The sequence below is a fragment of the Wolffia australiana genome, chromosome 19, assembly GCF_029677425.1.
Source record: "Wolffia australiana isolate 7733 chromosome 19, ASM2967742v1".
Classification (NCBI taxonomy): Eukaryota; Viridiplantae; Streptophyta; class Magnoliopsida; order Alismatales; family Araceae; genus Wolffia; species Wolffia australiana.
The window spans coordinates 9,800,878-9,872,745 of NC_135853.1; the positions used below are offsets into that span (position 1 = coordinate 9,800,878).

A 71,868-nucleotide genomic window follows, 5' to 3' on the forward strand; every position below is an offset into this window, starting at 1 on the left:
ATTTTTAATTTTCAAAGTCTAATCTTCAGTGGTGTTTCCTAGAGAATTAACCAAAACTAGAATCCTTTAAAGGTGAAATAATATTTAAGATGGTAAAAATCGTGGGCGCAACCAAAAAGCAGCTTGCGGGCCTTCCAGCAAAGATGTAAGCCATTCAATAGGTCATTCAACAAGCTATCAGTATCTATAGCAGTATGGAGAGGTTGTTTGGGAATGTTATTAATAGACGCAAAATGTGGTATGTAAACATACATATTTTAAAGTCATTACATTTCATGTGTGTGATCTTCAACTTTACAAGAATTTTGCATTTCGTGCACTAAATGGAGCAAGTGATAAAAAATACATATCTAATGTCTTTTTTACCTGTTCTACAACGTTGAGTATTTCATAGTAAAATATATTTTAAAAGGTGAATATAATGGTATTTATGTTCTATTTAGTATGTCATCTATGCTATTTCAGGGGTAAAGTCAAGGTTGAAGAAAAGAAAATAAAAGTGAGAAGGAGAGAGTAAGAAATAAAGAATAAAAAAGGTTCCATTTAAAGGCCAACAAAGCACTTCAGCGCCCAAGCCGGTCACATGCGGGCAAACGCGGGGCGCTCAAGCCCACCTGCAGCAAGCAAGAGGAGGCACCCAGAGACTTAAAGCACATCACACCCTAATGGAGGAGGCTCACCAATATAAGGCCCATAAGGAAGTCCGAACATAGAGCGGTAAATTGTATTAATCAATATAATATATACGTCTCAGTTTTTTTATCGTCTTGTGTTTTAAAATCCTCCATTATGGGATTATATCCCCTGTTCTTTTTAACCTTCACACCTGGCTGGGCTGAGAAGCAACATGACTGGGTTTCAAGTCGACCCGACCTGAAGCACGTGTCATTTGGGACTTATTTTAAATAACGGGATATGGTCTCATTCCTTCAATTTCCTTAAAAAAGATCGGATGGTGTGATCTATCTCGTCCTATTTAACCTGTTTTTTTTTTTTTCAGGCCTTCATATTGGCTATTGGGGATGACGAGGATCACAGGACCCCTCGGTAGACAAATCAAAGGAGGAATTTGCTGACGGGGCTGACAAAGCGCTGATAGAGCAAAGATGGGGGTACACCGTAAGAAGGGTCCAGGGCTGTGATTTAATGGCAGCTGTTGGACCTATTAAAAGACAGATCAAACGACCAAGGGAAGTTTTGTCCATCCCCACCCTTGGTTGTCAACATCACAGCCAATTTTTCAGTAGGCGAGGCGGAACCGCCAAGCCATCCAACAGTATGGGAGGACGTCTAGGTTCATCGCCCTCTATCGGATGGCATGGGATTCCTTCCCAAGTTATTGAAGGGAGCTTGAAGGCCCCTAATTCAAGCATTCTTCAACTGAGTTGTTCAAATGGCAAAGGATCCTTTTGAGGCTGGCAAAGCAAGAGGAGGGCCATGACAACCCTCCGACGGCTCCTAGAGCTCCAGACGGCACAAGAGAAAGCTGAGGGAGATGATGATTTGTGCCAGCACGGAGAAGAAGTGCCAAGGGGGCAGCACACCAAGGTTAGGCGGCGACGACCTAGCGCCGCAACCCTTGCGCATCAACTCAGGGAGAATCAAGTGAAACCTCTGCTTAATCTGGTAGAAAATTATGTAAAGTATATTTTCATTTTGATTAGCTTTGAACTGAATAGAAGAGAAGACAAATTCCGTTGCATTTTTGTGGATTGATTTTGTTTAGGTATTTCTTCGAGTAACATGTGTGCATTTGAAGATATCAAGTAATCGAACTTAGACCCTATCCCTTCATCCTTATAAAAATCTAAAATATATACATATATATCCTTATTCCTAGCTCGATCTCTTATAGGCATTCCGACACATCTTGGGTTTCAACGGAATTACTTCTATTTCTTATTATTTATACTCATATAATGTATATATCTATCCTATTTGATTTCCTTTTCCGGAATTCTGTCGAACCCCTCAAGGGAGTTTGACAGAACTGTCCCTTTACTCCCTATTTTCGACTATAAAAAAAATAAAAAAGCATAACAATAGATATAGTTATAGACTAACTGTTAAATCTATATACAGAATTCTATAACTATAGGCAATTTTATATAACTATAAATACTTCGTAATTATTACAACTAACCCCTTTATCCTCTCCCAATATATATATACCCATCTAACTACTTAGTATATTGCTATAGATAATCACTTACTCTCCCCCTAGTTATCTAATTACTTCCCTAGATATCAACTTCTACTCTATTCTTCTTTTTATTCTTCCTGTTCTTTACTCTTATTGCATTAATTACTCTTATTAAGTATAATCTACTTCTTCACTAACTATATTACTACCATATTTAACTATAATATCTAATATCCTAGTTCTTTATTATTAGTAGTATCTATAATATATATATACATATTATATCTGAAATTATCTCTTCTCTATTTCTCTTATTCACCTATTATTCTATCTACTTACTACTACTTATTTCTTATTAGACTTACTATCTTAATTATTATTATTATAGCTTATTAACTAACAACTCAATAATTAAAAACATCTCTAAAGGCCAGTCCCTGCGGAGACGACCTTACTCTAAATTTTATCAAATTTATTTGATTGTAGGTAAATTAAATTTACAATGACAATTAAAATAACTTTGTAGTTTGCAAAGATCTAGCCCATACAATAGGTCATTCAAGAAGGTATCCATATCTTCAGTTGTATGGATAGTGTGTTGGAGAAGATTATCAGAGAGGATCCTTCCAAGTTGGATAACACCAAAAACCCAAGATGACGATTGGTGCCACCACAAGCAAATAACATTCATTCGCAAGAGAGCAATCACGCTGATCTGGGAAGTACTATGTGCATTCTTGCTAATGCATTCCTAGATGACATTGTTCGACACTGCACGTGGCTTGCCATCACTGTTGTGATCAGATTTAGAATCCAAGTGGACGATGAGAACATTAAACTCCTGGATTGCTCAGTGAATTTCTATAAAAGTAGTTGCACACTTTGATGGGGTATGCATCAAACCTAAGCTTTCATTTCCTAGGGTGGAAGTATAAAGCTATCAAAATATTAGATGGGCCATCTGGAATGGCTGAAGAATGTTTCATGGAAAGCGTAATTAATCGGTAAAATCTCAAACTAAAAAAATCTGTTTTACATAAAATAACTTAAACATGAAAATTAAAGTACTGAAAATTTTCTCACACAACAAATTTTGGCTGTAGGAGTGATAAAAAATAACAATGGAAAATGATGATGCATCTTTTGCTCGAGGCTCGTAGCATTGATCATGATGTATCCTTCCTCTTCACTCACATAAGGGCAATAATCCTCGAAGCCTGTAGTTAGGGTTGCTCATAGATGACAGCCACTAGGTTGGAAAAAAGAACTTTGTCAGCACTTAGTATGGATTCTGCTTGAAATTTATGTCCAATATTTTCTAATTTTTGGTTGATAGGAATACCTTCTGATGGAGGACCATCTCGAGGACGACGCCACGATGACGAAGAACCATCTCGAGGATGACGCGACGGGATGTCGTCAGCCACGCCGAGCAGCTCACGCCGACGCTCGCCACCCGGGGTTTAAGTACCCCGCGTAAGAACTTTTATCTTTTTACTTATGCTCATTTTCATGTGTGTTTGTATTTTTGGATTCGTGGACTGGGCCAATGTTGTTGGGCCCCGTCCTCGTCATTTTTACTTTTTATGTTTGTATTTTGAATTTGTAAGGGAGGCCGAACCACGTCTCGCGACGGTTCGTCCTCTCCCACGTTCACTTGGCACCCATCCTCACTATATAAGGGGATGGCATGCCCAAGGAACACCTTGGAGTCATTGTTGAAAAGTTTATTCACAATTCGTCTCCCCCCTATCGTAGAGAGTAGTGTAGGGGGTTTGGCTAGCCCCACCCCACGTCGAGATCACTCCGTGGGTAGAGCCCACGTATCTCCCGTCGAGATCACTTCGGGAGGATCGTGCTGAAGCGTGCCGTCGAGATCACTCTGGCACGGGTTAAAGATTTTCAAGAAGTCGCTGTCCTTCAGGGCTGAGAAGAGTCTCCGTCGAGATCACTCCAGGAATTCTTGGAGGTTCCTGAACGTCATCGACGCCGCGACCAAGCTGGGAATCCGCTCCATCGAGGGAGCATTGCCCTGACCATCAAGAACCCGACGCCAGCCAAGTTCTTGATCCCCCCCCTTGTCCACCTTCCACAACATCCACCCCCGCCCCCTTCTCCTTCATCCAGCCCATCTCAACCACATTTCCTTGGACGCCACCCCTTCACCCTCGCTTCTTGATCATCTAACCCCATTTCTTGATCTTTCCCGCCGATTCTTGACTGCCACCCATTCTCATCCTCCATTTTCTTGAAATTCTTGATCGCCCAACCGCTTCCCCTACCCTTTCTTGAACGCCCTTTCCCCTTCCCCTGCCCTTCTTGATCGCCCAACCACCTCTTCTTGCCTTTCTTGATCGCCCTCCCCCTACCCCTGCCTTTCTTGATCGCCCTCCCCCTACCCCTGCCTTTCTTGATCGCCCACCCTCCTTTCCCCTTCGTTTCTTGATTCCCAACCGCCTCCTATGGCCTTTCTTGATCGCCCACCCTCCTTTCCCCATCGTTTCTTGATTCCCAACCGCCTCCTCTTGCCTTTCTTGATTGCCCACCCCCCTTTCCCCATCGTTTCTTGATTCCCAACCGCCTCCTCTTGCCTTTCTTGATCGTCCACCTTTCTTTCCTCTTGATTTCTTGATTTCATGATTTCTTGATTTCTTAATCTCACCATATCACCTTGATTCCCCTTCGTCCTCCCCTTCGCCCTCCCATCGCCCTCATCTTTCTTGATTTCTTGACTCCCACCCTCTACGCCATAACCGATTTCTTGGTTTTCTGCCCCACCCACACGACTATTCCCACGATACTTGGTTCGCTGTCTTGCCCGCCCACACGGCTGCGCCGTGCGCCAGCCAAGCACTCGCCTTGTGCGCCCACTGCTCCGACTCTTGCTACACGCCAACCGTCGACTCAGCTCTCTACTGGTAGTTACGACCGCACCGTCGACACCCGGTTTCATCCTCGTCAACGACACTCGCCCGCACGATCCGACACTAAGCATCCGCTCGATGACTTGGACGCCTTGGACTAAGCGATACAAAGGTCAGTCTCGTCTCACCTCCATAAACTCCAGTATTATTATCTTTGACAGTCTCGTCTTCCCCTATCGCGTCTGCTACCGCGATATTCTCGAACATCATCGGATAGGGCTAGCCACCTTGTCGAGCATAGGGATTCTTTTGGTAGACGGACTGTCATCCGACTTGGACGCCGAACGCTCCAGGACTGTTAGATGCCCCTCACTTAGTAGACGTCTAGTAGGTCCAGCGGGTCATTGGGAGTTTGATCTTAGGATCACTCGTCTCTCATTGATCGGTACGGCCGACGTCGCTATCCGTCAAGTCCTTATCTGCTCATTCGTATTTTCTCATCATTCGGCTTACATCCCATACATTCGCATCATAATCCTATGACGTGAAACGCGCCGATCGATCCCGGCCGTCGTCGTTTCACACCACCTTCACTACTCAATATGTATCCTTTTTCTATCCCCCTTTCTAGTGTATAGTGATAGGACTTTTAAGTCTTGATCGACACTATATAAACTTGATTGTGCGGTGGAATATCAAATCAAAAACTAATTTCAAAACCAAAACCATATTATAACAATAAATGTCACATTTGCAGATATTACATATGTCATTTCTTGGTTCCTTTAAGGAGCATCCAAATGTCCGACCTCTAGATGTAGCCACATGATCTTCAAAGTGCCGCATCTCATTTTCCTTCTGCAAACTAGGCTGCCAAAAATCTGAATTATCACCATTCATCTCCAATTAGGAGCTGCAATTGGGGAAGAGGAAGAGAAGAACGTGGGTGGCACTCAAACTTACCTTCATGGATATCAAATGAGGGTGTCCCTCTATTTATATGGTTTGGGGTAAGTTTTTTAAAATTCCTTTGAAAAAATTCACGTCTCTGTCTCTAGGGACATTTAATTAAAACCTGAACCTTAAAGTATATCCCCCAGGTTTTAAAAATCATATGCATCTAACCCTCTAGGCCCATCGTATCAGTCTAGTTAAAATTTTCAATGACCCACTTTTGTTGGGCTGATCTTATTAATTAACCATATCACGTATAGATTAGTTAATAAATGATTGATTTTGCCTACTCGATTGGTAGAGCCACTGGCCTCATGTACTTAAAGATACAAAATGGTATGTCAACACTCTCATGGAAAATTTTCCTACATCTGATACCATCTTTATACAATTCTTCATACACAAGAGACTCCTAACTGACTTATATAAATATATGTTGGTGGCAACCCAATCACACATTCATATGTTGTTTCATGTTCATGAATGCAATGTATTCGTTATCGTGCATGTATAATATATGTAATTAAGTCCATGAATACATGATGAGACCAGGTAAATTCTGATGAGATCGTCATATAGAGACAACTAGTCTTTAAGCATGTGTTCTACATATTTCTATTCAAAGGATAAGTAACAAGGATACCAAAGTATTTAAATAAAATAACACTATCTTGCCTCACACATATGATGAGTATGGCCGGTCCTATAGACATTAGTGTGGGGATAATACGGATAGATAGTAGGTGCTCTTTAGTGAAAAGAGTTCATTCAATTGATCTGTGCGAATCCATGAGTGCTATTATACCAAAATGTCAATTCGGTTGATTGATGTCATAGTCGTGTAAGTGTTCCTTAGACTTGAGACACTAAAGATAGCTTGTGGATAGATAGTTGTACTTTGACTATGACCTATGAGTTCCTTACGTGGAATTCTTAATAATTTTAGTTTCGGTGCATCAAGAAATCCAAGAAGGCAATTGATTGGTTGAGACGGGATTGTCCATCTTCAGTACAAGAAGAGACATTTTCACGGAAGATGATGCAATGAAGTCCTTGGCCAAGGTAGTTAACTATCTTTGAAGATTTTTCTCATGATTGTCAAATGCATCAAAACTAACTTGCATGAGCGATTAGGGTTTGATAGTTGACCATGACCTAACTCATCATAGGAACATCAAATGGACCAAGGACTATACATAAATGCTGATTAATAATATACATGTTCTATGAGTGAGTTGATACACACCCCACAAACCAGAGACTTGGCCTGTCGATTGGGTTAAATCAATCTATATGATGCTATAGTTAATTAACTAGGCCAATAAAGGTTATTGGGCTTTTGGATTCATCAATTAGAATGATACATGGGACAAAAGGTTACCCGCAAATAGTCATTTAAACGGCAAAAGATATATACTTAAAATTTGGGGGTTTTATAAAAAACTCACTTAGTTTAAAATAGGGGAAGGTTTTGAACAAGATTCACCCATGCCAGAATTGTTGAGGGCCCTTATCCTTCTTATCCTTCTTATCAGAGTAAAGGAGGATATTTAATATCCTCAACATTACTCTCTTAAGGATTGAAGAAGCCATAAACGCAATCCGTGCACATTCAATCAATGCATATTTTGTTGATGTTATTTTGATTCTTTTAAAAGTTTTCCACCATGTATCATTCTGATTTTCATCCAGAAAAAAACGTCCTAGTATCTAATGGAAATTGTGTCCCACAAGACATTTATTCAAAATGTTATGGAGTATAGCTCAATAAAGTTTCAGGTTTATTAGCCTCTCTCATATTTGATACCCGTTCTCTCTATTTATTCTTCAATCCTTAACTTCCTCCCATATCTGTGTCTAATTTTTCTCTCTTATTCACTTCTTAATATCTCTACCACTATCCATGAAATTTTCCTTTTCGTTTCAAACCTTAAACATGTGAGGATGGAAATTTGCATTTCTTGAGGACTCAAAACCTTATATATTTTATTCTTCTCTTTTCCATTCAATGCTTTCCTTTAGTGCTTACTCTTGACAAACCTAAAATCAAACCAGATAAAAAAACCTAAATGCACGTGGAATAGAATGAATCATCATTTGTTCCTCTTACCTCGGTTGCCTTGTGAGAGACAATCACAATGGGAGCAAAAGCTTGAAGGCCTTTTTCTTTCCTTGAGGGATCTTGCTTGTAGCGAGTGTTTGAGGGATCTTCCTTCAAGATCACAATGGTCTCTTGAAGGAATTCTTATGGAGAAACCCTTTCACATTCAAAAATTTAGGCTAAAAAGAATGGGATGTTCTCCCACTTTAAGAGAGAAGAGGTGGTAGTATTAAATGCACACAAATGCACACAAGTTTAATTCTAATGAGAAGACTTACCTTTCTTGGCCTTTTCTCTCTTACCAGGCACACCTTCATGGAGGATAATTTTAGGGACTTTTAGAGAACCATAGACGTCCATAAAGTATAGACTTCACCACCCAAATGTGGAGTTATGATTTGTTACCTTACCCGCAAAGTGATGTGTGTATGTATGAGGTGGATTTGAATTTTCAACTCATTGTAGAATGCCCTGACATAGTCTTCATTGGGTAAAATTGTCCAAATCTGTACATTGAATTGAGGCCAATGGCCTCAAGTGTGTTAGCTTCTAAATGTATCCAACACAATTCCTGGCATGTTGAATCTCCTCCTTGGCCTGTATAAGCCACCTTCATGCTTCATCGTTATCATTACACTACTTTGATTGTATTGACAATGTAAAGGAGAAAATGGGAGAAGGAAAAAGAACGAAATGGCCCTGAATAATTCTTGTAATTTTTTTTCAGGGACTCTCCCTATTTATAGAAAGAGTTTTGCATAAAACCCCTAAACTTTAAGCATGTCTTTTGATGTCTAAAGGAATATTTACGTGTGATCGTTCAGGCCCATGTATTAGTCTAGTTGATGACTCTAACAGGCCAATAACCTTTATTGGTGTTCCAAATTAGTTAATTATATCACCATATGTAATAATTAATAATAGACTGATTTATCCCAATGAATATGTCAAGTTTTCAAGACGTGGGGTGCCAAACTACACCTCGTGATCAATGAAATACAAAGGAGTGTAGTAACTCACTCATGGAACATGTTTGTCATCACTTACTATGTATGTATTATCCATCATCCACTTGATGCTCCTAGGATGAATTAGCATATGGTTTCTTGTTTGACATTCCATTGCCGTGACCAAGGACTTTATGACATCATGATCAATGAATCACCTTCATGAACTTCTTACTACACCCGAACAAAGATCTTGGAATCCCATTATTTTAAACTCATAGATCATAGTCAAAGTATAACTACCCATCCATAAGAGATATTTGGTGTCTCAAGTCAAAGGACTACTTACACAATAATAACATGAATCAACCTTGTTGATGGTTTGGTAAAGGACCATAAAAGGATTAATAATGATTAATTCAATGAAAGATTTTTGTTAAAGAGCACCCACCATCTATCCTTAGTGTCTCTATAATAATGGCTACAGGATTTGCTATACTCATCATATTAGTGGGACTAGATAGTGACATTACAAGTAAATTAATGTCCTTTGAAATCATCCTTTGAATAATAATATATAGAACACATGCTAAAAGACTAGTGATCTTTATACTAAGATCGCGTCACAATGCACTAAGTTGTATCATGTATTCATGGACTTCATTATATGCATCATGCATGCATTGTAACGAATAGTTTGTATCACTAGATGTTGAACTAAGATATGGAATGTGTGATCAGCTCATCAACCACATATATTTTCATCACTTCCATGGAGACACGCTTGTGATACGTCAAACAAATATCAATACAATGTGTAATTATGCCAATAAGTCACAATCATTCACTAAAATCCACATGTTTCTTCCAGCTGATATGTGATCAACATTGGTTGGCCTCCTTTGAATCTCCTTCTTCATCTTGTCAAATAACTTCATCATCCATGACTTGATGACCTATGCATTAGAAGGGTCCACCTCAATGTGATGATGTGCAATCAAGACAATCACACATTATATCTTGTTTCATGAAATCACTACTCTCTATGCATATGTTCTAAATATTCCTATCGGAAGGGTACTATAGAAATTGGTTGAAGTATTATGATAGAATAATGCTATAAAGTCTCATTCATTTGATGAGTATGGCTAATCTCAGACCCATTAGTGATGATGCACTTAGGAAAAAGTAGTTCACTAGTGGGTGCTCTTTAGCAGAAAGAATTCATTTAATTGATTCATATGAATCCCTAAATATTATTGTAAAAAACTATAAATCAGGTTAATGATCAACCTAAATAAGGAATGGAATCTTACATAACGTAAGGTTATTTTGACATCAATTCTTAGATTTTATCTTCATTTTAATGTCAATTCTCATTTCATTTATTAATTGGACCATCTGATTAGACATATATTTTTTAATTAAAACAATATAATTATGTAATTTATAGGTCTATTAGTTATTGTTCAAAATATATTTTAATATTGTTATTTTTAATCGGTTTAATTCTCTTCTTGAGTTTGTTATTTTATTTTTTTCCTGAGATGAATTTAATAAATAAATAAAGAAAAAAATTATTACCAGCCATGGGTGAGGCAGATGTAGTAGTGGTCAAGCCAGCCATAGGCCGGCATGCGCAAAGTGCTCAAGACCGCCCACAACTTGTGAGTGCCGATGGGCAAGAAGCAGCGTGTGGCAGCAACACCACAAGAAGCACAAGTAGCATATAGAGAACAAACACAGCCCAGAATTCTCCTCAAAATCAGGCCTAGAATTAAAGGCAGTCATGTCTGTTCACATGCGCGGAGGGGAAAAAGGCCTTATTAATTCACTAGTAATATTTGTGTGATATTTATATTGGAATAATTTATGTAAATTCTCTACATTGGCGAGTCAGGTCGACAAGAATAATATTAGAATCAGGCTTCAAGTCAATCTGGCCCGAAGCCCACGTTATAATGAGTCGATCTATAAGTTGCTTTTAATCTCAACCATCCAATCTTGGTAAGGAAGATCAGATGGTCGGTGTTCAGTCTAAAATCTTTTTTGTTTGTTCCTTTTACAAGCTTGAGATTTATTATTGGTCATCAACAATAAAGTGGGCCCATGCAACGGACCAATCAACGGATCAACCACTAACAAGGTGGCTAAACGGAGGGGATGATCTGGCAAAACTAGGGGACACCATAGGAAATGGGTCCACGGCTACGACATAATCACAGTCGTTGGACCCATCCGAGAGAAACTAATTGGGGGGCGAGGGGGAGATAAACATGTCCTTCTCAAACCTTGGGCCATCCTCTCAATTGGCTGGCCAGTGGAGGTCAACAACATGTAGCTGTAATCTTATCCAATGATTTTGAGGAACCATTGGATTGGGCTTCTCTTGACCTCTTAAAGGCTAATGTTGAATCCTAATTGTGATATCTCTAGTTAATGATAGTTTTGGGATTCATTGGAATCAAAATCTAGAACCAAATTTTAGGATTGTCTTGTTGAAGCATGTCATAAAACACTTACCATGCATCAAGCATTTTACACCTATTCCTCATATTTCCTCCTGATTATATCTCCTATTTTTTAAAATACTATTAAATATAAATAGTTATGTAATTCGTATTCTATTACTATAATCTACCTATTGATCATGTAATGATATAAATATTCTCCACTTATTTACTCTCATTCATCATGTTTATCATCCGTTATTCTCTCCCTTAGTACTCATGTTATAATATTCCCCCTAAACAATTAAAAAGATAAATTAGTCTATTTATCTTTATATTTAACACTTATTATATATAATTGTTCACTACAGAATATATAATTAAACAATATTTTCAATGGATCTATCGGCCACCAAAAGAAACGGCGGCATCGGCCATCGAGCCGCCGCAATTTGGGTCCATCCGGACTGTCGCAGATGCCACGTGCCAGGATCGCGACGGTCCAATGGATGGACCCTCGGTGGACCATGCGCCGATTCAAACTCAAGAGCCGTTGGCATTAAGTGCCAACGGCTCCTTTACCGCAGCCGCCCATCTTGAAGCCCCCTCCATCTCCACGTCAGATCCGACGGTCATAACTGAACCTCAACATAGGATCGATCCAATACTGACCGTCGGATCTGCCACCTATTTTCTCGAAAAATCCAAATATGATGGCGCCGACAGCGCACTGATTGCACTGCCGGTAAGTGCACCCCCCCCAGCCGCCCACCTTTGTTGACCTTTCCAAGTCATCGGCGTCGTCGGATGCTCCCTTGGTACACCTGGTGGACGGCTACGATGGATCTACACTACCGCCCACTACTATTGACTTTTCTCTGAATTCCCCACCGTTAGATTACCCACGGATCCACCATTTTGACGATCCAGATCATGCCACGTCGACCCAAAATTCAAATTTTAAAACCATGGCCCAGGTCGACATCCACACCAGCCACTCCACTGATCCACATGGACCCCGTGAATCCCCAGTGGTCCACGTGGATCTTGTGGGCCATGAGGTGTTGAAAAGGAGCGATGAGGCTGCCAGGTCAGACCGAGTCGACTCGGTGGCCTCTAGCCGAGTCGACCTGGTCGGACCAGCCGCCCCATCGTGTGAGAGATTGGTCGACCCGGTCGACCCAGGCCGAGCCAACCTAGTCGACTCGGTCCAGCCTGACCGAGTCGACCTGGTCGACTTGGTCCAGGTTGACCGAGTTGACTCGGTCAAGACTGACCGACTCGAACTGGTCGACCACGTCGACTCTGAACGAGTCGACCTAAACGACTCGGTCGATTCTGATCAAAACAACCTGGTCCACCCGATCGACTCTGATCGAGGCGTCCTGGTCAAACCAGTCAAGCCTGACCGAGTTGACCTAGTCAACCCGGTCAACTTTGACCAGGTCGACCTACTTGACTCGGTCATTGTTTACCAGGTCAACTCGGTCAATAATGCCTCTCAGGTTGACCGTATCACCCCGGTCCTGACTTACCAAATGGTCAACATGGACCGCGTTGACCCAGTTGACTCGGTCAATCCTGCATTGATTGACCACTTGCTCAATATTGACCGAATCGAATCGGTCAATATTGAACAAGTTGATCATGCTGGATCGGGCAGCATGGGATACGAGGAGCTGGTCGACCCTAGGGTCAACCATTCCCATATTGACCCCATGGTCAACATTGACCGCATTGACCCCACGGTCAACGTTGCTCACGTTGACCAAATGGTCAACTCTCAGAATGACCCCAAAGTCAACCTTCCGCAGATTGACCCGCCGGAGTCAACTCGAGTCAACTTGCGTGACTTGGTCAACCATGAACAAGTCAACCAAAATGACTCGAGAGACATGCACCGACCGAACACGAGACCTAGTGACCACCTCACCCCGGTTACCAGCGTCCCCCTCATGCAGTCTGCTACGATTCCAAACGGCACAGACTCACTTCCGAAGATGACTTGGGCATTGAAAGTGGCGGGTTCCTCACATACACCATCTCCTACTTCACTCCCAAAACCCACACTCCCCCCTCTCTATGATGATACGATCCCCACGAGGGGTTACATTGATTCCGAGGGTATACGTTCAGTTACCTTCTCAAAGGAGGAGGTAACACGAATGGCAGCACCATTCGCCTACACCCTGATCGGGCGGTTTGCTACGAAGCGGCCGCTTATAGACGACATCTTGAGAGTCTATACTACACCAGGTTTCTTCATTGGACAGGTGGTCATTGGAGCAAGGAATCACAGAAGCATCTTTATTCGATTCCAGCTTGAAGCTGACTTCCGGAAGGCCTGGAGCCGCATCACATGGACGATTAACGACTCCACGATGCATACTTACCGTTGGACAGCTGAGCAGACGGGGAGCTCACGCGAACACTTTCCCCACTCCGTCCCGGTGTGGATAGGATTTCCTGGCCTACGACCGCATTTATTTACACCTACGGCCTTGGAATCTCTTGGTAGCGCGGTAGGCACTTTCATACGAGTGGACAAAGATGTCCAACTTTTTAGCCGTCCAGGATACGCACGAGTCTGTGTCGAGGTTGACCTACTCGCCCCCCTCCATCGCATGATACTCATTCGAAACGACGATGAGATGATCCATCAGACAGTGGTGTATGAAAACCTCCCGAGGTTTTGTACACACTGCATCGTATTAGGTCATACCCTTCGCACATGTCGCCAAAAGGCGACGCCGACTCCTACCACTGCGGAGGAATTCCTCCAACCCTTGGCTTACGATGACTACATCGCCGCTACCACCTCTGTCACCCAAGGACTAAGACCTCCCGAGCGACAGTCACTCGGTTCGCGTGCTGTGCTTACATCGGTGCAACCCACCGTTGTATCATCTTCTCCCCCTCGAGCCAGCAGGGCAGCTAAGCCTCCAACGGCTAAGCCTTTCCCCTCTACTTCCCAGTGGGTGAGGAAGGGTGCTGAGAAGCGCCCCAAATCCCCACCACGGACTAGAGATGCCTCCCCCCATAAGGGCAAGGAGGTCAGTGTAGCCCCAATGACCTCAAATACTTTTGCCCTACTAGCGGTACCTGAGGTTCCCGAGGCTAGCATCCCCATTACGGACACACTTCCCATTAGGTCCATATCTCCCCCCACCCGATCTACCGCCTCTCCTAGACCACCCACCCAATCTACCGCCTCATCCCGACCATCTACTCCGCTTCCCACATCCTCTCTTAGTATACCGTCCCATCCTTCTCCTATCGCCCCATCCCACCATTCACCTTCCCCGCCCCTTTCCCCCTACTCGCGTCACTCACCCGCAGCCCGCCCCCCACCACCTCCTTTCACCCGATCCTCTCCACCCGCCCCATTGCCCCATGCTCCACATCCTACCTTCTCCACCACCATGCGATCTACCTCCCCTCCTTCCCTCGCATCCACCCCCAGCTTCCATACCCGTCCCGACCCCCGCCTCCACACCCGCCCTCCACCCATCACATATACCTTCTGACCAAATGGAAAGCTTGACAAACTGTCAAGCCATTTTCATTAGTTCGGAGGACATGGGTAGCGGTACTAGTGGTCCAGATTCCATAGAAGAGGAGGACGATGTCTCCCTCTCGGAGGACTCTGATATGGATACCTCTTCTTATTCGAGACACCGTTCGGATGCATCACCTCCACCTTCACGCCATACATACAACACCCGATCTCGGCTGCGTCACGCGAGCCGATAGATCTATGATTCCAACTCTCGTTTGGAACTGTAGAGGGATCGGCAACCCTCTCACCCAAACACATCTATTATCCCTTATCACTAGGCACAGATTAGGCATAGTGGGGCTCCTCGAACCAATGATTACATCAGGTCGGTCCCACTTTATCGCGAGGAAACTTGGGATGGACCATGTTTACTGCCATCCCTCGAATAAGCTTTGGCTTCTTTGGAAGCGAGACTATTCGATCGCACTATTGGCTAAAGGGACACGGTACGTCACCTTTGACGTACCATACTCCCCAAAGCCCTACCTACGTACTATCGTGTATGTCTTGCATAGCCCCACTGAGCAGGAGGCCCTCTGGGCGGAACTCGCCCAACACATCCACTCCCACTCGCAGCTAGTTGATATACCTTGGCTTATAGCTGGAGACTTCAACTGCATACGGGACATCAGCGAGCGCCAAGGGGGCCGCCCACCTCGGCTACGCTCTATGCAAGCCTTCAATGACTTTATCCATGCGACTTCATTAGTAGAACCGCCTACCACCGGGGAGAAGTGGACTTGGTGCAATGAACATCAAGCGGACGCACGTATATACGAACGACTTGATCGCTGTTTTACTAATAGTACTGCATTACCTCCACCTTCACGCCGTACATACAACACCCGATCTCGGGTGCGTCACGCGAGCCGATAGACTTATGATCCCCAGTCTCGTTTGGAATTGTAGAGGGATTGGTAACCCTCTCACCCAAACTCATCTCCTCTCCCTTATTAATAGGCATAGATTAGGCATAGTGGGGCTTCTCGAGCCGATGATTACATTGGACCAGTCCCATTCCATCGCGAGGAAACTTGGGATGGACTATGTTTACTACCATTCATAGAATAAGCTCTGGCTTCTCTGGACGCGAGACTATTCGATCGCACTCTTGGCCGAAGGGACACAGTACGTCACCTTTGACGTATCCTACTCCCCAAAGCCCTACCTACTTACTATCGTGTATGCATCGCATAGACACACCGAGCAGGAGGCCCTCTGGGAGGAACTCGCTCAACATATCCACTCCCGCTCGCAGCTAGTTGATCTTCCTTGGCTTATCGTCGAGGATTTCAACAGCATACGGGACACCAGTGAGCGAAATGGGGGCCGGCCACCTCGGCTACGCTCTATGCATGCCTTCAAGGACTTTATCCATGCAACTTCATTAGTAGAACCGCCTACCACCGGGGAGAAGTGGACTTGGTGCAATGAACGTCAAGCGGACGCACGTATATACGAACGGCTTGATCACTGTTTTACTAATAGTACTGCATTGATGCATTGCACCCTCACGGTAGAGATCCTTCCGAGATTTTACTCGGACAATACACCGATCCTCCTTCTCCCGGATTCGAGTCATCGGGTCCGTCGTCCCCCCTTTCGATTCCAAACCATGTGGTTAGAACATAGTGATTTCCATAGGTATGTATGTAGTCATTGGCATGGCTCAACCTCTACATCCCCTATGGAGAACTTCAGTTAACGGCTCAGGAACCTCAAGCTCCACCTCAAACGGTGGAACCGTCACGTCTTTGGAGATGTTCATTCACCGGTCGAGGAACTTAAAAAGAAATTGGTTGATGTCGACCGCCACCTACAGGAGTGCTGGACAGATGATATGGGAGAACGTCAGCTCCGCCTTAGAGAGTAGCTGGAGGATGCCATGCAATGACAGGAGATCTTTTATCTCCAGAAATTGTGTATCCAATATCTGCGAGAGGGTGATAGGAACACGCGTTTCTTTCACGCCTCGATCCGACACAGAGCTCGCCCGAACTATACTACCCTACTAGAGACGCATGGTCAGGACCCTACTCAGCTAGCAGCCACAGGAGTGGAGTATTATCACTCCCTCTCCTCACAGCCCACTGTTATGAGCGAGGACATTCTTTCCTCCATCCCTTCCTTGGTGACCGACCAAGAAAACGCACTTTTACTAGCCCCCCCGACGGGAGTGGAGATCAAAGAGATAGTCTTTTCCTTGGGCCGTAACAAATCCCTAGGACTGGATGGCTTCACCGCCAAATTTTATACGGCATGTTGGGATTTTGTAGGCACTAACTTGGTGCTAGCTATCAAGGAGGTGTTCCAGCATAAAGTCTTCGCAAGGAGTTGGAAATCCACTTTTTTGGCGCTCATTCCAAAAGTGGAGACCCCAACTTCCTTTCGTGACTTTTGCCCGATCAGTCTTTGTAATGTATGCTATAAGGTCGCATCTAAGATCATTACAAACCGACTAGGACGCTTCCTTGATAGAATTATCTTGCCAGAGCAGTGTGGCTTTGTCAAGGGTCGACAGATCCATGACAATATCACACTAGTACATGAGCTAGCCCAGTCCATAGACACTCGTATCCGGGGCTCCAATGTCATCATCAAGCTAGATATGGAGAAGGCCTTTGATCGAGTTGAGTGGAATTTCCTCCTCGAAGTGTTACGACGCTTCGGTTTCGCGGATGCGTTCATTGCACTTGTTGATGGTTGCATCAGGGAGAACCACTTCTCCCTCTTGATGGATGGAAATTCCACTGGCTTTTTCACGGCTACGCGGGGACTCAGGCAAGGTGACCCTATCTCACCTACCCTCTTTATATTGATGGAGGAGGTCTTCAGCCGATCACTCACACGGGCGATCAACCAAGGCCTCATCCAACCGTACTTTATGAAGAGGGGTTGCCCGATTCTCTCGCACTCCTTATTTGCTGATGATGCCATCTTGTTCCTTAATGGATCTAAAAAATCCATTAAGGAATTTATGAGTGTCCTTCCAGCGTACAAGCAAGCCTCAGGCCAGATCGTCAACGCCTCGAAGAGCAGCTTTATTGTGGGACCCTCTACCACTATGAGGCACTCTGAGATCATCCAGCATTATACATGATACTCACGATGACACCTTCCGTTCGACTACCTTGGATGCCCTATCTTTCTTGGCCCTACTCATCATCACTACTTTGATGCCGTGCTAGGCAAGCTCAGAAAGAAATTAGAGGGATGGAAACTTCGTTTCCTATCCCCAGGAGGCCGCATCCAACTTATCCGGCATGTCCTCGTGAGTATCTCGCTACACACTCTGGCGGTCCACTCACTATCTCTTATGGTTCTCCGCTCTGTGGAACGCCTATGCGCGCGCTTCTTATGGTCTGGTCACCTCGAGGGAGAGAGGCGTCATCATTGGGTTTCTTGGGAGAAAGCGTGTCGACCGACGGACGAAGGGGGTCTAGGGATCAGACGCCTCTCAGACGTCCAGGACATGCTTCAAAAGAAACTTGTATGGCATATGCGTACCACACACTCCCCATTGGGGAGTTTCATCTTAGCCAAATACGGAGAATGGGCCCGTCGCGAGCTAGATATTCGGGGCCCAAAGTGATGGCGGAGGTGGCAGCGCCACTGGCTTGAGATGACTCAAGTTACACGTTGGCATATCAGGCGAGGAGACATTAGCGCATGGTACGATACTTGGCACGCTGATGAGCCACTCGCTTGCCACCCCCAGTTCGTACCACACCGAGTGCGACTCACTGTGACCCAGTTGCTTAGAGGCAACACGCCACACCTATGGGAGCAGCACAATTTCCCCTTGGATACCCTATCCGAGGTCCATTCTACGCCCCTCGACTCTAGTTCTGATCATGCCATCTGGACACTCACATCCCATGGAGCCTACACGTGCCATTCCTCTTGGGAGCATTTCCGTGTGAAATCTCCCCCACAGCACTGGGGTCGGCGCATCTGGCATCCGGCGATCCCTACGCGCGTCTCCTTTTTCCTTTGGAGACTTCTACACCGAGGCCTACCGACTGACGACCGAGTGACTCGGATAGGCTATTCTCTTACTTCACACTGCCATTGCTGTCCCACCCTCCCGGACACAGAGACGATAGACCACCTTTTCTTCCACAACGAGACGGTAGTGGAATGCTAGCGTCTCATCACCGACTGCCTTCATCCTCTGACCCCGTCTGAGTGTTTTGGCAAGTTTATCCTCTCGCCAACTCGCTCTGCACGGAGCCCCATCCTCCCCATCACCATAGCTTATCTACTATGGGAGATTTGGAAGGGGCGAAATTCTTCTCGTTTTGCAGGTACACCCATGCGCGTTGTGGACATCATGCGTCGAGTTCAGCTGTGGCTCCGGCGCATCCATCCTCTACTTCCCTCTCGAGTCGGCCGATCAGCCCTCGCGTGCGATCTCCTCCGCTACATCGGCATCCCGGTGACCCTGCCGCTACTCGCATCTAGTATCGAGTTGTTTATTGGCTCCCGCTGCCAATAGGCTTTCTCAAACTGAACGTGGATGGTGCGGCGAAAGGGAACCCGGGGCGAGCAGGGGGCGGAGGTATCCTCAGAGACCACACAGGGAGTTTACATTTTGCCTTCTCTTCTTTTTATGGCATACAAACTAATACAGTAGCCGAGGCTATGGCGATATGTGACGGTCTACTCCTCTGTGAGGAACGAAACCTTCACAATATCGTCGTGGAATCGGACTCACAGATATTGGTTGATATGCTTCGTTCAGGTACATGCTTCCAGTGGCGACTACACCGTGCATGGAAAGACATCATGCGGTGCCGCTCCCGCATAGCTTGCTTTCGTCACCAGCTGAGAGAGGGCAACTAGACAGCCGATGCCCTCGCCAACCACGCGGTACATGCTCGAACCCCCTCCTCTCTTTTCCATTCTTGGCAGGAGCTCCCCCCCACGGCTAGAGGATGCTATCGCCTCGATCGTCTTGGCATGCCCTCCCTCCGCACATGGCGCCTCCTCACGACGCCAGGCTCGCGGGATTGGCGGATTGCGTGGAGTGTTGGCATTAGAGGCGTTACAGGCGTGGACAGCGCCCGCCCGGACTAGAGCGTCACCAGGCACTTCCTTGATCACACTTGACGACGGAGAGGGCACACCCTGCACTACATCGACATCATGGAGCGGCTCTGGAGGGACGATGGTGCACACACTTCCTCGAGCGTCTACGAGGTATCACTCATGTATCTTTTCTTTTCCCTAAATATGGGTGTGGACGAGGGGGATGCGCGTGTAATTGGGATATACATACTCGTTCCACACTTATAAACATTGAAAAACACTACACTTTATAAATAAAATCCTCCTGAGTGGCATCCAGGGCACGGTTGGATCGGTCTACAAGCACAACCCTGGGGTTGGCCGTACCCGGCACCGTGTTTTTGCCATTAAAAAAAAAGGCACCAATCCAACATATCATTCAGAGGATTACAGGAACCTTGACTTCCCACTACTATTGAAATCATACTTGTTAGAAGTCAAGGCATTTTAAAGTCAACCTTAAAATACAAATTTATATATATGGGCAAAGAATTTCTTTTATGAAATTCCGTAAGTCTGACTGAAGTCTATAAAATCAGTGCTTGGTGGGAGACAATCCAGTCCATTATCTTGATTAGTTTCTATCTTTTAGTTAGATTTTACTTTCTAGTTAGAATTTTATTTACTTCCAATAAAACATCGTGGAGGATAAGGTCACCTCGTTATCCGTCAGCCAAGCTGACCATGAGGATGCCTAGTCGTTGGATGCCAAGGAGATAAATTCATGTGGCTCTTTCTACCCCTTCTACTTGTATTTTTATTGCACATCATTAACAAGCATACTTGATCAATAGGGGTAGAAAATTCTATCCATACCACGTACTACGTTACATGCTCCTTCGAGTGCATATACACATAACCCACTTAGACATCCAAGTCAATGACTTCTTAGATCAAGAATCCCCTAAGGATCTTGCATCTCTCAAATATTGTGGTCCTTGAGGAAGAGAGGTGAAACTAGGAATCTATCACCACGATCATGATCTATAGTCCTTGATGTTTCACTCGAGAATAGACAGGGAGTCAATGTGTGATTGCCTGTACTACCTATTGAATGAATATGACCAATCTGAACTTCTGATCATATTCTTCGGTCATTGATTCTCACCTTAAATCTCATCCCAAGCCTAAGCTCCTTAACACATATCCTCATCCTGCAATTGATAAAAGCTCAAACACCTACAAAAAATGGGTGAAAGCTATGAGAAATAAGAACATAAAGCAGGATATGGAGCAAGGGCCAGATAAATATGTGATCAATATGCCTCAAATTTTGTTGACCCCGCAAGGCAAAAGAAGCCAAAATCAAAACTACAAACAGGAAATATGAAAAGTATACACATAAAAAATTGAGAGGCACCAAGCTTAATTATCCACATATTCTCAAATAGAGTAGACAACAGTATGCATGCTCAGCTAGATGGTGAGTGCAATGAGTGTTGGATAGTACTAAAAGAAAGAGCGGGATTGGAATTTTACGAAGTGTACAGACAAGCTTGTAGAGGACTAGACTCTTGAGGAGCCCAACTAAAAAGAGAGAATGATATGCGGTGAGAACTTCCTTAGCCTAACTCTCACCTTCAAAGGGATCTAACCCAATTGAAAGAGAAGCAGACTCTAAAGTCAACCATCATCATAATTTTTTTTTGGCTTGGTTATTCATCATTGCTACGGGACTAGCAATGTTTAAGTAGGGGGTATGTGATAGACCCAGAATGTGTCACGTAATTATACATATTTTAAGGTTATTTTTGGAACATTTCATGTGTATTATCTTCAATTTCATAAGTATCGAGAGCAACAGGCACAGGCACAGGGGGTGCGAGCGACAACAGCCACAGGCACTGCAGCGCAGTGGCGCGACTTGGTTCAGCGGTCATGGTGTCGATCTCGAGCAGTGATCACGGATCACCGCACACAGCAACACCCAACACGCTGCATGGACGGCCCACGCGTTGGGCTATCGTGTGCTATAACTATCGAGAGCAACAGTGGTGGCCTTGAGCTTTAATGATGGCACTCAGAATGGGGGTGAGCGTTCTCGCTTGGGGAAGGCAGTATATGAGACGTGGGCGGCTGCGCCAACGGCTGAAGATGATCGGTGACCGGAGACAAAGTCGACCCACGGATGTTGGGGTCTGCAATAATAGAGATGGTGATCTAGGTGGCACTGACGAAGAGCGCCTGGGAGCAGCTACCGTGGGCAGGGTACATCCTGGCGAGAGGGAATATAGGACAGAACAAAGTTGAAGGGTTTGCAGCCATGGGCTGCGACCTGAACAGTAGTGGTGGAGTGTGTTCGGGCACGGCAACAATGGTACTTGGTTCCGAGCGTCAAGGCATGGCGACAATGGACGGGATGAGGTTCCCCTACAAATATTGTGGCTGGGACAATGACGACAAGTGGCGATGGGTGTTCTTCTGGCAGTGGCAAAGGCTTTGTCGGCGGTGAATGTGCCGGCGGTGAGTCAACCAGCGAATGAGTCTCCATGGATGCAAAATGGTGGGGACCCCAGAGAGAGAAGAGACAAACTCAACTCCAATTTTCTCGAAAATGGCATTTCAAGAGTCTCTTTGGGCATAACTTCCCTTATATAGAGTAGGTAGGGTTGCCCTAATGGGCCAAATTATGAAAAACGTCCAAAGTGACAAGGATATTCCCGTAGTGTCACAAATAAAACAAAAAACACGGAAAAAAGGACGTGGGGAGCCTAAAACACGGGACCCTCCATAAGATCCATAAAAAACAAACTCTGGAGGCCTATTGTCAAGCATGATACTTGAAGGTTAGGTTATTCACGTCGTCTCGGGCTCCACGCCACAGATGTTGACAGTCTTGGGCTTGGTCTTTTGGATGGTCCTCCATCACCCTGCCTATAGAGGCGAAAGGGGGAAATCACTTCTAACGAGCTCCCCAACTTAGTCCTTCAATTATGGCATTGCTAGGTAATTCTGATCCATGGGAATAAGATGTTCTAAAAGAAAGTTAAATTATAATGAGTTGGAGTCAATCATTTCCAAGATTTTATTCCATTTTTTTATTTTGTAGTGTAAATGCCTTACAATCTTCAATTTTATGCTTATGCTTAAGGGAAGAAATGTTCTTTGTGGATGCATGACCATGTACTCCAAGAATTTTCATGCAAGATGAGCTTACAAGAGTGCCAATCAACCAAACCGCCAACTTTGGGAATTAGGTGGGATCCCCCAATGTAAGGGCTGGTGAATCACTAATCAAAGCGCAAATTTTTTAGAGATTCTTCATCGATCTAAGTGGATGACGAATCATTGATTAAAGAGCAAGCAACCACCATGTCTAATGATTTTGTAGGATCCCTAGATGCAATGGCTTGCAAACTGCTACTTCTTTGTCCATGAAGACTTAGGAAAAATAGCTTGGATGGAACTGAAGAGGTAAACGAATAAAAATGTGGTTGTGAGGTTTTTTATTGATAAAGTCATCTGAGGCTATTCAAAAGAAATAACAGGTTTCATAACTTTTCTTAGTTGTAGATCTTTTTTTTACTTCATGATTATCCAAAGGCATGAGGAGCAGGAGTGAGAGTACAAAGAAAGAAACCTTTCCACCCGGTCCCTAGAGGTGTGGTCCCTAGGTCCACCAAAACAAAATAAATTGTTAAATTATATGCTTTATCAAATAAACCACGCATTCAATCAGGTCGGATAGTACATTCTCAACTCTAGCATTTGGTAAAAATTTTAAGTCTAAAAGAATGCTTAAAAACTGCTTGAAAATAGCTTCATGTATTAAAATATCTTTGTAGATTTTGGACTTTGATTCTCAAAGAGCAAGGAGAAGGGATTTTGAAATAAGAATTCAAAACTGTATATATGGACTTAGAAATCTGAAAGGATATAGTGCTAATTTTCAACATTCCAATAGTCATCTTTATTGATGATGATTAGACAATATAATACAGTAGTTATTTTAATTTCAAATTTCTATATTTACTATTTTATCTTAAGTTCAAAATACATGTCAAGTGTTAAGAGTAAAAACTAGCTGTTATGTCAAGGATTTCTGCTTCAAATAATGATGGCACACGCCATCCGGAATCACTAAAGACGTCATTCGAGCTGCCGTCTCCATTGTTGATTGCCAGTCGTCGTGTCTAGCAGACTGGCACGTCGTCGTGTCCTGGCGCCGACAACCCAGGTGAAATATGCTCATCTATCGTATCTTTGATTTTTCCACCTTATTCATCAGTTTCATTTCGTGTTTTCTTTTTTGGAATCATCAAGTCGCCTATGTCGCGGGGTGACATGTCCATCATTTTGTCTGTGCTCGTGTGTCTTGTCGTGTGTAGGGAGGGGTCCTTAGCCATTTGGACCCTCTCCCTCTTCCCCTTCCTTTTTTATGTTGTTCTTTTCCTTTATCTTATAATGGGGGGGCCATTATATAAGGGACCCCCTAATGGACCTCTTTTCCCACTCCTCTTGTTGTCCCATTAGGGGCCCATTAATTCGCCTACTTAAGGGAAGAATGGGCGCCCAAAAAGACTTAAACTTGTTTTCTTGAATTGTGTTATATTTCGTTAAGGGAACAGGTCTTTCCCCTCATCTAGAAAGAACGGAGAAGAGAAGGCGAGGAGGAGAGGGAGCGCAAGGAGATCCAGAGAGGAAGAAGGATGCCCAAGCATGAAGTTGAGCACTCCTGGGTGGGTTGATAATTCGATTCTCCCCATTCTCCTCATTTGTGACACCGCACACATCAAGGGTCTGCTCAGCGCACGGACTCTTCTACCGTCGGTTGCCGCCAGGAAGGAACCATCTGATTCGGTCAACGGAAGCTCCAAGGGTAGGACAACAAATCAGATTCAGCGACAACCGATGCCCTGGTGCGTATATGACTCAGACGATACGTCCTTCGCCACTAGGCCTTTAGGCCTCCTCGGTGCACCATCGTGGTACTCCCAGGAAGGTCCCCCCCCCTCAGCACCTACATGTTCATGGCTCGACGGTTGGATCGATCATCCCGGGTCACCAAGTATCCAAAAAGTACCCTGGACACGGTGATGCCTGAGGCTCGCTCAATTGCATGGATTTTTCCCAATTGTGGTCTCCGGGGAAGGATCGATTGCTTTTGTCAATGAAGAACATCACCTGGTCTATTAAGACCCACCGAGTGATTCATCTGGCTGAACAACTGCCAACCCTATCAACCACCCGCCCTCTCCCAATGAACGCAAAGGGCCACCCTCGGCAGGGTTTTTCTGTCAGCGCCTAGAGGTGCTGGATCGACTGTCGAAGGCCCCTTCTTGGCCCTACAAGTGCTCAATCTTTGGCCCTTGACCCCTCAATGTTGATCGGGTCGTTGTCAAACACCAATTGGGAGCTGGGATTCCCGAGATAACCACCGAGATAACCACCGAGATCAACCCGATTGATGGCAAGAAGGTAATTGTGAAAACACGAGTCTCCAGTCGTGTGATCCCCCCTCTACCTTTAGTGCCAGAATGAGGGGTAGGTGGCCACGCCCCACGTCGCTATCATTGTCGCCGTTGTAGTTGGGTGCCTAACTCACCGCCCCCATTCGCAAGAGGCAAGCTCGTCTAACTCGGCAGCTAAGGTGGACCACGATTCTCCACCACTCCCCCCCTCCTCGTGCTTCTCTCTTCGCATACCGCTCCAGCATCGCACCGTGACTTGCTGTCAAACTGTCTCTCCGCACTTTGTCACCTCAGCCATTGCCCCAGTCCTCGGCATGGACGAAGCTGCACAGTGACCCGCTGTCGACGAGGTAGGTTGTCTCTCCACCACTCATTAAATTACTCCTTGCAATATACTTTCGTCATGACTCCACTGCTCTCGGGCTAGGTAGGTGAGAGAGGTTGTTGAGAGAAAACTACGACACAAGTGAGCATCTTACCAGGTAGAGACTTTTATATTGAGGTCATATGATCCTGTCTTGACTACTCAATCATCTATGTGGACTTGTTCAGATATTTAAGATATAACTTATATGAGTCCCACGGGTAGAAACTTGTAAGTTGTAGTCAAACCATAGTTGTTTATCCACAATATGTCCATGATGTCACAGGTCAGTGACTCACTTATACCACCATGAAATGGATCAACTTGATTGATCTTTTGTTATAATACCATTCTGGATCCATTCGAATCAGTTTCGTGAACTCTTTCTCTAGATAGCACCCACTATCTATTAGTGTCGCCACACTAACAACCACAAGATCAACCATACTTATCATAGAAGTAGGATTAGATAGTGTCATTCTATCCCAAAAATTCAATGTCTAGGTCAACTATCCATCAAATAGGAATATTTATAATGTATGTTTAAATACTAGATATCATAATTCACTAGGTCATTATGAGTATTCATGAACTTTATTATAAACATCACACTAGAATAATAATGAACAAATATTACATTCAAAAAACTTAAAAACACGGTGGTGTGAATTAGCATGACGGCCACATTATATCCATCAAGAGAAATGAAGCAAATCATTAAATAGAATATAAAAGAAGAAGAGAAATTGACCATGTTGCTAACAAGGAGAGAGAATATTTAATCAAATGGTGGCCATGATTTCTCGAACTTCTAAGCCTCATACCTAATAAAATGCTATTTGAACTAATACTCAAGGGCAATTTTTTCTTTTTGCCATCTTACATTTTGCCCTGATATCTATAAATTGAGGCATCGATCTTTGTATAATCATTGAACTTGTTTCGTATATATTTTGGACGTATTGAGAGTAAGTTTTTAATATCCATGAAGCTTGTTAATATTGTCCTAAGTGTTTGAGGAGAGGTAATTGATTTCTTTTTTCGCCTTTCATTATTTCTTTTAATCATCATTAGCTTATATCCATATTATCGCCACATCTCACCATTACATTATGTCCTTCCACACTTCTATTATGACCTATGCCTTTCACATCACTATATGTCAATTAACTTGTTGTCATCCTAATTATGTCAATGGTTGTCTCATCACATATTCTTTTAGGTATGTCTACCTTCTTATTTCCTTATCCTCAATTCATCCTTTTTCTCACTTTTTTATTATCTTTCTCTTCCTTGCCTCACATTTTCGTACTCTCATTATCCCATATTTCATATGTATCTCCCATAATATTTTCAATCACCATTTTAAAAATATGTATTTATCATTAATTAGATTTACTAAGATGAGTGTATGTTTATATTATCTATAAAATTTAAAAGCACCATGATGTCAGACATTGTTGATGGCGTCGTCCGACGGGTAATGTACTAAGTAAATTTGCCGAGTTTCGTGCTCTGGAGCGGTCGAATGATGACGATGACGGTGACCTTCTAACCCTCATCGGAGCGATGATGGTGACTATGACCTCGAACGGAATAACTCCGTAGGGGCCAACACATAACGGACAAGCTCGGCCCATACCTATAAAGATGCTCAACTCATAGTTTCTCAATATTCCCTCGCCTAATCTAGTCTGAGCGCGATGGAGTGTAGTTGAAAATATATTGAAACGCGTAATTAAAGTGATGAGCAAGGGGAACGACGTACCTCGTCGGGGCGACGTTTGTCATCGATGCACGGACCGGTGCGAGCAGGAACAAAGGAGAAATGTTGGGGAGGGCCCGGGGTAGCTCAACAGATGACCACAACGTAGTGCTGTAGCGTGACACCAGAGATGGAGGCATGGACGAGAATGGAGCAGAGGTGATACGGCTCCCACACCCGACAGAGTTCTATAGTGGTGACCTAAGTGATTTCACTACCTGATGTTGTGGTTGCATGGCTCGAAGGAGCGATAAAAAAAAAGCGACTGGCTGGTGACAAGATTGGGCAATGCAGTTGCATGGGTCAACTGCAACAAAGGGGGCGATTGAACCCACAACCGAGTGGCAAGGAAAACCTAAGAAAGGAGTCCATCCAGCAACACACTGCAGCTGATGTGCAAGAGAACTTAAGGGGTGTTGCAGATATGCATCGGCCGATGGGGCTGGTTGTCTTAGAACATGTCGGACAGATCGTCAGGTCTAGGGCAGTCACTGTCCGGAGAACCCTGTGATGCTGGTTGAAGGAATGCCATCTGTGTCATGGTCAAAGGGACCCACCCCTTTTTCCCCTGATGCTAACGAGCGTAGAGTCACGAGCGTTGAATGTTGAATGTAACACTAGCCACGCGGGAAAATTGATATGTTCGTGGATCAGAGCAATCGTGCGGCCGCAATGTAGATCTGTAACGACGTATACTAGGGGGACTCAAGCACATGTTCGTCGTTATTAAAACAAAGAAATCTAGGGGCGACGGCCGTAACGTTGTCGTGACGTGCTCTGATGGTCAACAGACCTCAAGGGCTATCAATTGGGGTCGCGGAATGCCACGGCACCTCATGCAATAGCATGCATGGTGTTCCGCGGGTGATAGCTTGGGCAGATGCGATTGGGGGATCGGTGTCCGAAGATCTTCCTCTAGGTGTTGTTTGTAGAACAATCAAGATAGGGGTGACAACGGGTGACGACACCAATCTGGTAGCAATGATGGAATACACAGGATATCCCCTTCCCACTGTCCTCTCCTCCGTCTCCCTTTTTCCCTTCTCCATCCTCTTCTTCTTCCTCTCCTTCTCGAGATGAGATCTGAAACAGGAAAATAACTGTCACAAAAGAACAATTCCAGATCTAAAATGAACGTGGGGCTCATCATGACCTTATATAGGGCCATGATGGGCCCCTTACAGGGAGTCCATTAGGGAGGCCCATTAGGTGACCTCTAGTGTCCCTTCATGCAAGTGTTGTTGCCAATATAGTGTTAGGTGAGTGTTGACACTGTTAAGTTCTAGAAGTAGTGATCTAGACGAACAATTCAAAATGATACATAGTTGAAGACTTATAACGAAATCACAACCACACAAAATATGAAACAAGTCAGATGTGCACAAATTGCATCCCTAATTTCTTAGATCCTAAAGTGGGACAAGTCGAGGTGCTCATGTGTGTAGTTTTGAAATGTAGTCGCACAATTTATGGCACATCAAATCTCCTCCTTTGTGTTGACAAGATCCATTCTCCCTCCATCCTCATTACGTCATCTTCATCGCATCAAGAACGTATAGGACGTGTGGGGAGAAGGGAGAAAGTAAAAGCCCATAAAAATTTTGGTTGGGTGAATTTCATTTGGGGTCTTCCCTAATTTATACTGAATGTGTATTTTTCATAAAGGCCCCAAAAATTTAAATATGTCTTCCAACGTTCAAATATAATTTGTATGTAACCATCTGGGTCTATGTATTAATCACGTCAATAGCTCTAACATCCCAATAACTTTTATTCGCCTTCTAAATTTTTAATTATATCATTATACAGATTGTTTAATATCAGATTGATTTAAACCACTCAATAGGTTGAGTTTTCAATACGTGGGGTGTCAACCTACACATCATGCTCTAGATGATGTAATGGCGTTTGCATTAACTTACTCATATAACATGTTCATCTTCCTCTCAAGTTCTATCTTTTCTAATCTCTTGGTCCTCTCTCAAGGTGTCTCATTTCTACTGTCTTTCACTCTCAAGATTGTTTTTTTTTTTCTTGGTTTCTCTGCATATAAATATGTTTATTTTTTGAGACCCTCGGTCACTGTCATATGGCGCCCACAAATGACACAAAACTTTCAAATTTTAAACAACGGCAATTATGAGCAACGTCTTTCAAGGGATTTCGTAACTGAACCCATTCTTCAAATCTTCGTGATGATGACTGCGTCATTCACGAGATCCTGATCATCATGATACTTGCCCTGTGATGATCTTCTAAAATAGGGTGTCTGCACCCACCTCTTTACGTGAAAACTTTCCCGCCTTAACGTCGCGTTCCATGCACAACTAACGTAAAAAGGAAACCCAAACGTCGGCCTTCTCACTATTTCTTCTTCTTCTTCGTCTGTCTGTCCGTCTTCTTCTCATTCTTCTTTCCTCTTCTATTATTCTTCTCTGTTCTTGTTCTTGATCTTCTTCTTCTTCTTCTTCCTTTTCTTCTTTCTTCTTCTTATTCTTCTCTATTCTTGATCCTGCTGTTCTTCTTCTTTCTTCTTCTTCTTCCTTCTTCTTCTTCTTCTTCTTCTTCTTCTTCTTCGTCTCTCGATGGGAAGAAGTGTGAGCATGTACGATTGCGGGTTCAATGGAGACGATCAGATATTCAGGCTGGAGCTCTTCGGGCGGCACGTCTACGCCACGGTCACGCAGGAGCCGCGCAGCGTCCGCCGTTGGATCTACGGTACGATCCATCGCTACCGATTCCGATACTACAACGGCGAACTCGTCGTCGGACTCGGCGTGCAGTGGCGTAGCGATCCTCGCAACGGCGGGAGAGAGCCGCTCGCCACTGTTCAGCTCTGCGTTGGCCCCCGATGCCTCATCTACCATGTGGGTATCGCTTTCTTGATCTGTTCTCCCTTGTTTATCGCTTTCTGAATCTTCTCGGATCATGATTCTATCGATGCTTCAATGTCGAAAGTTCTTTTGAGGGTGAGGTAGTGAATCTCCATTTTTTATCGATTTTTTACCATGTCGGTATCGCTTTCTTGATCTTCTCTTCCTTGTATATCGCTTTCTTTATCTTCTCGGATCTTGATTCTGTCGATGTTTCATTGTCGAAAGTTCTATTGAGGTTGAGGTAGTGAGTTTAATGCTCTTCTTTTCTCTCCGATTTTTTATTGATGTACCATGTCTCTGTTTCGTGCTGATCCTTTTTGATTTGTTCATGTCCTCAATGAATCGCTTTCGCTTTCGGAAGATGATCGAATCCCCTTTCTTTTGCTTCAAACCCTTGTCAGAAACACATCGGATTTTCCCTTCGAGGTTGAGATAGCGAAATATGCTTCAAACCCTCTCCAATATTTGATGCATCGTATCTCCGTTTTGTGTCGATCCTCTCTGATTTGCTGATCTGATTGTCTCTTCGGGGTTGAGGTATTGCTCTCTTCTTTCCCCTTCGATTTTTTTGATGTGTCGTGGCTTGTGTATGGATCGATTTCGCAAGATGATCGTATCCGATTTCCTTTGACTCTTCAAAGTATATAATTCTTGATCGGATTGATTTTCTATTCGATGTTGAGGTAGTGTTTTCTACATTTTTTCCGAGTATTTTGTTATGTATATTTCTGATTGGTTAATTTCTGTATGGATCGATTTCACTTTCGCGAGAAGATCGTATCCCATTTCTTTTGACGCTTCAAAGTTGATAATTCTTGATCTGATTTTCGTTCGATATTCGGGTAGCATTCTATACTTTCCTCTCCGAATTTTTTTTTAAATTCTGTATCATGTCTCGGTTCTGTGTTGATCCTTTCTGATTTTTTTTTTTTTACAAGTTGAGAGGGGTGCGCGACCAGCGGGTTTTGAACCCAGGTTTCCCCGCTCAGGGGTTGAGGCCCTATAGATCCTTTCTGATTTATTATCGTTCACATCGATCGATTTCACTCTTGCAAGATGATCGTATCCCTTTTCTTTTGATGCTTCAAAGCAGAACATTCTTGATCTGATTTCCTCTTCAATCTTGAGGTAGTGTTCTATACTTTATGGCAGGAAGATTCAAATTTCATCCATTCTTTTTGCCACTGCTTAAAATAGAGAAACTTCTTGACCCTTTGATGAGAATTTTCGCTGATCCTCTCTCCAAAATTCTCTCCCTTCCTGCTCCTCTCTACAAACTCTCATGAAACTACTCTAATTTCTCTCAGAATCTGAGAAGTAGATTAAGTGTTAGAATCTCAAATTTAGAAAACTTGACTTATTAAGGGCCACTGATCTGATTTTGCACTGCACGTCACTCCTCTCTACAAACTCTCTATAAACTACTCTCATTTCTCTCAGAACCTGAGAAGTAGATCAAGTGTTAGAATCTCTAATTTAGAAAAACTCTTGACTTATTAAGGACCGCTGATCTGATTTTGCTTTTGGAATGGGAATTCAGATCATCCATGCAGGGAGGGCGCCAAGGATATTGGAGCGATTTCTGTCCAACCCCGACGTCACATTCGTCAATGTCGCAATCGCCTATGACTGCAAGAAACTGTGGGAAGAATATCAATTGCAAGTGGCAACAGCAGTGGATTTGTGGAAGCACGCTCCGATAGGGAGGATGTCCATGCAGGAAATGGCATCCAAGTTCCTCGGATGGGAGATGGAGGAAGACGAGCTGAAGCCGGTCGCCGTGGCGAGGAGCGATTGGGAAGCAGAATGGCTGAATCATGCACAGGTCAGGTATGCCTGCTTGGATGTCTTCTGCTCTTTCCTACTTGAGCTCAGGTTCAGAGAAATCTATGATTACTGAATCTCTCATCTTCTGTGAGAAGTGAGAGAGTTTTTGGATAGAGAAACAGGAAGGGGGATAGCTTTGGAGAGGAAAATGAAGGGAGACAGTTTTTGTAGAGGATAAGAGATATTACTTTTGATGACTCTTTGGTCCATTCCCATTTACATTTTCTATCTCAGTTCACTTTTTCTCTCATCTCCTATCAAGTATTGCATGAGATTGCTTTGTTGTTGGTAGCAATTACATGATCAGGGCGGAGATTTGGATGCTGTGCAGGAGTTGTTGATAATGTTGGATGCCAAAAAGAATTTCTTGGCACGTATTGCATGTGGATATTTTGTTTACACCTGACATAATTTTAGATCTAAAATGATGCGAGTTGCTTGGCCAACATTCAAGTGAGTTTTCTCTAAATTGCCTGCGTGATGTTCTTATCTGTTCTATATCTATTCCAGTAATTTTCTTCATTTATAAATGCGACCATTACATGGACAAGATGATTCTTGCTGTCTTGTAATTATAGATTCAAACTTCATTTTTGGGTCCAGCATTGTTGCGACATGGAGAACCTCATGCCAATATTATAGAATATTATGTCCTTTATTTGTGACCTTTGAATCAATGCCAATAATATTTTTTATTAAAATCCATTAATCCCCAGAATATTAATGATGGTTGCAATTATAGTCGTGAACTTTGAAATGACCTTAGTGAAGATATGAAAAGTTCGAAGTTAGTTCACGAATATCTTTAGAAGTTTACACTCGTCACTCTATTTGAATAGTAATGACCACTTTCCATCATTTTTTCTTCCTAAGCTGTATTAGTCCAATCATTTATGGAAGTTCCAATTTTACTGACTAGTCGTCATAGCTTGTAATTTTTTAGAAAGATCTCATATTTGTCCATTTGAAAACTTTCACATTACTCTACCCTCTTCATTTTTTGGGAGTAGGATACCTAACCCTCCATACAAAGGGAAAGGTATTGATTGGGGGATATTTATCTTTCATTAATTAATCAATATGATGATATAACTAATTAATTAAGGCCAATAAAAACTAGTCTGCCATTGTAGTCATTGCCTAGACAAATACACAGGCCTATAATATCATACAAAAATGATTCTTTGACATTAAAAGATATTTAAGTTTAGGATTAACACAAAGTCATCTAGTATAAATTGAGCCTCCTACATCACTACATTAAGATTTGTGGGCGGAGAACGAATGTCCCCCTCTATTTTTGGTTATATTACTGTAATAGTGTTCTCTTTTCTGCTCTTTCTTTAAGGGTGTATGACTGAGAGAGAAACAATCCAAATCCATTGATTTGGAGAAGTACAAATAACGCCATCTCAGGACATAATTAGTGCGACAAATAGGTTTGAGTGTTCATTTTACTTATTTAACTCTTAGGGAGAGAATATGAGATAGAAAGAGAATAATAGATAGAGAGTGAATGAGAGAGACCAAGAGCAAGAGAAATATTTAATTATATGCATATAGGTGAAAGGAGAATGAGAAAGAGAGAGCAAGTGAGAGAGAACAAGAAGGAAAATCAACCGTAGAGAGATAATAAGACAGAGAGAGAGAGAGGGAGAGAGGGGTGTGAAGTGAGTCAGCAAACCAAGTGTCCAAGTCTTCTACCACATGGACAGATAGGACATATACTAAAGACTAGATAGTAATGAACACATCCCCAATAATTGTTATGAGAATCAATGACCAAGATTCAATAAGTTTAAATCTAAATAGGATAAAAAATGGATGTCTGGAAGAAATGTAAGATAGGGAACATCTTAATAGCTAGGATATAACTGCTTAACACATTAATATAGAAGCTGTAAATAGTTATAACAACTATGATTAAGTTTAGTATTTCCCACAAGAGGAAGAAGCTCAAATTTTCAACCAAGTTATCAATTGTGATCACAATTCAGACATAGGCCAAAGAATGGCCTAAGGTGCATAATATTTTTCATCGATGGAAGCAACCAAACAAATTTCACATTCATCCCAAGCCTACATAGTACCCTCAACAGAATATCAAGCATGATATCTTGACAATGGGATAACACATCTCATAACATCACATCAAAATGCAATTGCTCATTATCAGGATTATCATGGAAATTATAAATAAATTGGTAACAGTATAGGTTTGAAAATTCACTATATAAGCTCTTCAAAACATTCAGCATCGACTAAAACTCTTTACTTAAAGGTATTTTACATGTCCATGAGATTCCCAAATAGAACTCTTTATTCATAAACTCACCACGTGTGATAATTTTTATGTAGAATTTCATGATGTTTATTTCCCTATGGAGGACAAAGAAATGCATAAAAAATTTGCATCCCTTGGAGTAAAAATATCAACTGAAGTCTGGCACATCCTCCATTTCTTACATTTAGATATTTGTTAGAAGATTTGGTTTAGTTAATGCTCAACTCAATCGACCTACTCTATGTGATTTTTGAAAAATTCTAAATACCATAAATACATTGGATGAAATATAGATGGCTAACAAGCCAATCACACATTCCATATATCATTCCATGTTCATTATTGTAACATTTTTATTATATTTCATGTGTTATGCTTATAATGAAGTCCATGAATACATGATCTTACTAAAATAATGATTGTCATATTCTTTGTATAGAGTACATTCCACTCATTGAGAATGATGTACGAAAGTTATCCTTGATAAAATAATGGGTATCAAATATCTTATCCATGAAGGGGTTTAAGAGAATCAACTTATGTATTTATAACAGATCTATAGAGACGAGTCAAGGAGGTCATCTCTATTTTCAAAATCCATGAACATAGAAATCATCACCAAGAAGAGTTTTGGAGTGGAGCAATTTGAGAGAGAGAATCACTCTACCACGATAAGATATTAATCATGCAAACCATTCTAGTTGTAAGGCCTAAAGTGGCATAAGCTCTAATTATTATGAGCATTAAAACAATATGAGATATGATGGGGGACCATCGTGACAACACCGACATGGGACGAACTCAATCGCACTGAGCCGCTCGTGCCGTCGCTCGCGATCCCGAATTCAAGTATCCGGCATAAAGTCATTCGTAAGTTTTCCCTTATTGTTTGATTGTAATTTTAATTTCGTTGGACAATCGGATTGGGCCGTCATATTGGGCCTCATTCGTTACTTTTCGTCAAATGTAACGCTTGTTTAGAGGAGGACTTCGTCTCGTGACGGTTTCCTCCTCTAGGAACGGCCACTTGGCACACATCCTCCCGATATAAGGGGATGGCATACCCAAGTGAGGGACAGCCTTGTTTGAGATTTGAAAATTGAATGTTCTTTCTTTCTTTCTTGCCTTAGAGAGAGATTAGATAGTTGTAGTCTTCGAAGTACGTGGAGATCGTGTCCCTCGTCGCTGCCGTTGCCCACGTCGAGAGCACTCCGTGTCACGCATCGCCGCCAGTCGACCTCTCTCGTTGCTCTCAAAGAACCAATCTTCAAGATCCGTTTCTTGGCGGTTATTCATCAAGAATTTCAAGATCTTGCAACCTCACGTCGTCTCCTCAGCGCGTGCGAGCCGTTCCTATCGTACCGCTGCTCCGCGCGGGTCTCTTCCGTGCCGTCAGTGCGTCCAGCTCCATCGTGTGACCCAAGCCGCCGTGCGCTGCCCCACGTCGCCAGTACGTGCGAGCAGTTCGCACCCTTGCACCCCAAACCGCCCGTGCGCCCCTAAACGCCCATGCGTCGCCCTGCATCGTGAGACCGTGCGGACGATCCGCGCCCCGCGCGCCCCGCCACCCCGCTACGGATGCATAGCGCGCCCTGCCATGCCACGAGCATGCCACGCCCGTACATCCTCACCACGCGCGCGCCGCGCCAACCACGTGCACCGCGCCCACATAGCCCGCTGCACGTGCGCCCCGCACCGATCGCGTGCGCCGCGCCGCCCCACCATCGTGCGGTTGTGTGCCCTTGGCAGTTCTTGTTGGTGCCCTCTCGCCTCCTGCGCCACCGTCTTCTTCCGGTTGAGCAGCGCTGGACACCGTCAACTGTCAAGTCTCGCCCTCGACAGTCCTACGAATCAACGGTGATTCCTGCCAGGTTCTCTATCAACTCACCCCTTCGTTCACAGTATTATTACTTCTTGTAGTGTCGTCTTCCGCTATCATTTCCTCCGTCGTTAAACTGAATTGTTGAATAGGATAGCCACCATCTGTCGAGAGGTAGGGAAAATTGTTGCAATAGACGACTAGAATTCTCTGACACAAACTGTGAACTCCTTCAGGCCATAACACGCCTCTCTCATCAAAAGTGTTCTAGTGGTTCAGAGGGTCAATGGGAGTCTATCTTGACCTTTACCCTCTTCGAGGATTTACTGTATCGTTCTCCTAAGCCGGTCGCCCTTCTATTGCTTAGTTAGAGTCGCTTAAACTTGCATAACTCACTTAAACATTATCAAATTCTTCACATCGATGTGACGTAATATGTGCCACTGATCCCGGCATTCCACGTATTACATCAAGATATGTCTTGATGTCTTGAGAGGACAAATATAAAATTATAATTCATAGACAGGATGGATTGAAACTCAAAGGTTACACATAATAGAGTTTTCAATAATATCCAAATGATATAAAGTCTACATTTGGAGATATGCTAATACAACATCGAAGGATAACATATTAGAAAGTTTCCAAGTAGGTCAACTTGAAAATTGACAATGAAAGCAAAATACATTATTGCAGCTAAAATCTCCAAAGGAGAAAGAGTGATTAAGATATTCATCACTAATGTCGGAGTCATGTATTTGATCATAAAATGTATTCCATTGTTGTGTGACACCAAATGGTACTATTACACAAGTGAAAGAGTCTTGGTCTAATTAGAAGTTAAAGAACTTTCTAAGATGAGTAACTTGATTAGAAATATCATCTTTAAAAGGAGATTACATAACGAAAGTAATCCATTATTCGATAATATTATAGAGTAAAAACAGAACCATTAGCTCAATGGAAGATTTTACCAAGTGGAAGATTTATGGAAATATATGGCCAACAAGCCAATCACACATTCCATATCTTGTTTTGTGTTTGTTAATAGAAATAAATTCAATACAGTGCACATGTGATGCTTATCACGAAGTCTATGAATACATGATCAGATTTAATGAATTATGATGAGACAATAATATGGGGATCACTTTTATCTAAATATATGTTTTACATATTCATATTTGAAGGATACTAGAGAAAGATATCAAAGTATTCATATAGAATAACATACTCATATGATGAGTATGGTTAGTTCTATATGCATTAGTGCGAAGACACTAATGATAGATAGTGGGTGCTTATTGGATGAAAGAGTTCACTGAATTGATCCATACAAATCCCTGAATGATATTATACAAAATTTCAATCATGTCAATTCATATGACAGTTACGTAAGTGGTCCCTAGACCTAAGACACCAAAGATGTATTGTGGTCGGATGATTGTACTTTGAGTATAACCCACGCCCATTGTATAAGAGAAAACAAGCCAATGAAGAAGATATGATGATGTACTTTGGCCAAGATAGTGAAATGTCAAAAAAGAGTTCTCAGATGATTTTCCCCTATCTTTCTCTCTCTTTCCCTCAACTTTTAATTTTCTCCTCTCTGTCTTTTGACTCAACCACTTTGATTTTTCTCCTCCACCTCTCTCTATTTGCTCTTATATCCTCTTAACCACCCACTCTCATTAACTATTCTACTGCTCTCTTCCCTCAATAATTCTCTTGATTTCTATGTTCTCTATAATTTGCAAATTTGACTTCCCTCACAATCTCTCTCCCTTACCTTTCTTCCACAATTTTCTTCCACGTAAACCACCAATCCCACCTCTTCTTCCAACCATTTTCTCTTTAACCATCCATGATTTTATTTGCTTAAAAAATACATATTTTCTTTTCCTTTAAAAGGGTTCTTAGCATGTCTGGAAGAATAATTTTGTTTATTGGAGAAGATTGATTCTCTAGTAATAATGACAACAAAAACAACTACTACAGCATCTCATCTTCCAACTCGATCAACTTATCTTGGGTTCCTCTCTCTTCCTATCTTCCATACCATATCACCTTCTATCATCTTCTCAACATATAACCCTTGACATCATTTACCTCACTTCTTAGACTCTCCCCCATAATCTTGACCTCACATATCATTTTATAATGCCATATATTTATCTCTTTCCCCGCCTTACCCCATCTATCTTATGAGTTCAGTTCCAGCACTTCACTTCCAACCTTCTTGCACTACACAGGAATATCTCTCGCCAACTGATATTTTGCTCCCATTATATTTGATTCATATACCGTCTCCCCTTCTCATTCATACTCAACGTCAATCAAGACAATTCAACATAATAACTACCAAGCTATTTGCCTTTCTCCAGGGTACCTTGGGATACCTTAACTTTGAGATAATTGTTGGTAAATGATAATTGTTGATTTGCTCTTAGTGGTTGTTAACCATATGAATCATTTTCTGTGAAACATTAGGGAAATTGTAGTCATTGCCCTAGTTTTTCATTGTTAAGTCCCTACTTCATATAATTGACCCCTTCTACTAGATCAAACCCATTCGGATCACCCTCAAGGACTATTCTATCACTATCATGTGGTATTAATTCCGCAATCATGTCCCACATCATTTTCTCCACAAAAACTCTCTTTTTTTCAATCTCGTCCCCAAAAAATCAGTTCTTCCTCTCATGAAGATCATGGGTCATAGATTTCTCTAAACCTGAGCTCAAGTAGGAAAGAGCAGAAGACGTCCAAGCAGGCGTACCTGACCTGTGCTTGATCCAGCCATTCTGCTTCCCAATTGCTCCTCGCCACGGCGATCGGCTTCAACTCGTCCTCTTCCATCTCCCATCCAAGGAATTTGGACACCATTTCCTGCATGGACATTCTCCCTGTCGGAGTGCGCTTCCACAGATCCACTGCTGTTGCCACCTGCAGTTGATATTCTTCCCATAGTTTCCTGCAGTCGTAGGCGATCGCGACGTTGACGAATGTAACGTCAGGATTGGATAGAAAGCGCTCCAATATCCTCGGCACCCGCCCGGCGTGGATGATCTGGAAAGCAGAAACCAATTTGTGATTGTTCAAGCAGAACCCAATTCGTAATTGTTATAGCAGAACCCAAATCCTAATTGTTCAAGAAGAATATAATTATTAACCGTTCAAGCTGAACCCAATTCGAAATTGTTCAGGTAGAACCCAATTCCTAACTGTTCAAGCAGAATCTAATTCCAAATTGTTCAGGCAGAATCCAATTCTTTATAGTTCAGGCAGAATCCTATTCCTAATTGTTCAAGAAGAGTCCAATTCCCAATTGTTCATGCAGAATCCAATTCCTAATTGTTCAAGCAGAATCTAATTCCTAATTGTTCAAGCAGAATCTAATTCCTAATTGTTCAAGCAGAATCTAATTCCTAACTGTTCAAGCAGAATCTAATTCCTAATTGTTCAAGCAGAATCTAATTCCTAATTGTTCAAGCAGAATCTAATTCCTAACTGTTCAAGCAGAATCTAATTCCTAATTGTTCAAGCAGAATCTAATTCCTAACTGTTCAGGCAGAATCCAATTCATTACTATTCAAGAAGAATCCAATTCCCAATTGTTCATGCAGAATCTAATTCCTAATTGCTCAAAAATTTATGTACCGGATCGGCTTCCGAAAGGTATATACTTATCTTGTGATAAAGATTTTATGGATCGGATCGGCTACAGAGAAGTTTATTTATCGAGAGATCAACATTTTATGGATTAGATCGGGTACAGAGGGGTTTATTTTTTTGAGTTCAAGAATTTATGAATAAAAACCGGCTATATTGAGGTGTATATATCTTGAGATCAAGACTTTACGAATAAAAATCGGCTACATAGAGGTGTATATACTCTTCTTTCAAAAAAAAATTAGGTGTATATATCTTGAGATCAAGACTTTATGGATCGGAAAGGCTACAGAGAGGTGTATTTATCTAGAGATCAAGATTATATGGAACAGATCGGGTACAGGGGTGTATTTTTCTTGAGATCAAGAATTAATGAATAAAAATCGGCTACAGATGTGTATTTATCTAGAGTTCAAGTTTATATGGATCGGATCGGATACAGAGAGGTATTTTTCTTGAGATCAAGATTTTACAGATCGGATTCGCTACAGAGAGGTGAATTAATCTTGAGATCAAGAATTTATGAATCGGATCGGCTACAGAGAGGTGTACTATCTTGATTTCATCTTCTCTCCTAAGGCAGACACGTAAGAAGAAATCAAGAAAAGTAAGAAAAAGTATTTATGAATCGGATCGGCTACAGGTAGGCGTATTAATCTTGAGATCAAGAATTTATGGATCGGATTGGAAACAGAGAGGTGTATTTCTCTTAGAAAAATTATGAATCGAATCGGCTACAGAGAGGTGTGTTTATCTAGATTTCATCTTCGCTCCTACGGCGGATACATCAGAAGACATCAAGAAAAACGGTAAGGGAAAGAAATTATGGATCGGATCGGCTTAAAGAGCTGTATTTATCTTGAGATCAAGAATTGATGAATCAAATCGGCTACAGAGAGGTGTAGTTAACTTGATTGTCCCCAAGAAGACATCAAGAAAAACGGTGAAAAAAAGCAGGAACGAGCCGATCAAAGAACTTCGAATTGGGAGATATGAGTTAATATATGTTCTAAAGTTAAAAATATCATAAAAAAGAGCGTCCAATTACATTACATAATTAAAATCAAGAATTCAATCTAGCAGCGACAGAAAGAGCCGCCTCGATCTGGACTTTGATCTCCAATTCCGATCAAGAAATTTCGATTTCCGAATCATAAGGAAACGTGATTCGTCGAGAAATAAGAATTTAATCTCGCAGCGACAGAAAGAGCCGCCTCGATCCGGATTTGATCTCCAACTCCGATCAAGAAATTTTGATTTCCGAATCATAAGGAAACGTGATACGTCGAGAAACAAGAATTCAATCTAGCAGCGACAGAAAGAGCCGCCTCGATCGGGATTTGATCTCCAATTCCGATCAAGAAATTTCGATTTTCGAAGCATCAGGAAACGTGATTCGTCGAGAAACAGCGGAAAATCAAAGAATCAGAGAGGATCGAGAAGACCAAGAGTGACCTGGAAGATGAGACATCGGGAGCCGACGCAGAGCTGGATGGTGGCCACGCGCTCCCTGCCGCCGATCCGAGGATCGCTACGCCATTGCAGGCCAAGTCCGACCACGAGTCTGCCGGTGTAGTAGAGGAATTGATGGTGGTAGATGATCCGGTAGATCCATCGACGAACGGCGCCAGGATCCATCGTGACCGTCGCGCAGACCTGCCGGCCGAAAACCTTGAGGAAGAAGACGTGATCCTGGCCGTAGAATCCGTGGTCCTTTATCCTCACCCCTCTCGCCATCGCCGCCTCTTGCGATCTGAAGATGATGATGAAGAAGACGACGACTCTGAAGAAGAAGAAGAAGAAAACGAAGAAGACGAAGAAGAATAAGAATAAAAAGAAGAAGAAGAAAAAGAAGAAGACGACTCAGAAGAAGAAGAATAAAAAGAAGCAGAATAAGAAGAAGACGACGAAGAAGAAGGAGAAACAGAAGAAGAAGAAGAAGAAGAAGAAGAAGAAGAAGAAGAAAAAGAGAAGAAGAAGAAAAAGAAGCAGAATAAGAAGAAGACGACGAAGAAGGAGAAACAGAAGAAGAAGAAGAAGAAGAAGAAAAAGAGAAGAAGAAGAAAAAGAGAAGAAGAAGAAAAAGAAGAAGAAGACGAAGAAGAAGAAAAAGACGATTCTGAAGAAGAATAAGAAGAAGAAGAAGAAAACGACTCTGAAGAAGAAGAATAAGAAGAAGAAAAAGAAGAAAAAGAAGAAGAAGAAGAAGAAGAAAACGACTCTGAAGAAGAAGAATAAAAAGAAGAAGAAGAAGAAGAAGAAGAAGATACGGAAGAAAAAGAAGAAGAAGAAGAAGAAACAGAAGAAAAAGAAGAAGAAGAAAAAGAAGAAGAAAAAGAGGAAGAAGAAGACGAAGAAGAAGAAAAAGACGATTCTGAAGAGGAAGAAGAAGAAAACGACTCTGAAGAAGAAAAAGAAGAAGAAAAAAAAGAAGAAGAAGAATGAGAAGAAGAGGGCTCTGAAGAAGAAGAAGAAGTCTCTGAAGACGAAGAAAACGAAGGCTCTGAAGAAGAAGAAGAAGTCTCTGAAGACGAAGAAAACGAAGGCTCTGAAGAAGTCTCTGAAGAAGAAGAAGTCTCCGAAGAAGAAGAAGTCTCTGAAGAAGAAGAAGAAGACGAAGGCTTTGAAGAAGAAGAAGTCTCTGAAGGAGAATAAGGAAACTCTGAAGAAGATGAAGAAGAAGTCTCTGAAGAGGAAGAAGAAGAGTCGGCTTTCTTTGTACGTTTGAAATGGCGCACAACGCGAGAGAGTGGCGGGAAGCGCGCCGACGTGACGTAGACCGTACGGCAACCTCTCCGTAAACCCACAATCTCCTCGGCCCAGTAGTAACTGGCCCCCACCATATATTTATTCATCCTCGTTTCTCAAAGTTTTTGCCAAGAGTTATTCATGGCAACCATATATTTATTCATCCTCGTTTCTCAAAGTTTTTGCCAAGAGTTATTCATGGCAACCACATATTTATTCATCTTCATTTCTCAAAGTTTTTGCCAAGAGTTATTCATGGCAATCATACGTATTTTCAGTAAAAAAAATACAACAGTGGCAGATGGATAGTATTAAAAAAATACATATAGTTGTTTGATTTAATCAACCGATAAAAAAAACAGTGTAAATTGAGGTTATGCAATTTTCTTTGTAGTGGACTATACTTAGAGATTCCTATAAAATACTGATTATATTATGAAGATTGTATAACTAAATCTATAATTTTAAACTGATTATAGATTGTATAACTAAATCTATAATTTTAAAACTCAAGAAGGAAGATAAATCATTTTTAAAGGCCAATGGAGCTACTTTCATTAAGTTTGGAGAGGGAAATTCATATTGAGATATCAACTCTTTTGACACCAAATATTTGTATTGGCATTTTTCTTTCCCAATTCATTATAAGTCAGCAGATAGGTCAAAGTCAATGCTTTCTGACTTGTCCATTGGTGGTATTCTTATTTAAATCATAAACTTATATGTCAATAAACAGTGAGTTGGCTAGGTCGATGCAGTAGCACAAGTTTACTTTTTTATTAAATTTTCTTTTGAATTTTACTGCGATGTTATCTGACTTATTGGATAACAATACTTATTGTATTTTAATTCTGTAATTATTAATTTAATTCATACCAGGGAGGGAAAATATGGGGTAAAGTTGACTTGTGTTGATGAAAAAAGTCTGAAATCGGCAGGGGTTATGAGTTAGTTCAACATAAGAAGACAAGGCATGCATGCATAGGTCGACGCTTCGTCGATAAGTTGAAGACACAACAATCATCACTCCATGATCAAATTGTAAGCGAGTAATGCAGATATCTCTCCACGGGGCAGATATGAGTTCATTTTTAAAAAATCTTGATAAGTTCAGAGTATAGGTTCCCCCTACGATGGAGGTGGAATGTAACAATGATTCTGTAAATTTGAATAGTTTATTTATGTTTAGCGGGGTTTTTTTTGCACCCCACGAGAAAATTCCCCCATTGTTGTCCATAATTCCAATTAATAGCACACATGAGAGAGCTTCCCAAAACTTCAAGATCAATCTTATTCTTCATGGAAGAAGAGTTAAATCCACCACGGCGATGCAAATCTTTTTCACAAAAATTTGGACATTTATGCTCACTCTACCCCTACAAACATATGAACACTAAATTTTTAGTGTCTTAAAGGGCCTGGTTGGATCGGTCTGGTCTATGAGCACAGCCCTCCAATTGGGTTGTATCTGGTGATGAACCAAAAATTAAGGTTAAATATGATGTTTAAGGCTTCTGATTTATACAATAATATTTATAATTTCCTTAAAAACATAGAGCGAGTAAGGGCTGAATCCATTGAGAGCATGTATTGAATAGGTGAATTTTTATCTTTGATTTATCTTATTTTTAGAATGTAATATCGAATTAAGGAAACCAATCTAATTTAACGAAAGCAAACTAGTGAAAATAAAATTAAAATAATGTTAGGAAGGTCATAAAATATTAATCCAATTTAACCTAATTTATTCTGATTGTATGGAATAATTTTGAGGATTTTAATATGACCTACTTTATAGTAGAAAAAATTACTAATTAATGGTAATTATAAAATACCTTAGCCGACACTTTGGGATTGTTGGGCGATGGTAGACGGAGATGGATGTGAGTTCAGAGGACGAAAGAGGTACTATGCTGATTGCATCAGATATAATAGTGGATGCGCACCTACAAGCGGTTGAGCAGGGGCGAGTGATGACAATTTTACCATTGCTGGTGCGACGGAGATGGATGCAGGTACTCACCGACCAGCGATAGAGTTGAAGGTGGTGTGGGCGAGAGGGGAAACCTACGCTATCAATGATGATAACCTAGGAAAAAGGACGAAGACATAGGTCAAAAAAATACGAAGATCACACTAACATTGTCGTCGCGTGCCTTGCAGGCCGAGTGGTGCTTTTTCTTCACCTGTCTTTATATGAATGCCCCTCCTTCAATCCTTCTCTTGGAGTACAAGACCAAGGAGATTTTGAATGAGCAAATCACCATGCTAATCGTAATTAGGAAAAAAAAGAAGGGTTTTTTTACAATGACAGGGGGTTCTATTTATAGATCCATGACGGTGGATGGATAGATGAGAGAAATGTGGAACTACATTCAAAATTTCAGCCTGAAATTCCTTCGAGATCATTATATACTGTCGTTCCAATTTGGAGCGACCTGATCCATCCGAGTTTCTCTCTCCTTTGAATTGTATGACAGTTAATTAATTCATTAAAGGGTTGATAGCACGAAATGTCCCAAACTTTTTAAAAAATCTGAGATATATCCCAAACTATTTTTTTTGGCACAGTATATCCCAAACTCTACAAGTAGACTCCGACATATCCTGGTTATGACGTGGAATCCATCGTGCCTGCCAGGTGGATTTCCGGCCAGATTTTGACCTGGGCGGAATCCACCTGGCTGGCACGATGGATTCCATGTCATAACCGGGATTAACCCTTTTCTCTCTCTATCCTAGATCAAACCTAGTTGAGAGAGAGAGAGCGAGAGAGAGAGGCGTTCTAGAGAGAGAGAGCAAGAGAGAGAAGCGTCCTAGAGAGAGAGACATTCTAGAGAGAGAGGCGTTCTAGAATGCCTCTCTCTCTCTAGAAGGCCTCTCTCTCTCGCTCTCTTGCTCTCTCTCTCTCTCAACTAGGTTTGATCGAGGATAGAGAGAGAAAAGGGTTAATCCCGGTTATGACGTGGAATCCATCGTGCATGCCAGGTGGATTGCGCCCAGGTTAAATCTGGCCGGAAATCCACCTAGCACCCACGATGGATTCCACGGGATATGTCGAAGTCTACTTAGAGAGTTTGGGATATGCCGTGCCAAAAAAATAGTTTGGGATATATCTCAGATTTTTGAAAAAGTTTGGGACATTTCATGCTATTAACCCTATACTCTCGCGGGTCCCACCAGTCGTTGGGATTATCCACGTGGGAGGTGAGGCGGTTGGGGGATAGTGAAAGGGGCGGGAAAAAAGCCCTATATAACACGGGGAGAAGAGATCGACTTCATCGGAGTTTCATCTTCTTCACCGTTTCTCCTCCGCTGCTATCGGATTTCTCTGATGGAATGCAGCGCAAAGTGCGATTCTCTCCCCGAATTGGCTGCCTCGATTAGATTTCAAGGAAGCGCTCGTCGCCTGATTAGGAGCGCCTCGCGACGAGCTCATTTCCGTGTTCTTCCATGCCAGGTAATCCTCATTTTCTCCATCTCTATCTCTGTTATTTTAATCTTCTATTAGTGATTTACTCGTACTCGTTCTGATTAGTGGCTGATACTTTTTATAAAGTTTTTTCTTCCGCAGGCTTCTTTCTCTAGCAGCTTAAATGATTTACTGGTAGTCTCGTTCTGATTAGTTCATGGCTAAATGATTTACTGGTAGTCTCGTTCTGATTAGTGCCTGATGCTTTTTATAATATATTTTGTTCGCGGCCTTTTTTCTCTTGTAGCCTAAGAACTCACGGTTAAATTCTCTCTTGATGCGTTCGTAAAAAAATCCGATTCTTAATCCGATTATTGATGCGATATTGTCGGAATTTCCATACTTTTTGTAAGAAGTACCTCCGCCTGTTTCTGGAAGAGTATAGCCGCCTTCTAATTAATGACAATGGCGTTTTCAGTTCTTATTTCCTCCTAAATGAGCACTATATCATCAATCCAAGATGTATTGATTTTAATTTTTACGATTTTTGTCAGGGAAAAAGCATCAAGCGACGTATTTCCATAACACGCCGTCCAGCTTCACTTATCGTGCGAGGTTTGAGTTGCCTGGGTTTTGAGTCGGAATATTCTTCCGAGAAGTCCATACACTGCATCAAGGACAACAGGCCAACTCCATTTTCAGATTCTGAGCAGTTGGAAGGTTTTGTTTTAGACCAGGATGACGCCATTTCTCGCAGTAATCGTGCCACGAGCTTGGTGGAACTTCAATCCGTCGGCAAGTAAGTTGCAATTAATCCAAAAGAGAAAGTAACTCCACGGAATTTTTTTTCCTTGATTTTCCTTGATAAACGAAATTAATCTTATCTATAGTTTCATGCAATAATTCTGAATTTTGGCTGTCGAAATTCAGAATTCCTCCTTGTATACCGAAGGTGAGATAATTTAAGATATTTAGAGGCTACCTAAAGGTACCTCTTATCATAAATTCCTTGTCGAAATGTGCGGGACATAAGAGATCACTTACCCGGAGTAAGAGCCTTCCTCAGTGACGCTGGACTTGTAGTTTCTGTTCTAAGGCTGTTTGAGAGGGCGTCTTAGTCTGTCAATAAAATATCTCACGACAAACTATTGAATACAACATGCTCCATGGTTCTTTCTTTTCCACTTCCATGCTCTTAGTCAATCAAATATTTTACTTTTCTGCTCTGCGCCGAGGATTTCTTCTAGTTTATGAAAGTTGATTTGTTAAGGCACCGTTTCAAGATATTTCTTGTTTTTGTTTTGGCTTTCATGCTTAATTTTGATGTTGAGAAATTTTGGACAATGCATGGGACGTTGAGGTTTTTCTAGCTGTTATGTCTTGAATAGTGGAGAAAGGTTTCCTATAATGAGAAGCATATTGTTTAAGATTTCTTCAAATTTGTCGGCATTTCCTTGAAAACACTTTTCGGTGAATGTTAAGGTGACGATACTTCTGATGATGCGATCCTGTCTGATTCTTTTCATCAATTTGAGAGAATGAATCGGAAATCCTTCTGTTGATCCAGGTCTGGAGACTTTAGGCATGAGCTCTTCCTTCTTGCTGGACCCGCGATGCTTGGACAAGCAGTTGATCCTCTAGCACAGCTGATGGAAACGGCTTATATTGGTAGATTAGGTATTTGAGCGAACTTCTCATGTTATCTTTGGTAGATTGTATTCCAGAAAGGATATTCACATTAATCCTGTCTATCCGACCCCATCATTCATGATTTGTCTTCTCATATATATATTTTTATTTACAGGGGCACTAGAATTGGCTTCTGCTGGAGTTTCAGTATCAATCTTCAACATCATATCAAAGCTTTTCAACGTGCCCCTTTTGAGCATAACCACTTCATTTGTAGCTGAGGAACTCTCAAAAAGATCTGACAGGAATTCAGCTTCAGGTTGTCCAAAATCATGTTATTTGAAGATGTTTTGGTCTCTCTGTGCCACGGCAGATACAAGAGAGATGAGAGATGAAAGGTGCTGACAATAAACTGTCCAACTCTACAGATGATAGAGAGAGTCTTCCTTCTGTTACCAGCGCTCTAGTCTTAGCTGTTGCAATTGGCACCTTTGAGGCCTTAGCCTTGTTTTGGGCATCTGGACCCTTCCTCGGCATAATGGGAATATCACCTGTAAGAATAAGCCATAGATTTTTCCATTCTAATTTGTTATCTAATGTAATTTTGTGGACTCATTCATTCCTCAAAACACTCTGATTTTCATTGCATGCTAAGATGCGTCTTTTCTTGTTAAAAATCGTAGTTATCGCATGACATGCTGATACAATTGAATGTGATCCTATCTGATAAATTTGAGAATCCAGCGAGAGAGAGAGAGTGACCAGGATGAAAGAAGAAAGATAGTTAATTTCACTCAAAAGACAACAACATTACAATGTACACTCTTTGGAGTTTATAAAGAGCTGTCTAATGGCTATTTCCTAACGGCTAGTTAACGGCTAGTTTGACTAGCCGTTAGCTGGCGATAGTGGGCCCGATAGAGCCTGATAGGGAGTCTAGTAGGGCCCGATAAGCTTGGAGAATAAATCCGATATGCCTGCATCTTTTAGCTCGTATCTTCAACACTATCAAATAGCTTTTTGGAGAATGCTGGTGAGAAACCATGGACTTTTTCTTTTTCTTGTTTGGTTCTCTATTATGGATATTGATCGAAGATGTTCACAGGAGTAAGAGATGAGTTAGAGACTGTGTTAAAAGAAAAAAAAGTGACAACAGGTCCAGATCGCCTCTTTTGCGTAGTGGGAGGATCTTCAGCCGAAATTAACAACTGAATTCTTGTCTGCCCTCCTTCTGGGATGCCAACGTAATTCAAAATGAACTATTCTAAGGGTATTTTCCGGAAATACCCCTGTCAGAGGTTGGGAATCAGAACAATGTGCCACTTGTGCTCTATGATGCTTTCATTGGAACTTTTTTCCTAGTATATATATAAATTTCCTTCTGTGAAACTTCAAGAATGATTCACAATGGGGTTTCTTCCATTTTAGATATTTTGAAGTATCAAACCATGGATATAATGATTGATTTCGTCTTGTAAGAAGTTTACCTGGGATGGGAAAAAACTCAATCGTCACCGTGTTGTTTATATTGGGAGATATTATTGATATTCATGCTTCTGACATTTTCCTATTTGAAATTTCATCATAAACAGTCCTCCGCTATGCATGGGCCAAGTCAACATTTTCTTCGTTTAAGAGCATTAGGTGCGCCAGCTAATGTTGTTTCGCTGGCTATTCAAGGTGTCTTCCGTGGATTCAAGGATACGCAGACACCACTTTTCTGTGTCGGTTAGTTTAGCTTGTTTCTTAAACTCAACGTTATTATCTCTATATTTTTGTTGTGACTGAAGACGCAGAGGAAAAACCTGATTTCCACAATGAGGCATTTAATGATTGTGTTGTATTTTGGGGGCTAAAGATTGGTCCCAATATCTTTCATGTTATAGTTTGTTCAGTACACTTTTTTTCGAGTCGGATTTCCGATTGTGCTTCTGCCTCTAAATCTCAACGTACTCATAGATTTCCAGAATACTTTAGTCTTTGGTTGAAATAAACAGTGAATTATAGTTTAAAGCAGTTAATTTATTCTGCATTCGGAGTACAGAACTGTGGGCAGACCTGACTGCAATTTCTTTCCTGGTTGGTGTTTGTTTGAGATAATAGCTGATGCCCATTCATTGTGGCGTACTTCTCAGTTACCTTCATGTCTTTATTTTATTTTCAGGTTTGGGCAACATTTCAGCTGCGGTATTATTCCCAATATTAATGTATTCTCTACATTGGGGCGTATCTGGGGCCGCACTTGCCACTGTTGCATCTCAGTATGCTCTTCAATTTTTAGTTGTATTCCATCTCAGTATCTTATTGACGCTTATTTAGAATTCAAACGAGATCTCTATACCAGTTTATAAATTCTTTTTACGCTTATTTTGAATTCAAAATGAGATTGATATAATAAATAATATATCTCCTCTTCATTCGTGCTCTATTCAACTTTTGTTTATTTGAGGTGCTTTTACTTGTTGAGAGGATGGAAAGTTATGCCTTGATGAGTGTTAGTTTCACCTCAATTAGTCTTTTTTTTGTATTTCATATTCTGAGTAGAAATCGAATGTTTTCAACTCCTGAAAGTTGATTTTATCTTGGAAAGTTCAGATCGTGGGATTAAATTTCATATTCCCTGGATTTGTGGTTAGCATTGAATATCTACTTGGGAATAGTGAACGGGAAGACACGTTTGACTATGGTGGGCCTGATGGCTTGGAAATAATATTGAGAGAAGTAGGCAGAGTAAATATCTATAGGATGTGTTTTATGGGGTTTGTCACTGTGCGTCAGTCTTTTTCTAAGTACCAGTCCAATTATAGTCAATTTTGAAAAGGATTGCCTTTGGCATTTTGGAAGGAAGTAACCAGGTATTATGGGAAAAGAGAGCTGTGGAACAGTCGAGAATCATTGGGACTCGTAGTTTTAGTCTCACCCTTTCTTCAATTTTGTCTGACATCAGCTGGGAATGATCTACCTCTTCCTTATTTTGATAGAAATATACTATATTAGTGGCACAAAAATCACATGGGAGTCAATGGAAAGAAGATGTAGAATGTTTATGGATATGGGATTGGTACTCTTGACAGTCGTATATGTTAGTGAGACATGTCCTCTATGGGCTAATGGGCCCTGTTCTATAAGCCCATTAGCCCTATTCCCTATTCTCTATTCTATCTCTTAAGGGTATATATACCCCTCTTGTAACTCTCATTCATTATGTCATTACATTCTATTCTCCTTCAACCTCTCTTCTCCCCCAGACCCTCTAGGGTTTACATGGTATCAGAGCTCAAGCTCTTGATCCTAGTGGAGGACTTGACATCATCCTCCGGGTACACGACTCTAGTCGTGTTCGCCATCCAGCCTGTGTGCAGCCCTAGCCGCACACAGACCGCCGCCCGCAGACAGCAGTCCGCGCGCCGCAGCTTCCGCGCGGCCGTCCGCCCGCAGGCAACAGTCCGCGCGGCCGTCCGCCCGCAGACAGCAGTCCGCGCGCCGCAACTTCCGCGCAGGCAACAGTCCGCGCGGACGTCCGCCCACAGGCAGCCGTCCGCCCAGCCGTCCGCCCGCAGACAGCAGTTCGCGCGGCCAGCCGTCCGACCTCTGCTGTGCACCCATCTGCTGTGCATTACGCCCGCAGGCCGCCGTTTGCCCAGCTAGCAGCCCGCCGGCCGCCGTCCGCGCCGCCCGCAGCGCACAGACTAACACTCAGCAGTTCCCAAGCATTGCACGGCTCTGCTGAAGATCTGGTGTCGTCGACTGCCCAGTGAGCCGTCTGCTGTGTGTCGAAGCCGTCTGTCCAAGCCATGGCTGATGACAAGTCTGCTGCCACCGTCACGGCCGACGAATTCTCTGACGCTGACTTCCTCGAAAAACCGCTTTCCCATAAAGTGGTTAATCCCCTACCGCATCCACCCGACGCGGGGCGTCTTTCCGGGCCCAATGTTCTGAAATGGAGCCGCTTCGTCGAGTCTACGCTGAGAGCTCGACAACTCTTCAAGCATTGCACGGCTCCAGCTCTTTTGACCTCCCACCCTCACTATGCTGCCTGGGATGCGGAGGAGCACTTTATCTTAAATTGGCTTCGCCTTCACACCCTTACTCCGGAGTTTGCGGACACATTTCCTCACCAGGCCACGGTCAAGGGTTTTTGGGATCAAGCAAACCTCTTTTGCGGCAAAGATGGGGACAATTGGCGTCTCCTTGACTTAGTGGACCAGGCATATTCCCTCCGCCAGGGATCCATGTCCATTATGGAGTATGCCCTGGCCCACAAACGCATCTGGGATGAGGTTGATCACTACCTCCCTCCGGACACCTCCAGCCTAATGTATCAACATACGCTACGTCTTCGCTTGCTGGGCTTCATCAGGGGGCTGAATCGAGAATATGAGCACATCCGACGCGCTGCCATGTACCGCACGGAGGGTCTGCCCACCATTTCCGAGCTGGTGAAAGAGCTTCAAGAAGAGGAGAGTCATATCCTGAAGTTTGGCCGTCAAGCTTCCGAGGATCCACGGGACTCGACGGCCCTCCTCTCTCGGCCCTCCTCCATCCCTGCATCGACCCAGGAAGGCGCTGCCCCGGTCTGTTCCTACTGCAGCAAGATTGGTCATGTGGAATCCCGCTGTCGGAAGAAGTACTTCGCTGAACAGAAGAAGAAGAAGAAGAAAGAGTCGGCTTTGCTTGCTCAGTCTACTTCCGGCGCTTCTCAGCATGTTACGGCAGAACAGTTTGACCGTGTGCAGGCCGAGCTTGCTCGGCTCACGTCCCAGCTCTCTGCTCTTCAGACATCCACCTCGGTGCCCTCCTCGTCTTTCTTTGGTGCGTGCTCTACCCTACCCACTACGGAGTGGTACTGTGGTCATACCGCCTTTACGGCTCCCCTGGTTGCGGAGACGACTTGGGTAATTGACTCGGGGGCAACGGAACATATGACCCCCTTCAACCACCGGTTTGTCTCGTACGAGCGACATGGTGGGGGCCGCACTGTTCTTACTGCGGGTGGTGGACGTCTTCCCGTGGCGGGTATTGGGGCAGTCTACATCGATGGTCTGGGAGTGGTTCAAGGGGTTCTGCATGTTCCGTTGCTGCGAGCCATTTTGATGTCCCCTCAGCGTCTTGTTGATTCTGTGTCTTGTTCTTTTCACCTGACACCTGACGGAATGTCTCTGTCTAACAAGGTGGGGAGAACTACACCGATTAGACGCGAGCACGGGTTGCTGCTGCTGGACGATGGGGGGACCTCGCAGTGCTTCCGGGTGCAGCCCAGTCTTCGGCCGGCCGATGAGCAGCGGAGGGGTCGACTACATCTGACGCATCAGCGCCTCGGGCATCCGTCATTTGCTATTTTAAAGCGTTTGTTTCCGACTTTGTTTGTGGGTTTGGACCCGAAGACTATTGTGTGTGAGGCTTGTCAGTTGGCTAAACACCGCCGGTCATCTTTTCCCTCATCTCAGTCTCATACCTCGACGCCACTCCTCCGCATTCACAGCGATGTCTGGGGACCGGCCCCCAAACCGAGCCTGCAGGGTCATCGGTACTTTCTGATTTTTGTTGACGAGGCCACCCGGTGCATGTGGCCGTATCTACTTCGGGCCAAGTCCGATGTGTCAGGGTCTGTCCGACATTTTTGTGCCATGATCCAGACCTAGTTTGGCCGTGGCATTCAGCGCTTCCGGTCGGACAATGCTCGTGACTTCTTCAATGCCGACCTCGATGCGTTCTTTGCGGAAAGAGGGATCTTGCATGAGTCCTCATGTGTTGCTACACCGGAGCAGAACGGTATGGCAGAAAGGCGGATCGGCTATGTGACCTCGACCGCTCGGACACTCTTGGAGAATTATACGGTTCCGTGGACATATTGGGGTGAGGCGATTTTGACGAGCACCCATCTCATCAATCGCCTCCCATCCCAATCCCTCGACTTTGCTACGCCTCTTGACCGTCTCGGTGCGGCGTTCCCGGGGGTTCCATTGAAGACCGGCCTTCTTCCACGGGTATTCGGATGCACGGCGTACGTCCACGATACTTCACCGACCTTGACGAAGCTGGATGCTAAAGCTCTACGGTGTGTGTTTGTGGGGTACTCGACTCTCCAAAAAGGGTACCGGTGCTATCATCCGCCTTCCAGGCGGTTCTTCGTTTCGGCGAATGTTACCTTTGCCGAGTACGAGCCCTACTTTGGAGATTATTCTTCATCACCCCGCCTTCCGTTGGATGAGGATCCTTCGGTTCCCCACTTGGAACCGGTTCCGTCCGCGGAGCCCACTGCTCCGACCGTGTCATCGTCTCATGATCTATCTTCCTTTGACCCTCCAATCCCCTCTTCGTCATCTCTTGAGGTTCTTCCAGCACCTCCTATTCCCGACTTCGATGTCGCTCCCTCTTGGTCTCCTCCTGAGGCCTCTTCCTCTCCGATGGTTGACACTTCCTCTCCTCTCGGCGAGTCATTGCCGACTCCCGACGAGGATTCTTTTCATGACTGTTCTCCTGATTTTCCTCCTACTCATGCTTCCGCTCCCTCTTCTTCCGGCGATGGACCTCCTTCCTCCGATGGCAACGATGATCATCTTGGCTGGCCCATCGCCCTTCGCAAAGGGGTTCGCAAGTGCACCCGCACTCCCCTTTATCCCATGTCTCATTATGTATCTCTCGCACGGCTGAGTACCCCCTACCGGCTGTTTCTTTCCCGCATCGAATCGGATCCCATCCCTCGCCGCATCACCGATGCTATCGCTTCTCCTCATTGGAAAGCGGCGATGGACGAGGAGATGCAGTCCTTGCTCAAGAATCGTACCTGGGATATCGTCCCTCTTCCTCCTGGAAAGAAGGCGGTGGGGTGCAAGTGGGTCCACGCTAAGAAGCACCATGCAGATGGGACACTCGAGCGTCACAAATCTCGACTTGTGGCTCGGGGGTTCACCCAAGCTTATGGCGTCGACTACTTCGAGACCTTTTCTCCGGTGGCGAAGATGGAGACTATCCGTCTTCTCTTGGCATTGGCGGCTCACTTCCAGTGGGTAATTCGACAGTTCGATGTGAAGAACGCCTTCCTGCACGGGGATCTGACTGAGGAGGTCTACATGCAGCAGCCTCCGGGCTATCCTCTCGGCCCGCCGGGCACCGTCTGTCGACTGCGTAAGTCTATCTATGGACTGAAACAGTCCCCACGGATGTGGTTCGGTCGCTTCGCCTCTGTCATGAAGGCTGAGGGATACACCCAGAGTAATGGGGATGCCACCCTGTTTTTCCGGCATTCGTCCGGTGGTGTCTCCATTCTTGCTGTCTATGTGGATGATATGCTGCTGACGGGGTCTGATATGGTCGAAACTACACGTCTTGCTGCCGCTTTGGCTAAGGAGTTCGAGATCAAGGCCTTGGGCCAACTTCGGTACTTCCTTGGCCTTGAAGTTGCTTACTCCTCGGGTATCTTCGTCTCCCAGCAGAAGTACTGCATGGACTTGTTGACTTTGACCGGCATGACGGAGTGCGCCAGCCAGCACTCCTCGACCCTAACGTAAAATTGGGGAAGGGGAGGACTCGCCTCCAGTGGATCACTATGAGTACCAGCAGATTGTGGGAAAATTGATCTACTTGACGCACACTGCCCGACATCAGCCGCCGTCAACCTCCTGAGCCAGTTCATGCATGATCCACACGCCATTCATCGCCAGGCGGTCACCGGGTACTTGCGTATCTGAAGGGCTGTCCAGGAAGGGTGTACTCTTTCCTTGCAGCTCGGACCGACGGTGAAGGTCTACACCGATGCAGACTTCGGGGTCCCTTGTTGATTATCGCCCACGACCGGGTACTGCACCTTCGTCTCGGCAGCCTGGTTAGTTGGAAAAGCAGCAAGCAGGACAAAGTGTCCCGCTCTAGTGCCGAAGCCGAGTACCGAGCGCTTGCTGATGGGGCCTCGGAGGCTCAGTGGATCTATGGGATACTCCATGACCTACGGGTTGAGTATGCCGGCCCGATTCACTTCTTCTGTGACAACAAGTCGGCAATTGCACTGGCCAAGAATCCGGGCCAGCAGGGAAAGATCAAGCACATGGAACGTGACCGCTACTTCTTCAAGGAGCGGGTTGACGAGGGCATCTTTGACCTTGATTTTGTTGTTTCCTCTGATCAAGCTGCTGATGTGCTTACCAAGGGCCTATCCAGGCCTCTCTTGCAGCGTGCAGTATCCAAGCTCGGTATGGACGATATCCACACTTCGCTTGCGGGGGGCTGTTAGTGAGACATGTCCTCTATGGGCTAATGGGCCCTGTTCTATAAGCCCATTAGCCCTATTCCCTATTCTCTTTTCTATCTCTTAAGGGTATATATACCCCTCTTGTAACTCTCATTCATTATGTCATTACATTCTATTCTCCTTCAACCTCTCTTCTCCCCCAGACCCTCTAGGGTTTACAGTATAAGATTAGAAGCTGTGGGAACGTACTGGTGACTCTTGTAGTGACTTGAGATTCTGAATGAGACTTGAGATTCTGAATGAGACAATAGTGGTCTAATAGCTTCTCAGGGGAAAGTATATTCAAACATAGTTGGCGTGCCCTGTAACAGGGTAAATGATTTAAGGATCAGAACAGAGATATGGGATTTTTTGTTGTGCTTATAGTGCATCTTATGCACCCAATCCCATAATTCTCAAGCTATGGGAACTCGTAATTAAGGGTGGTCAATATATGGATGCATTGATTCTAATAACCAGGCTTTGATGAGGCTTTGATGAGGGCATTAGCTTCGCCAAGAGCAGGAGGATCTCCTGCATCATCTAGGAAAGGGGAGGATGTCCCTACGCAGCCTCTGGGAAAGGGGGAGGATCTCTGAACGCCCTCTTCTTGTCACCTCAGCAAATGAAATCCAAGAAGTGTCGCCAGATTGTTGTCCTCCCCTCTTATTTATAGAAGTCAATTCCCTCTTGAACCAGCACGTGTGGGCTTCGTGTGCTTCTTCCTCTTCATGTACGCCCAGGGAAGAGTCGTAAAACAATATTTGCCTCTACCATGACATTGCCATTTGGACAACAGGCAACCTGCACAATTGACCTGGGACCATGAGTAGATATTTTTTTGGTTTATAGTTTTTATTAAATGTTGGAGTTGTAAATAATGCAGGCCGAGATTGTTGATGCAGCAGGTGTTCTTCTCTCTGGCAATATCAAACAGTAACAGTCTTAGAGATACAGCAAAAATACTTCTCAGACAACAGACGATTAGAGATGCAGGACAAGGCAGGTGTTGATAGGAGGAATAGAGAAGAGAGGAAGAAAGACACGTTTAGTTTTCTGAAGGGAAAAATACTCTTGTAAAGCCCTAAGAGGCATTTGATCTCTATTCAACTTACAATATTGGGTTCTTTGGCACCCAATATCACAACGGTGAAATGTGATAGAACGGGATGAAAGAAAAAAACTAAATGAGATGGATGTTCTTTTTGACTCTTAACATTAAATATTTTTTTTGTTCCTTTATCCGGTATATTTATGCACTCATGATCATATATTCTCTTGTGTTTCTTCAGGTACATTGCCACATTCTTACTTCTCTGGCGTCTCAGCAGGAGAACGGTTCTTCTTCCACCTAAAAGTGTGGAGCTTGACTTTAGCGGATACCTGAAGTCTGGTTAGTTTTCATAATACCGTTTGTGCGCTAATATGAAAATTTGACCCATCTAGTGAGGTTTCACGTCACCTGAAAATATTATTCTTTGATTCTATGTATGAGTTTAACGAGCCTAAATTCTTTTACTCCCCCTGTCCATAACTCTGGCCATGTATAATGTCAATGACATCTTCAGTTTGGGAGGAGGGTGGGATTTCTTTTATTTCATCCACTTGGTCTAAGATCTACAAAGTTTACTTAGCTCCTTGGTCAACAATTTCCTTGGGCTTACTGTTTTTGGCAATAAAAATCACTCCCGAATAGATACAATTCAAAATTAACTATTTTCCTTCTGCATAAGGGGTTCAACAATGATTTCTGTTGGATTCAAGCATTTATCGACTGCTCTAAATGATGTAGCTGATAGCAAGGGCGCTACTTTTCATCTTTAAGCATGATGTTGTTCTTCAACAGTCCCTCACAACATGTGCCACTGTTAATTTGAACCTGCCTCCTGGCTCTGATACCATGTGGGATAAAAGCTATAGTTTTTATCACAGTTGTTAAGCACCTGAATCTAACATGGCATCAGAGCCAAGTGGCAGGTTCAAATCCCAGAAGCAACACACTCCATGCTGGGGCCATAAATGGGCTAACGGCATGTGTTGTAGGGAAGTGTTGAAGAACAACGTCATACTTAAAGATAAAAAGTAGCTCCCTTGCTATCAGCTATGGCTTTTAGCACAGTTGGTAAGCGCATGAATCCAACAATTTCAACACCGTTATTCTCGGGAAAGTATTCTTATTACATATAATATCACCTAATATTGATTTGCCCTAGGCGGACTTCTTCTTGGACGAACTCTGTCCGTTTTATTTACAATGACTCTGGCCACGTCTATGGCGGCTCGCCAGGGTCCAATGGCTATGGCTGCTCACCAGATTTGTCTCCAAGTGTGGCTGGCTGTATCACTCCTTTCTGATGCTTTGGCTTTATCTGCTCAGGTACCCTCCCCAACAAAATCCCAGGAACATGAAACTAACTTGCACTCATATTCAAGCCAAAATGTAACGTTGTACATTATGAACTAAAAACAAATGCAAAGATGTATGATATACTTGGTTTAATAGACGAACACATTTGTCTTATTACTTAAATTTGCATTAGAATAGTGCAGTAAATAACATTAAAAATACATGAGCAATGTTTTATGAGTAAATCAGATACTTGTAGGTCTTATTATATTTGAGCAGCCGGTGATGGGAATTTCTCGCTTTACTATACTTTATGAGCTCGTCTTTATTCGAGGTTTATTTTCCCTGGTAGAATCACTGGATAGTAGGCATTGTACGTGTTATTTATCCTAAAGTCTCTTTGGGTTGTCTCGACTGATTAAACGGTATTGTCCTCATTTTTAGGCAATGATTGCCAGCTCATTCGCCAAATTCGACTATGAAAGGGTGAAGGGAATTGCTTCCTTTGTGCTAAAAGTAAGGTTCAACGATCATCTTTGCCGATATAGAACTTCGTATCCCCCTCGATCAAAAGTGTCTGAATTCTCATTTATTTACGTAGACCGGAGTTCTTTCTGGACTCGGGTTAGCCGTCGTCCTTGGAGCATCATTTCATTCAATCGCCAGATTATTCACAACTGACGTTGAAGTGTTGCGAATTGCTTATTCGGGATTGTTTGTAAGACTTTGCTCGAATGCCCCCCCTCTTTTCTTGATCATTTTTTATTTCGCTCCATCTGACGTCAGTATTGGAAAATAAAAATTCTTCAGTTTGTCAGCTCAAGTCAGCCAATCAATGCTCTGGCTTTTATCTTCGACGGACTTCACTTTGGGATCTCTGACTTCTCATATGCAGCCTTGTCCATGGTAAAGAATCGCCGAAAGGCTCTTTCATATTTTATCTCTCATCAATTATTCATTTACAATATCTCATAGTTCACAAATTTAGAATCATATATTGTATTGGCTGCTGACAGAGATAAGATAAAGACAATAATAGTGCTCTGGTAGGCTGGCGACATGCTTGTCCCATCTGTATCTGTTGATATTTATTTTGATGCACTTATTTAATGATTTCTCTAATATAGTTCCGGATCGTCCCGGACGTGGACGAAGGATGGGACGGGACGAATTTCGTCCCCCTACGTTCGATGTTAGCTCAAGGACGAAGGACGGGACGGTTTTCGTCCACCGACGAAAAAACCGTCCCGTCCAATAATTTCGGGACCATTTTTCGTCCCCTCCAGTTCTCCCGGGACGAATTTTCGTCCCGAAACTTGTCCCGGAAGAAAAAAAACCCATTTTATATTTTTAGTGTATTAATATAGATTTTTTCAAGTATTTTAAGGGAAATATGGAGGAGAGAGAATGCAAATGGACATATGTACAATTAATTCTGAGCGGCGTCCGTTTGCACGTGCAAAAAAATACAAGGACCTTAATGCAAATTGTCATAGCGAGACCACGTGGCGAGATCTCAACTGTCGGATGTGAATCCGGCGGTTTTTCGTGCACATCAGTCCGTCCATCGTCTGAGGCCTCGGGACGGACGGTTTTTTCATCCCACGGGACAAAAACCGTCCCGTCCGGTGGTCCCTGGGACAAATTTTCGTCCTGAAATTCGTCTGTATCCTCAGACGGGACGATTTTTTTGTCCGGGACGAAAAGATCGTCCTGTCCGCGTCCCTGAACTATATTCTCTAATCTATACTTTGTGTATAACATTTGCGCAGATGGTGATTGGGGTAATATCATGTTTGGCTTTGCTTTATGCCCCTTCAATATTTGGCCTCCGAGGGGTGTGGCTTGGGTTGACGCTCTTCATGAGCTTAAGAACAGCCGCAGGTTTTATCAGGTACGCGCCTATTGACTTCTTATCTTTGATTAGTCTAAAAAAAAATCCTTCCAAAACGTCAATTCAAGTTGGGCGGTATTGTATTTCAATACTTCCAATTTCATTCATTTATATTTAATTCTGTTTCTTTTCCTCTGGTTTAGACTGCAAATGTTTATTCATTTGTTATTCAGTAATTGGAATTTATTCGTTAATGATGAATTTCGTTTATTGTGCTCCGGTATAGACTGCGATGGAGGAGGGGTCCATGGAGCTTCCTACAAGAGGGCGTGCCCTGCCCAAAGGTCAGTAAATTTATTTATCTTCAGTGCTTCTTATCCTGAACTTAATTGAAGTAGGGATTCACATCTTTCAACGCATATTTTAAAAAATATATATATCTTTCACCGAGCGATTCAAATTTTTTATGAACTTGACGGTAAAGTTGGCAAGATAATATTACAAATTTCTGAAGAGCCGTTTGAATTTATATATTTCAGGCTGCATGATGGAGCTTCAACCCGGGAGAGCAATTTCTTGATCAGCAAAGTGTTTTCAGGGAATATCCCATAAAAAATCATTACCGGTATTACAAAACTTCCTTTAGCCCAATAATGATTCCACGTCTGTCTCAGCTTGAATTTTATTTTTAGTAAAAGATGGGATGGTACAGTAGAACATCAGGTGAAATTCTAAAATTTTAGAATCAGAAGAAAAGGGTGGGGCGAGGAAAAAACGACCTGGAGTCAAACACGGAACAAGGCTAGGCCAATGGTTGACAAGTCAACGCCGGAGTCAAACACGGAACGTTGCCGGGTCAGTAGTTGACGTGTCAACACCGCGAGTCAATGCTCGAGGGCGCTTCTGATAGAGAGAGGGGGCCCGATGGGCCCTCGTCCGGCGAGAAGAGCATGGTTTAGGAACAAAACGATGACGGTAATGTCGTCGTGGAAATGGCGGCGCACTTTGCGGTCAATCCACCGCAAGTCGCTGTACCTCATTTCCCTTTTTCGGGCTGCCTCCTGCAGCGCCGCCTTCATCAGCCTCCTTGCACTCCCCTGCCACCCAAAAATTAGAAAAATATACTCCCCCCGTCAAACCACGGAAAAGTCAACGCCACAAGTCAATGTCTGAGGCCGTTTCCGTCTTTTTCCTTTTGATTTTCTAACTAATTTTCCAGTTTTTTTTGGTTCTCGGTGGGGTCGGCATTAAGGCTCAGGGATAGACGATGAAATGACATTTCTGTCAGTCATCCATCACACTGTCTGTAGTTTCGTTCCGATTCCGTCAGAGTTGCTGGACGGAACGGACGGAGGACAGTTGTAAACCTAGAGTAAATCTAATCACCAGCACCTGACAACGGGACGGAATGGAACAGAAGGTCTAAAAGCTTTTGTTCCATTCTATAATCTGAGGTCAGGACAGGTAACTGATGACGGTAAAGGACGGAATGGATGACGGATCGTCGTCCGACCTCGAGCCGTACTTGGCATGAGAGTGTTGAAGGGAGAAAAGAGAAGGGAAACTCACGACGGGAGAGTGACGATGGACGATATCGACGGCCTGCTCGTTGGTGAGATGCTCCCAGAGGCCGTCGGAGGCGAAAATGAGGAAAGAGTCATTCTTCTGGAGCGGGTGGGAAGTGATAGTGGGCCTGGAAGACAGGATGGGCATGTCCATGTGGCCCGAAATCCTGAACTTGGGGTCGATCGGCTCCCTGTTGAACTCCTCGTGCTTTAGATATGCGTCCCCCAGGGCTCTCGAAACCTGCGACGCCCAAAGCCCAAACAAAATTCTCAGCTCAAATTCAAAACAGGAAATCATTTATGCATTCTACAAAAGTAATGCAAAACTATAAATTTTTCCTTATAAATTGAGCTGCTAAGATTTTTTTCCCTCTTCCACTAGAATTCTTCCCTTCAGCCTCTTTCTATTTCAGATTACATATAGAAGAACCTTATTCCAGTTTGGGGTAGAAGATTGCCCTCATTAAATTTACTCATTTTATTCCTTTTCGGGAACCTACTGTTAGCCAGATGATTTTCGTTGAAGAGTACTTCCATAATTTTCCTTCTTGGCAGAATTTGTATTGAAACAGAAAGTAAACCTTCTGTTTGTATGTAGAGGTTTCCTGGATCTTAATTTGGCGAGTTTTCCATTCAAGCAAGCAAGCCAAAAACATTGAGTTCTCATATTTTTCAATTTCAATCAGGCAAGATTGAAATAGAAAATCTTGAGAAAATGGATCAGTAATCTTTTGCCACGGCTCTTTAGTTATTCAGGTAAGCAAATGGATTGGAGTAAATACACAATTACTCCAAACGATAGAACTGCCGAGATAAGTATTAAAACACGCCTTTCTGTAATTTGGCGTGGATGAATCTTTTTTACAGAAATCACAAAAGCTACGTTAGGCTCAGGCAGGGACTAATCCAGAGTGTGCTATGATTTAGTTCCTGAGGAGTCTGCTCTATACATAGAATTACACTAAAATTTCCGTCGAATTTCACTTATAGAAGAAATCTAGGAAGATCAACCAAAAATTAATGATTCTGTATTATTTGGTTGGTTAATCTGATCAGTTCATCAAGGGTCAGCAAGAATAATGGTTCTAACGATGATACTTTTTCTTATTTTTCTCGCCAAATAACTGAGATAAAAGGTTTTTTACCATAAAAAAGAGTTTTCCAAGACTATTCCGAAAACTTGTGCAATACAAAGAAATCATTCTCTTAGTTGAGTGCAGTAATGTATTATACTTATCTATCCAAATCAAATCAAACAAATTTGATTTGGATAGAAAAAATCATATATATAAATAACAGTAAGAGTAAGTGGCATTCTTTTAAACTAAAAGAGTGGATGAGAGCAAGTGGGTACCTGAATAATGCCTTTAACCCTCCACATGCCATGTTTGAGCACGACTATTTGTGGATCATTTGGATGCTGTGCTCTGATATCTTGTCTTGCAGCTTCAATGTTAACGTTGTGCTCCGTCGAGAGTTGCACGGCGGCGATCTCGCCAGTGTTGCCCACTTTTTTCCCCATAACTACGCGAGAATCCCCAAGATTGGCTACGTAAAGCGTTTGACGAGAGACGATCCCGACGAGACAGCACGAGCCTTGAGTTGCCAGATTCGGCCGAGTCCCCCACATCTTAGAAACAAGCGAAGTATATCCTTCTTCAGTTTGCAGAAACGCCCTCTCGATACTTTCCGGTGTCACACCCTCCGCTCCAGAACAAATATCTGCCAATTTCCAAACTTTTCATGAATATAGTTCATGCACTTTAACATGTAGATGAATTCATTTCCTCGAGTTTTGATGAAATGTTGAAACTTAATTTGACATGATTGGCAATACTTTTACTTTGATCTTGATCGAAATTGATACCATCACTATTCCTTTAGTGCGACCAAGTACTTGAAAAAAGAGAAATGTGACAAACCCAACGACATCAGAAGAACAATTATTTTGGCAAAATTATTTCTTCCGACATTTTTCTTACATAACAATTTCAAGCAGGCATTCTAATTCTAGTATGAGTTTTCCTGTAAATTTCCCATCTGCGAAAGAAAATTTTCCCTACTTGATCACTCCTTTGAATAGATAATGCGATATGTGAGAACTCAAAATTCCAAAAAATTAAAAATTATGGCAATCTTATTTCTTCAGACCTTACTATTTCAAGTTGCTCTAGTATGAATTCATCTACATGCTAAAGTCCGCCAGAATGGTTCTCAATTATGGGAATGAAAACCATGTTGAGACACATAAACAAAAAATTTCCAAACTTGATCAGAATGTTGAGAAATGTGATAAAAGATCATATTTTTTTTGAAAAAGCGTGATAAATATCATTTGCAGAAAGAACAGTTGAACATATAAGAGCAACAATCAAAGAGCAAAGCGAGAGCAAATCAGAACAAGGATCAATGAAAATCTGTGAATTGCGTGAATGTAAGAGAATTTTCCAAACTATTTCGGAATCTTGTCAATTCCTCCTAATTATGGGAACGACGAGAAAATTTTTCCAAACTTGATCAAACATTTCTCATAAATAACTATTTTAAGTAGGCATTTCTAGCACACTGATTTCTGTCATATTGATCGGGATGTTGTCAAATTATGCGAATGAAGATAAAAAAATCCAAACTTGATGAGAAACAGAGAAATGCGATAAAGATCATTCGCAGGAAGAACAGTTGAATATATTAGAGCAAAAATCAAAGAGAAAATCGAATTAAAATTAGAGCAATGGTCAAGGAAAAACTGCGAATCATGGGAATATTGTGAAGTCCTCCAAATTATGGGAACGAAGAGAAAAAAATCCAAACTTGATCAGACACAGAGAGAAAGATCATTCGCAGAAAGAGCAGTAGAACAGATAAGAGCAAAAATCAAACAACGAGAGCAAATCAGAGCAATGATCAAGGAAAAACTCTGAATCGTGGGAATGAAAAGAACAATTTTCCAAACTATATCAGAATGTTGTCAATTCCTCCAAATAATGGAACGAAGAGAAAAATTTCCAAACTTGATCAAAAACAGAGAAATGCGATAAATATTCTTCGGATAAAAAATAGTTGAACATATAAGAGGAAAAATCAAAGAACGAGAGCAAATCAGGGCAATTATCAAGGAAAAACTCCGAATTATGAGAATGAAGAGAAAATTTTCCAGTCTTCATCAGACATTTCTCTTGAATAATTATTTTAAGCACACGTTTCTACCACACCGATTTCTTTCATATTGATCAGGATGTTATCAATTCCTCCAAATTATGAGAATGAAGAGAAAAAATTCCAAACTTGATGAGAAACAGAGAAATGCGATAAATATCAATCGGATGAAAAACCGTTGAACAGAAAAGACCAAAAACCAAAGAGCGAAGGACCAAAAGTCAGAGCAATGATCAAGCTCTGAATCGTGGGAATGAAGAGAAAATTTCCAAACTTGATCAGAATGTTATCAATTCTTCCAAATTATGGGAATGAAGAGAAAATTTTCCAAACTTGATCCGAAAGAAAAGTTGAACAGGTGAGACCAAAAACCAAAGAGCGAAGGACAAATCAGAGCAATGATCAAAGAAAACTCCGAAATATGGCAACGAAGGGAAAATTTCCAAACTTGATCAGAATGTTACAAATTCCCCCAAACTATGGCAAAAGATAAAAATTTCCAAACTTGATGGGAAATAGAGAAATGCGATCAAGATCAATCGGATAAATTACAATTGAACAGAGAAGAGTAAAAACAAAAGAGCGAAGGAAAAATCAGAGCAATGATCAAGGAAAAACTCTGAATCATGGGAATGAAGAGAAAATTTCCAAACTTGACCAGAATGTTATCAATTCCTCCAAATAATGGGATCAAATTTTTTTTCCAAACTTGATGAGAAACAGAGAAATGCGATAAATATCAATCGGATAAACTACAATTGAACAGATAAGAGCAAAAACCAAAGAGCCAGAGCAAATCAGAACAATGCTCAAGGAAAACTCCAAATTATGCGAATGAAGAGAAAATTTCCAAACTTGATCAGAATGTTATCAATTCCTCCAAATAATGGGATCAAAATTTTCCAAACTTGATGAGAAACAAAGAAATGCGAGGAATATCAATCGGATAAACTACAATTGAACGGATAAGACCAAAAATCAAAGGGCGAGAGCAAATCAGAGCGACGACCAATAAAAAAACCCAGAAATTTCTCCATGCAAAGCCGGAATTCGAGCACCAGACCTCGGAAATTGGCGTGAAGATGGTCGCAGGCGTAGCGCGCGGCCTCGGGGCCGCCATGGCCGTCGTAAACCCCAACAAACGCCCCAAACGGGCCAGACTCGATCCGGCACTGGTCCTCGAGCACCTGGTTCCCTTGCACGACGGCCATGGAGAAGTCGCCGAACCCGTACTTGCCCACATCGCGGAAGCGAAGAAGGCCGTCGATCTCCTCCCTTCCCGCCGCGCTGCTAACATCCCCGCCGTTGGTCGCTCCCACCGGACTCCGCCAGCAGAGCGACAACAGTCTCATCAAGGCCGCCACGATCATCCCACATCTCGCGCCCGCCCCGAACCCTAGATCCAACGGCGGAGATCGCCGCTCTCCCGCCCCGAACCCTAGATCCAACGCCGGAGATCGCCGCTCGGCCGCCCCGAACCCTAGATCCAACGGCGGAGATTGCCGATAGGCCACCGCCGTGGTCGTCGCCGCTGCTCTTCTCCGGCGGCGGCGCTCCGCCCGTCGAGACGATTATGCGTGTCGGGGGAACAGTTAGCGGGGCCGTAACTAGTGCGAATAATTCCTCATTGCCCCCTGCTTTTTCCCACAATGTCGATATTCTCCTGTAAGATTTTTCGGACCACAAATAGTTATTTTTCTGTAGGAAAATTTCCCACCATGTCGATATTCTCCTGTAAGATTTCTATTTGTTTCGAACACCAAATAATTATTTTTTTGTACGGGTTTTTCTCACGATATGCTTCTGTAAGATTTCTATTTGTTTCGAACACCAAATAATTATTTTTTTGTAAGGGTTTTTCTCACGATTCGATATTCTCCTAAGAGATTTTTTTGTACGGGTTTTCTCACGATAATTATGTTTTTGTAGATAATCTCTTGTGAGAAGTTTATTTGTTTCGCACACCTAATAATAATTTTGTATTGCTTTTTCCCGCAACGTCGATAATATTCTGTATGGTGTTTATTTGTTTCGAACCCCAAATAGTTATTTTTTTGTACGGGCTCACGATGTCGATATTCTCCTGGAAGATTTTTATTTGTTTCGAACCCCAAGTAATTAAGAAGTTTATTTGTCTCGAGCCCTAAATAATTATTTGTTTGTATTGTTTTTTACCCTCTAGTTTTCGTTCTTATAAAAGATACACTTCTCTTTTCTGAAAGAAATTTGATTGAGAAATTTGAAAGAATAAACTTCTCTTATCAATATGGATAATCTCTTGTTAGAAGACTATTACTGTCGAACCCCTAAAATAAAAAAAATTGTATTGCTTTTTCCCCAATATTTTTTCTAAATTGTATGGAAGACTAAGCTTCTCTTATCAATGTGGATAATCACCTGTAAGAAGTTTATTTGATTCGAACCCTAAAATAATTATTTTTTGTCCCCAATGGCTTTTCTAAATTGTATTGAAGAATAAATGTCGACGATCTACTATAAGAAGTTCATTTGTTTCGAACCGTACATTAATTATTGCTTTATTGTTTTTCACTCCAGTTTTTCTTTTTATTGAAGAATCAACTTCTCTTTGAAAAACCCTAAAATAATTCATACTAGAGGCCCCGTAGTGGTAACCATAATAATTACCTTTTAGATGGTCCGTTAGAATTAATTTTGGGTTTTAGGAAAACAATTACATTAGAGGTTAGAGAGGTTGAAACCCTGATATCTCACATTTTTTACTGGGGCTCTAAGGATTTATTTTATGGTTTTAAGAAAAAATAATAATATTACAGACTTTTTTTTTTAAATAGCAAAAATCACGGTGCCGGGTACGGCCAACCCTAGGGTTGTGCCCGTAGTCCGATCCAGCAGTGCCCTGGATGCCACCCAGGGAGATTTTATTTATAAAGTGTAGTGTTTTTCAATGTTTGTGGGCGTGGATCGAGTATATATATCCCAATTACACGCGGATCCCACTCGTCCACGCCCATAGTTAGGGAAAAGAAAAGATACATAGGTGGTACCTCACGGACGCTCGGGGAAGAGTGTACGTTGGCGTCTCTCTACGGCGGCTGCACGAGGTCGTTGTAGCGCTTGGCGGCGCTCTAGTGGGGGTGGGTCTTTGCCGTCGTCATGTGTGCTGGAAGTAGTGCGCAGTGACGCTCTAGTCGGGGCAGGCGCGGTCCATGTAAAAAATAATAATATTACAGACTTAGAGAGGTAGTAATCCTAATATTTCCATTTTTTAGTGGTTTAAGAAAAAAAAATGAGACGCTTAGAGGAGTGTTAGCCCTAATCTCTCCAGATTTTTAGAGGGGCCGTAAGAATGATTTTTTAGGGTTTTAAGAAAAAAAATAAACGAGAGGCTTAGAGGGGTCGTAACCCTAATATCTCCAATTTTTTAGAGGGGATGTAACAATTAATTTTAAGGTTTAAGAAAAAAAAACTAATAGTAGAGCCTTAGAGGAGTGGTAACCCCAAAAATCTCCAATTTTTTAGAGGTGCCGTAATCAATTAGGTTCACAGTAAAAATTAATACTGGATCCGTGAGAATTAATTTTCTGAACCATAATTTTTTTTGAAAAAATCCTACAATTAATTTTAGACCCTTAGAAGAGTGGTAGCCCTAAATCTCCAAGTTCTTAGAGGGGCCGTAAGAAGTTTTTTTCTTAAGCCTATAACTTTTTTTTCTAAATTACCCTGAATTAAATTTTAGAGCTTTGGGGAGGAAGGGTAACCAATAAGAAATATGGTTTTTATCCCCCACGGGGAAAACAGTGGGGAAAATATCAGTGTTTTCCAAGTTGAAAATAAATAGAAACACAAGAGAGAAGCTTAATGCGCTGATAAACCCCGGGCTCTCTGATAATTGCAATATTTAAAGATTCTTGCACTCTATGAAAATTTCAAATCAAACTTAATCTTGAATCTTATCAGCAATGTAGAAGTTTTTTTTGTGGATAAACCTTGGAATTAGTGGTCCAACCGAGAGAAACTTCCCAGGGAGAAATATTATAAACAGACCCTCGACCTTGCAATAATATTATCTGGGTTTGTCCTTGGAGAGAAGTTAGAAAGAAATTCAGGGTTTTTAATGAATAATGCCCTGCAGAAAAGTCACAGTTTGGCCCACTACTGTGACCTGGGGGCCCAACAAGTGACAGCGGCTCATATTTGGATATTTTTCTATAGTTGGGTCCCTTATATTTTGGTCAACTCAGAGATAAGTCATTCTCTGATTTGACACGGCATCTTTTTGTGTGGACATGAAGCCTCTGCCAACGCTCAAGAGTCTATGCAAAATGAGAGTGCCATAAATATGAGGAATAAATACAACGTATAACATTAAAGAACAGGGCAATCAGCAAGAATAGAGGAATGACCCATTACTATTTCACCTCATTTTCCTCTCAAAGTTTTGTTGCAAAGTAAATTCTGCACTGCCTTATTTTTGATGAAATGAGAGAATTATTAGATGCCAAGTAGGCAGTTTATGTAATGTCATGTTAAAATTCATCTCAGTAGGGAGTCTTAGTCACATTATCCTAGACTGGTAATTAAATTAGAGAAGTAATATCCAACATGTATGAATCCAAAGTTCTCTTTGACGAAACTCTCAAACAGTTTTCCATCCAACTTTAATTGGGTCTTTTTCAAAAGTCTCATATATTCTTTTGGATCTCAAGACCAGAGGATATATCGAATCATGATTTATCCACATCATGGAATTCATAAATGCATAGTGGTTCGTGCATAGGATAGCTTTCAACGCCTATATCCATACTGTGAATAATAAAATAATTTCAAGTATCATCCAAGAATAGAGGAAACTTTTTCTAGATATATCTCCAAGATACTACATCTTATCGTTGATAATCTAATGGATTCATCCATCAGTAAATGAAAGTTCTTTCTATTTTAAAGAAATATAAAATTTGAATGTAAACGTAATTAAACATAAAACCAAGTTTTAATAAACCATTTCCTTTGGGATATATTTTATATATGTTTTACTCAAAAGTTAAATTATTGAGGTGCAAAATAGACACTCTGAGATCAGACTTCAGCACATGAATATCTTGGTAAATGCAAGATGACAACTATGGACCCATCTAGTTATTTTCATACAGATATGATGTTTCTTGTCTCACTTATACTCATTAGTAGTGGGAAATATTTCCATGGCAAGTCATGCGACTAAAATAATTCAGCATTCAGGTTCAATAATAGTTATTTTGCCCATGACGTTTCCAAAGTTGCATAATTTTATTTATTTATTGTGATTTTATGATTTCAAACTTCAGCAAATAATGATGTAAAAGATAGTTCATCATATCAAAGATAATACACAGGCATAAATTATTTATAAAAATTATACAAAGATAGCTGAATTACATTAGTCGGACCATGAATGTAATAATTTCTAGAATAAGCTAATCAATTAGGGAATTGGGCATTTCTTTGAGCAATGCACGACAAAACTTCCCCAAATTTGAATCATGCACTCCCAGCCAATAAACATAGCCATCTAGTTATTGCGTCAAGAAAATTATTTGTGTCAAAGTAGTTAACTTTGATAATGAGCTGTTATTGAATATTTCATATTGACAGTTTCCAACAGTAATCTAATAAATTATGATTGTCGCATCATAAATAAACACATTAGTATCATAATTTAGTTAAAAAATATTTTCTCTTAGGTCATGTATATTAATTCTGGGATAATGGATATCATATTGTGGGCATGATTTGGAGCTTACAACATATATTTTAATGCATAAAACTCACACGTCCATTTTAACCATGTTTATTATTAATAAATAAAGGAGGAATTGATAAATCATTTATTTTATTTTTATGATATTTAAGTTTTTAAAAAATAGACCTCATTTGAGTGGATTTTGCATGAGGTCAACAAAAGTAGACTTCTCAGATTTTTTCCATGGAAGTAATTTTTTTTAACCTCTCGAGGCAAGCAAACATCCTCCCAATCAATGTGGAGGCTAAGAAGAACCATAAGGTAAGAATAGAAAATGATTTTTGAATAAGGTATTTAGGTAATAATGGATCCTTCTAGAAGTCCTTAATTGAGACTCAAAAGCATAATCATGGCCTTCCACAATGGTATTCGAAGCCAGCTTGTGGCCCAACAGAGAGTCATGAATCAGATGAGCTTACAAAAAACCAAGGCATGTTTAAGATATACCAATTCAAAATTTTTATTTCATCAATATGTTTTTGTAGCTCCTGATTTACTTTTATTAAATGATTGATAATTTTAAAATTTTGATTAATGTTCAATTTTTAAATTTTGATGAATTATTAAATGATTCATAATTAGTGAACTTCTAATCAATAAAATTCATTTTAAATTGATACTTAAAATTTATTTTATATTGAACATGCCTTTCATGTGTAAGGATTACTTAACAAGCTCCACCACAACCACATCCTCTTCCACTTTTGTTTCTACATCTTCACCTAGAATTACATTCAACCACATTAGAGGTCACCATGTCAACAAAATTACATTCAACCACATTATGGTTTTTCATAGAACAATCAAGTTGGACGAATTTTGGAACTTGGGTTGGGCTGAGGTTTTTAAAGTCTTAAATGTTGATATGAATACCTTTACTGCATCTACGATGATCAGGGTTGTCTCCTTAGTAATAAAAACATTTATTTGGATCTCTACAATTTAGGGAGTTTCAGTAAAATATATACATCCAAGTTATTTTATTTAGGGTCTATCACAATATAATAAAAATTGAATTTACTGCTTTAGAGTGGCCTGAAACGTAATTTTTTTAGAATAATTGAGAGCCTCTTGAAGACGTTAGTT

At 42.2% G+C, this 71,868-nt stretch overlaps 5 protein-coding genes across 5 annotated transcripts; 3 read left to right on the forward strand and 2 right to left on the reverse strand.

The window, feature by feature from the left end:
* Positions 1-29,740: 29,740 nt before the first annotated feature.
* On the forward strand, positions 29,741-32,723 carry LOC144715659 (uncharacterized). Its single transcript, XM_078590615.1, has 2 exons — positions 29,741-30,495; positions 32,045-32,723. The coding sequence occupies exons 1-2, from the start codon at positions 30,214-30,216 to the stop codon at positions 32,402-32,404; spliced, it is 642 nt and encodes a 213-aa protein (XP_078446741.1). The 5' UTR covers positions 29,741-30,213; the 3' UTR covers positions 32,405-32,723.
* A 6,064-nt stretch (positions 32,724-38,787) lies between these two features.
* LOC144715875 (3'-5' exonuclease-like) lies at positions 38,788-42,159 on the reverse strand. Its single transcript, XM_078590881.1, has 2 exons — positions 41,562-42,159; positions 38,788-39,503 (listed from the first exon to the last, which is right to left on the reverse strand). The coding sequence occupies exons 1-2, from the start codon at positions 41,841-41,843 to the stop codon at positions 39,144-39,146; spliced, it is 642 nt and encodes a 213-aa protein (XP_078447007.1). The 5' UTR covers positions 41,844-42,159; the 3' UTR covers positions 38,788-39,143.
* A 3,935-nt stretch (positions 42,160-46,094) lies between these two features.
* LOC144715756 (MATE efflux family protein) lies at positions 46,095-61,017 on the forward strand. The gene is made up of 15 exons (XM_078590731.1): positions 46,095-46,314; positions 46,821-47,065; positions 47,834-47,943; positions 48,071-48,214; positions 48,324-48,448; positions 49,488-49,623; positions 50,060-50,156; positions 57,412-57,512; positions 58,333-58,496; positions 58,911-58,982; positions 59,068-59,184; positions 59,277-59,372; positions 60,239-60,360; positions 60,587-60,644; positions 60,840-61,017. Exons 1-15 carry the CDS (start codon positions 46,189-46,191, stop codon positions 60,846-60,848), a joined length of 1,722 nt encoding a protein of 573 aa, XP_078446857.1. The 5' UTR covers positions 46,095-46,188; the 3' UTR covers positions 60,849-61,017.
* On the forward strand, positions 50,173-53,250 carry LOC144715758 (uncharacterized). Its single transcript, XM_078590733.1, has 2 exons — positions 50,173-52,707; positions 53,067-53,250. Exons 1-2 carry the CDS (start codon positions 51,690-51,692, stop codon positions 53,087-53,089), a joined length of 1,041 nt encoding a protein of 346 aa, XP_078446859.1. The 5' UTR covers positions 50,173-51,689; the 3' UTR covers positions 53,090-53,250.
* LOC144715757 (Protein phosphatase 2C family protein) lies at positions 60,942-66,603 on the reverse strand. Its single transcript, XM_078590732.1, has 4 exons — positions 66,085-66,603; positions 63,220-63,587; positions 61,870-62,106; positions 60,942-61,397 (listed from the first exon to the last, which is right to left on the reverse strand). The coding sequence occupies exons 1-4, from the start codon at positions 66,389-66,391 to the stop codon at positions 61,185-61,187; spliced, it is 1,125 nt and encodes a 374-aa protein (XP_078446858.1). The 5' UTR covers positions 66,392-66,603; the 3' UTR covers positions 60,942-61,184.
* Between the last annotated feature and the right edge of the window lie 5,265 nt (positions 66,604-71,868).

Coding starts and splice junctions, on each gene's coding strand:
- LOC144715659 (XM_078590615.1), top strand. CDS start 30,214: ATGGGAAGAAGTGTGAGCATGTACGATTGCGGGTTCAATGGAGACGAT. Junction 30,496..32,044: donor CCCGATGCCTCATCTACCAT/GTGGGTATCGCT, acceptor ATGGGAATTCAG/ATCATCCATGCAGGGAGGGC.
- LOC144715757 (XM_078590732.1), bottom strand. CDS start 66,391: ATGATCGTGGCGGCCTTGATGAGACTGTTGTCGCTCTGCTGGCGGAGT. Junction 62,107..63,219: donor GGGTTAAAGGCATTATTCAG/GTACCCACTTGC, acceptor TGGGCGTCGCAG/GTTTCGAGAGCCCTGGGGGA. Junction 61,398..61,869: donor TCCATCGTCACTCTCCCGTC/GTGAGTTTCCCT, acceptor TTTGGGTGGCAG/GGGAGTGCAAGGAGGCTGAT.
- LOC144715756 (XM_078590731.1), top strand. CDS start 46,189: ATGGAATGCAGCGCAAAGTGCGATTCTCTCCCCGAATTGGCTGCCTCG. Junction 49,624..50,059: donor GACACCACTTTTCTGTGTCG/GTTAGTTTAGCT, acceptor TTTTATTTTCAG/GTTTGGGCAACATTTCAGCT. Junction 57,513..58,332: donor TAGCGGATACCTGAAGTCTG/GTTAGTTTTCAT, acceptor GATTTGCCCTAG/GCGGACTTCTTCTTGGACGA.
- LOC144715875 (XM_078590881.1), bottom strand. CDS start 41,843: ATGGCGAGAGGGGTGAGGATAAAGGACCACGGATTCTACGGCCAGGAT. Junction 39,504..41,561: donor CCCGATGTCTCATCTTCCAG/GTCACTCTTGGT, acceptor TCTGCTTTCCAG/ATCATCCACGCCGGGCGGGT.
- LOC144715758 (XM_078590733.1), top strand. CDS start 51,690: ATGGCTGATGACAAGTCTGCTGCCACCGTCACGGCCGACGAATTCTCT. Junction 52,708..53,066: donor GCCCTCCTCGTCTTTCTTTG/GTGCGTGCTCTA, acceptor CTGTCTAACAAG/GTGGGGAGAACTACACCGAT.